This window comes from Solanum dulcamara, chromosome 6 (assembly GCF_947179165.1).
Source record: "Solanum dulcamara chromosome 6, daSolDulc1.2, whole genome shotgun sequence".
NCBI classification, from domain to species: domain Eukaryota; kingdom Viridiplantae; phylum Streptophyta; class Magnoliopsida; order Solanales; family Solanaceae; genus Solanum; species Solanum dulcamara.
The window spans coordinates 76483516-76555604 of NC_077242.1; the positions used below are offsets into that span (position 1 = coordinate 76483516).

Genomic DNA, 72089 nt, shown 5'->3' on the forward strand with positions numbered 1-72089 from the left:
AATAAACCAATATCAGATTGAAAATAAAGATCGTTGAGGAAGTATATCGAAAATAAAAGAGTTATGACATCTGAAAATTTCAAAACAAAGCTCGTATTCTTCCTCTAAACCTCATATTCTCCGCATGACGAATATTGAATAAAGAGACAATTTAAGAATATTGATATGAAAGAAACATAAAGGAATATGATAACCAGTTGTATTTAAAAAGTGTGATGACTCTGAAAGTCATTTTCAATAAAATTACCATTTTACCCCTCTCGTTAGTTTCCCCAAGTCATTTTAGATTGAGTTTGAAAGTTGTTTTTTGAAAATCTTGTAAAAAGTTGAGGTTTTACTAGAGAAATGAGTTTTAAAGGCTTAAGTTGTCAATTTTTGAGTTTCGGAGTCATTTGGAGTTTGGAGTCTCGAAATGAAATTCCATCGATTTCATCAACTCTGGAATGCGAAAATTGGTTTAGGAGAGTTGTCGGAATCACATTTGGAGTTAAAACGTGAAAATTAGGTCCGAAGTTGGAAACTGAGTTAAATTTTGATCCAAGTTCGACTTTGGTCAACATTTGGAGTTCGGATGCTCGGATTAGATTTCTGATGGTTTCAATGATTTTGGGATGTGATTCTAATGCTAGAAATGGCTTCGTCATAATTTTTAGAGGTCCCGAGGATATTTTGGGTATTTCAAGTGTCGAAACTAGTTAAGTTGCGACTTATCAAATTTCGGATCAAGAAGGCCTCGAATTTGTATTCCGATGGTTCCATTGAGTCCAAAACGTTGAATTTAGTAGGATTGCATATCTGATTTGTGTTCACTGGATTCCAATCGAATCCCGAAAGTCCATTTGGAGACTTAGCCTTGCGAAACTTGTTGCTGTCAGCTAGTGCCTCCAATTACTCTTCGCATTCACGTAGGAGTCCTGTTGCAATCGTGAGGTACCTGTCTTTTGACATTCGCGATCGCGAGGTTTGGGGACACGATTGCGATGAAGCGAGGGCCTGACCTTCACAATCACAACGTAAGTGGGTCGCGGTCGCGAAGGGTTAAAAAGCCTCGAACAGTGTCTTTTTCAAAAGATGAGATTAGGGACAATTTTCTACATTTTTGACATTCTAAGCTCGGTATAGGCGAATTTCAAGGAGATCTTTAGTGGAAAACTATTGGGTAAGTCATTTTCAACCTACATCTTTGATTTCCATTGATTAATTCTTGATTTTAACTTCAAAAATTGGGATTTCAAATTGGAGATTTTTTTTGGGAGGGGGGGTTTGCCTAATCCGAATTTCTAACAGAAATTGGGTTTGTGAACCTATTTTAACTCCATTTTGAGTTGATTTTCACCATTAGATTTCTTATTACTTGGAGAATGTTTTTATCTAAAAATAATAAGATTTCGAGCTCAATTTTTGATATGAGATTTTTTATAATTTTACCATTTTCACCCAAATTTCCTAAGTTTAGTGTCATTATATTCGATATATGATTGTGAGTCTATATTTGATTAGATTGTGGTGACTTGGAGTATCGTCGGAGAGGAAAGGCGGTGATTTTGGATTGTTCATAACTTTTGACTAAGGCAAGTAAAATTCTAACCTTTGTTAAGTATGTTGAACCTTGTATTTTCCTATGTGAAGGATTGGGGTATGTTGGGTCATTAGATTGAGTTGAATTATATAATTTTAAGTGTGATAGTGGAAATTCGGATAGGGAAAATTGGCTAGGTATTGTGAATTACAAGATATTGACTTATTGTGTGATTGTGGACTATATGATATCTTAGGTGAATATTTATCCTGTTCACTCATTACTTGTGCATATACTTATCTGTGATGGTTGAGAAATGATATGAGTAAGGTACTGAGTGTTGAGATCGAAGTTTCTACTGGTCGAGGTGATTTGACGAGATTTCTATCAGCGATCGAGGTCTTTTTCGACGGATATTATGGCTAAGGTCTCTTCCGACAGACATTGACCGAGGTTTTTTCCGGCGGTTACATGGTCTATGTGAGGCCCCCATGGGCTCCGGTCTAAGGTGATCAGCGGATATATATCGTAGGACAAATATGCATCACGATATTTGACATTGTATTTGCATCTATTTCTCTCTGTGAATGATTATGATTTGATATTACATGTGTTTGCCCAATTATAATGGTGAGAACGTAGTTGTACTTTTTAATTGTGGACTGTCTAGTGTACTGGTATAATTGTGATATAAATAGTATAGATTGAGCTGTCTGAGTGCAGGTGTGTAGTTGTAAAGGATTGTGGTTGGGATGTCAGGGGTACATGTGTTCCGCATTGCTTTACTTAGGGTTTAGTTTCCATTTTGCTGAGTACCGTGTTGTTAGTGCTCACCCCTTGTTTCTACACATGTATAGGATTTGAGCTCGATGCCCCCCTGTTTATAGCTTCCCTCTTGATTGGACCGAGCTTCTGGCGTGAGAGAGGTAGCAGCCTGTCTTCTTCGGCAGACTCTCACTGTCATTTATCTTATGCCTTGTTTTATTTGAAGACTGAGACATATAGACTTATACTCTTTTCATTTTTGTTAAAGTAGTGACTTGTACATGTGACACCAAGTCTTGAGTAGTTTAAAACATATTTTTCGCTTTTCCTTATTTATGTCATATTAAACTTTATATTTTTGCATATTTAGAATTGTTCGGACTCTTAGGCTGACTAGTCTTGTTGGGTTAGGCGAGTGCCATCACACTCGAATTCGGATCGTGACAAAAAGTTAGCTAAAAATAGCTTAAAATATAATATATTTTTTACATAGAGTCTATCAAAAACATATATTTTTATTAATTGAAGATTAATTGTATTTAGTCATAAATTATAAAAATCAAAATCATAATTCACTAATAACTGAGGAATCAAAAGTGTTATTTTTCTAAAATTATTATTAATATTTATTTAAAAAATAATAAATCTTAATAGTTCCACATGTGAACAAAATTGTTTGACTTTCAGATTTTGTTTTCTTGCTCTCTGTCTTGTCTTTACCCACTAAGTGACTTTGATGGAATCAAGTATGGAATAGAGGAATAGAAGCTCTGAAAATAGAATGTAAGCAAAAGTAGTAAAAAGTTAGTCAGACAAAATGATGAAAAAAATAAAACAATATAAGAATGGTAAATTATGGTTCCTTCCCATATTGTTTGTCAAAATTACACATATTTTAAAAAAGGATTATAAGAATCTCTTTTGACATTTTGGAACCAAAATGTTTTTAACTTGGTGGTAATTTTCACATAAACAATATAACATCATTCATTATCTTTTTATTTTTATTTACTATTTAATATTCAATAATTATTTGAGATTATGATTAATTTAAATTCATATTAAAAAGTTTTCCACTTTAAAAATAAAGCAATTTCTATTAAAGACGATTTAATAGCACTAAATAGTGATCTTAGACCTAATAAAATTCAAGAAAACAAAAGTGGGAAAAGGATAATTTGGATTCAATTGTTTATATTACTCATTTCGTTCATTTTTATTTATCATATTTTCCTTCATGAGAGTCAATGTCATTAATCTTTAGAGCTAAATTTAATATTTTTATTTTGAAATTCAAATGTTTGAAAATCATACGAAAAATATTATAAATTACAATCCTTTTTATATTAATAATTTAATATGATGTAAAAGTACATCTAAATGTCGATCAAACTAATCCATATAATTTAACTGTCAAAAGATAAAATGTGATAGGTAAAAATGAAACTAATGGAAAGTGAAACACTGCTCCCTTTATTTATTTCTTAATTATTGCTAATTGAGAGACTTAAATGTACATTGATTTTGCTGCTATTGCTTTCTACAAAGTCAACCAAAAGAAGCCTTGCATTTGGTGAAAAATCATAAATAAACCACCTGCCCCTAATCTCCTTTTTATTTTATTTTATTCAATTTTTCTTCTTTAAAAATATTTTATCAATCTCATGAATCATGAAAGAGAAATGGTTGTCACTTATTATAATCTTACAGATCAAAGCTTAGATCATCAACAATAATGTTTCTTCCTTAAACAGTTTTTAATTATTTTTTAATAATAATTATCAAAAATACATCTAAATTATCTTATTTTTGCGTGTTTATTACTTAAATTATAATGTATTCATTTTTTAAATCTAAACAATTTAGGTAGAAAAAGAAAATAATTGATAGTTGATGTACACTTTGATAAATAATCTGATAGTTCAGATTGAAAGTTTGCAAAAATATTATACAAATGTGTTTTTGATAATTATTTTCTAAAATTTTTTTTAGCCTCAGTCCCTTTGTGTGCATCTCATTTACTCTTCTGAACTAGCCCTTCTCAATTTTCCTTTCAGTAAATTTGACCTTGCAGGTTCTTTTTTCTAGTAAGATTCATTAAATGCCTTTATTTTTGAGTCTTTATTACAATCCCATTTGCTTATATGTCTTCTCCTTACCAATTCTTTCACATTTTCATCAATTTTCCTCTCTGAAAGACAACCTTTTTCACTCTGTGTTGTCAAAAAAGCCAGAAACTTTGAATCTTGGTGAGTTTTTCTTGTTATTTTCTTGAAAACATGAATTGGGTTCTCGTTAAAATTCATGAAAGTTGTATTCTTTTACATTTTCATCAATCTGAAAAACACTGAAAGACTGAATCTTTTGAGTCTGTTTTACATTTTCTGTTGTCAAAAATCAAAAAAACTTTAAATCTTGGTGAGTTTTTCTTGAAGATATCAATTGGGGTCCTGTTAAAATTCATGAAAGTTGTGTTCTTTCATATTTTCATCAATCTTTTTTTCTGAAAATCTCAGTAAGACTGAATCTTTTGAGTCTGTTTCCATTGATGTTGTTCATTTCCTACTGTCACAAAGCCAAAAAAATTGAATCTTTGTGAGTTTTTCTTGTAGTTTTCTTGAAGATATCAATTGGGGTCTTGTTAGAATTCATGAAAGTTGTATTCTTTCACATTTTCATTGCTGAAAACCTCAGAAAGATTGAAACTTTTGAGTTTGGTTCCAATATTGTCATAATCCAAAGAAGAAGAAAAAATTGAATCTTGGTGAGTTTGTCTTATAGTTTTCTTGAAAACATGAATTGGGTTCTTGTTAAAATTCAAGAAAGTAATGTTCTTTCTCCATCAAACCAACCATTATTCCTTGAACCACCCCCACCCCCAGTTTCTACACATGATTCTGGTGGTGGTGGTGGTCTTTTCAATTTGAATAACAATGTTAGTCCAAGTATACTTCTTGTCATCATAATTCTTGCAATTATCTTCTTCATATCTGGTTTGCTTCACTTACTTGTTAGATTCCTATTAAGGCCACCAAATAGAGATCCAGATGATTTTGACAATGTGACAGCCCTTCAAGGTCAATTACAACAACTTTTTCATCTTCATGATGCTGGTGTAGATCAATCTTTTATTGATACACTTCCTGTTTTCAATTACAAATCCATCATTGGTGTAAAAGATCCTTTTGATTGTGCTGTTTGTTTGTGTGAATTTGAGCCTGATGACAAACTTAGATTGCTCCCAAAATGTAGCCATGCTTTTCATATGGAGTGTATTGACACTTGGCTTTTGTCTCATTCAACTTGCCCTCTCTGTAGAGCTAGTCTTTTGCCTGATTTCTCTTCACCATCAAATAACAACCATAATTGTTCCCCTGTTGTGTTTGTTCTTGAATCTGATAGTGGAAGTTCAAGAGAAACTATTGTTCCTAATAGTCATGAATTGGTAGGGTCATTGAGGAGGAACAATTCAATTTCAAGATTGAGTTTGAGTAGTTCCCTTTTTGATGACAACATTAGTGTTTCTGATATTGTTGTTGTGGCAAAATCTTGTGATGAAATCCAAGCAAAAGAAGGGGAAATCGAAAAAGTTGTACAAGTGAAACTAGGGAAATTCAAGAATGTGGATCCACAAGATAATCATCTAGGTAGTAGTGGTGATGATCAAGAAGGAAGTAGCAAAGATATTGATTCAAGAAGGTGTTTTTCAATGGGATCATTTGCTTATGTATTAGATGAAACCACATCTTTACATGTTCCTATTAGGAGAACACCATCAAAAAAGCAAGCAATCAAGAAGCCAAATCATAGACAAGCAATGTCTGAATGTGGATGTGATTCAAGAAGGGAATTCAATGGATTTGAGGGATTCAAATTTGCTGAAAAATCAATGCACAACATGAGTATCAACAATGAAAACAAGATTCTTGAACAAGGGAATTGCAAAAGAGAGAGCTTTTCAGTGTCCAAGATTTGGTTAAGGGGAAAAAAAGATGAGAGTACTACTAATTCAAGAAGGGCATTTTCATTCCGGTTTCCGGCCAACCGGAATATTCCAGTCGCGGCAGAGCCAGGTGGCCCCGCCCCCGCCGCGACCAAGAATGGTGGTAGGAGGACAGTTTCAGAGATTGATATTGGTACATGGGAAAACAATGGAGGATGTGATGAAGAAAATCAATGTTCTAATAGATTGGAATTTCAACCAAAGACACCATCTTTTGCAAGAAGAACACTTCTTTGGCTTATGGGAAGACAAAACAAAGTTGTGCACTCTTCTTACTCATCAAATCTCTAGTCTTTTCATTTGAAATCTTTAGTTTTTGAATAGCATAGTTATCTCAATACACAAACATTTAGCATATTGTGTATCAAATTGATGGATTTTCAAGAGTAAATTAGTATAGTATAGATGAACAATTCTTTTTGCAATTTCATGCTTGGTGGTTTTTGGTATACTATACTAAATTTTCAAGTTATTTTCCAATTGATTTTTACAGCTGTTCTTTGTAGTATTTGAGTTTTCTTTGTCATTTGTATTTATGAGGCAGTTTTGGTAGTAATGTTATAAAGGCTATTAAAGGTGATATATAGGGTGGTAGTTGTGGTCACTTCTTGCATTCAAGAAGGGTTAGGTTTGGTTAAATTTTGAAATTGTAACAACTTTTATGTTCAAATTCAGAGATATACATAAATGCTTGTTGAATTAATTTTAAGAGTACTTCAAGAAACATAAATATTACCGCATCATAGATTTTGAAATTAAAATACATGAAAACAATTTTTTATAATCTGATCCAAAATCTATGATCAAACATATATTTAAAGTTAAATTTTCAAAACTTGTTTCAACATCTATGGTCAAATATTAGCTTAGAGTAATATTTGATTGTACTATCAATTTGTGTGCAAGTTCTCTTTAGTACTCTCACAGAATGTTAGATTTCATGTTTAATGTTTTTTTTTTACATTCTTGGAAACTTGATGATTTTATGCAATTCTCATTAGGGAGAATTCAAGATTTTTAATTATCGAGTTTTGGAACATAATTATTTTTGCTTACTGAATTTTGAATAGATAGTTTGTACATATTAAATTTAAAAAAAATAACATAAATATAGGCTTAGCCAAAGTAACTTGATTTTGACGAACTAGCATGCCATCGAGCTAGCATCTTGGTCTCCTAATATTTAGGGCTTCATTTTATATTGTCCATGCGCCAGATACTAGTCCTGTTTGTACCAAAGTACGATATTAAGTGTGTCACTTTGGTGATGAGAAATGATATATCTTTTTAAATGATCTTAAATTATTCTCGCCCTATGAGCTAATTTTTGAAGTTGAATACTAAATTAGAATTACATAGGTTAAGTTGCATCAACACATTGCAAGGTTCTAAAATTGAAGTAACTTACCTAGTATAAGAGAAATACTTAATTTGTAATCATGTTAAATGTTTATTAGCTTGATATAAATATCGAATTCATAAATAGTTACAAAGTGTGTATTGAACATGCCCTTTCTGGGCAAGTGTGGGTAGAAAATGACAATCATTTATTTATTTGTTATAATAAAAAAGTCATAAAATTATTTTTCTCAAATTAAAATAATTGACTTTATTATAATATTATATAATAATAAAGCAACAGAACTATTTCTTTAAAAAAAATTAAATTTTTTAAATTAATTAATTATGCCTTGATACTTTACCCACTTTTATTTAATTGTTCAGCCATGGAAAGTTTAGTCGTTGTGAGTAGCTGCATTGTTGACTTAATATTTCTCCTTCCAAATGAAACATATAATAATAATAATAATAATAATAATAATAATAATAATAATAATAATAATAATAATAATAATAATAATAATAATAATAATAATAATAATAATAATAATAATAATAATAATAATAATAATAATAAATAAATAAATAAATAAAACTTGACTAATGACTATGGTTAGGTGTTTTATTGGTTGAGCCTTAATACTTTGGTATTCAAAAATCATTTTTGTCCCCATTAATTCAGATTTAATTTGAATAAATTCATTAATGGAGGCAAAACACTCACTATCAGCGAATCTGAGATCGCTAGTTAAAGATTGATGAATCTCAACCATCTCAATGAAGACCATATATGCTTATAAGTTATGTTTTTCAATTGAACCTTAAACATCCCGTATCCAAAGTCGTTCCTAGCCAGCTAATTCTGATTCATGACTGATTGACCTATTAAAAGGTAATTTTTTTTAAAATAAAAAAATTCAAACTCGAGATTGCTAATTAAGAACAAAGAGATCCGGATCATTCTACTACATACTTCATTGGAGACTATGCTTAGATATTGTTGTCAATATTAGTAGGTATAAATGATATATATCTCAATGGACACCTAAACTTTCCATTTTAGAAAGTATACTAAAACAACTTTGTCCTAATTTTAATAGTCACTCATTTTATTATATTAAAAAGTAAGTGTGTACATAGACCGGGTTGGTTCGGATTTTTTACAAACCAAACCAAACCATTTGTGTCGGGTTATTAAATCTATAAACCAAACCAAACCAATAAAAGTCGGGTTTTTCGATATCAATTTTTCTCGGATTTTTTGGGTTTTTTCGGGTTTTCGGGTTTTTTCGGGTTTCTCGGATTTTTCATAGTATCTAATAAAAAGCACAGAGCAGTGCTTCTTAAAAAGAGTTCTAGTACAAAATATCAACATATAAGATGGAGGCAGAACATTGTTTGAAGTTTTAACTTTATAATATAACTTTATAAGATGGTTTTTTTTTGTATATTATTTAGATGACCTTCTCAAGTCCAAATCTAAATGTAAGAAAGAAAACAAAAATTATGAAAAATTTTAAAAAAATATTTATAAATTACATTTTAATAAATATTTTTATGTATAACATAATTTAAAAGTAGTATATCTATAATCGGGTCGGTTTGGGTTCGGTTTGACTTTTTTTAGTTAAAACCAAACCAACCCTATAATGGTCGGTTTTTTTTTTCAAACACCAAACCAAGTCAAACCAAACCACTAGTCGGGTTTTTTTTCCGGTTTGATTCGGTTTGTCGGTTTGGTGCGGTTTATCGATTTGTCCTGTACAACCCTATTAAAAAGTAAAGTAGAAGATATTTCTTGAACAAGATTTTTTTTTTAATTGTAAGGATTTGTACGAATTTTTTACTGATTATTTAAGATTATATAAAAAGAGTTATACGACACCACAGAACTATATGCAAACACAAAATTAGAAAAAGAATAAAGTGCTTTCAATTGCATTTAATGAAATGTTTTTTTATATTTTATAAATGATAATAAAAACATTAATGGCTGATGTTATTATTTGTCACAGGTACAGTTAAGAGCTGCTGTCTTGGTGTTATGTGTATCTAGTCTAAGTCTAATATATTTGACACCTCATTGCATTTGGTCCCATATAATAATAACTAGGTCCATCTATTTTTAGACCATTGATATTTGATATAATAAAAAATATTTTGAAAAAAATAAGCTAATTTGTTTTTATTAGATAGAATGAATGAAAAATGAATACTTGTGTTGTGGTTTTCATAGTTGCAAGATTATTTTTTTCTAGAAAAGATCCTCTCTTTTAATATCATGATTGAATCGAGAATGTCAGATTCTAAGTGAATAAAAAAAATGCATATAGCTATTCCAAATCCCTCTTTTAATAACATGATTGAATTGAGCATGCTAGATTATAACAACAACAATAACAATTCAGTGAAATCCCACAGTGTACGCAGATCTGACTCCTATCAAGGTAGGACGACTGTTTTCGAAAGACCCTCGGCTCAATAAAAAGCATAAAAGGGGTCAGATAAGGCTAGAAAGTTCAAAGCGATATGAGAAAGCAAATAACGAAAGCGACACAGATAAAATAAAGTAATCAAAGTACAAAAAGTAAGTGAATAAAAAAATATACAAAGCTATTCCAGTTAAAATACTTAAAATAATTAGTGAATAAAAAAATATACAAAGCTATTCCAGTTAAAATACTTAAAATAATTTTATCATTTCTACTAGAAATAGCCTTTTTAAGGCTGGCTGAACGTATAGTAATGGCTTGCCCCCTCCTCCCTACGACACATGACTCCTAATTAGTCGACTAAACCAACTTCTTGGAAACCCCTTTGTTAGTAAATATTTCTGATAGAATCTATCGGTACTTTCTAATGAAAGTTGAAAATTAAACTCAAGAAAATCACTTGTTACAAAAAAGATCTTGTTGTTGCATCGAAAGAGAGAAATATTGACATATTAAATTGTCTAGTCTTGTCGAAAATATAATAAATTTGGTTAAAAGTAACTCCAAAAAATTAATTATTGTTAAAACTTTTCCCATTGAATAATTAGTGAATTGTGCTTGAATTATTTTGATCAAATATGAGAAATCAGACCTTGAAGGTAAATTTTATTGTATGAATTGATTTATTACGGACTTAGCTAAACTTATTCGGGATTGATTTTTTTTCGAGAATTTTATAAGAAGAAAGGGACAAAAGAAAAAAAAAGAAATCTGTCAGGTCAAAGCTCATTTTGTGGATTAATTAGTTTGTTTTCTAGTTATAGAATTTGTTTCCTTCCCTTTTTTCTTTTTTTGGAGTTTTTGATTCACCGTTTATTTGAAGTAAGTATATTTTGTCCTTTCTACTATAGTATGGAACAAACAGCTATGTCAAAAAAGGACACATGAGTCATATAAATGATGGGAATTGAATCGAGTTTATTCCCTTATTGTTTTTTGACTTTTTAATCTCTTTTAGCAAAAGATTGGATTAGACATTTAAGATTGTGATAAAGCGATAATTACTTTGTATCTTGGTGGATGATTATTACATAATTTTTTCAAGTGTATTGTGTTGTATTGTATTCATTGAGAGGGGTATCATCAAGCGAGATCGAGACCAACCTCATATATAGATATAGAGTTTTAAATCTGCGCTTTTTTAAATATTCCACAAATTTAAATAAAATAGGAACTTCAAAGCTTGACAAAAAACGGATAAAGTTGACTTTGAGAAAAAAAAGGAAACCCTAACTGCAATAAAAAAACAACGCTAACGAGAGAGAAAGAACCCCTTACTATAATAGTGCCTTAGCGCTTTGTAATAACAAACATATGAGAATTATTAAATAATAAACAAGGTCAAGATGAGAAAAAAATGGTAACAGTACGACTATACCAAATCAATAGTTACATTAAATGATATTTTTCATCATTGCATAACAACGGATCTGATAATACGATACAATAAAATTTAAATAACAATTAAAATAAATATTGTATTTAAAGTAACAATATGATACGTTACAATAGGTAACAACCATCCAAGTAAGCAACGAGAGGGGCCGGAGTTGCTCTGGTGATAAGCACGCTCAACCTTCAAGGTTAAGATTGTGAATTTGAGTCACTAAGGAAGCAAAAATGTGAGAGCTCCTATGAAGGGGTAAAAAATATATAATTCTGAGCCTTGAAATAGAGTCGCTTTCGAAGTATGTTTAAGAATGTAAGACCTTGCCCATATCTTTGCCCCAACAAACTCATTATCAATGAATTTTCGATCAATTCTCAATCAACATATGTGATTCATTCCGATAAACATTATACCACACAAGATATTTTCACTTACTATTTCATTCACGATCCAAGTCTTAACTTCATAGTTCAAACAAACTTTAGGCCTAATAGGCCAATATTGGTGTACAATTGGTCTTGTTTATACATTCGGCTTACATAAGAACATCAAACTTAGCCCATCTACTGCTATGTGCTCCAGCCCCAAGGTTTTGTTACTTTTACAAAAAGGTTAAATTTCATAAATAGACACTTCTTCAGCTATTGCATTTGATAAATAGTCATTGTCACAGAGTTTCAAATTTCATAAGTGAAACTCCGGGATATTAACTATTTTTCAATTACAAAGTTTAAAAAGTTTATTTTATGAATCAACTAAATGGTCTTGGAGTTAAGGATTACGTTTAGTTTTTAATTTCATGGCACCTAGAGATGAGGAAAGACGCAATGATTGATATAGGTCCAACATAACATCCACATAAGGCCACTTTGGCTCCTCCTAGTCAAGTAGTCAATGAACGCTATTTCTGTTTTAGAATCTGCTAAATGGTATTGGTTAATCTAAGTAAAATGATGTCCTTTTATATTAAATTTCTTCGCACACAGAGATGAGAAATGACATAATAATTGTCGATTTCTTTTAGATAGTTGAAAATAAGTATAAATCAAGAGATTATCGAATAGGGCGTTGAATATACAAGGCAAAATACATCATCATTATATACTTTTGATGAATACATTAATAAATTTACATCCAAGTAGAAATCTTTGATTCTACTTTACTAGGCTTGAAATTCAATAAACGAAGCCCAAAGCTCTAGCAAGCTTTAAGAACAAGAAACATGAGTATATAGCCAAAAGCCCAACTCCAAAGAACTTATCAAGCCTCATATCCCTCTTGGGCAAAATTACCAAGGCCCAAAGTAAGCCCAATAGTAAAAACCCAATGGTCTCATAAATAGTTGAATCTGTTGGCACAATATAGCTTGAAGGAAATGCTTTCCAAGTTGTGAAAATGAGTGATGAGCCCAAGCCCACTAAGGTATTGAATATAGGCCCAGCATAGCATCCACATAAGGCCACTTGGGCTCCTCCAGGCCCACTAGTTTGGGCTAGTGTTACATTAGACACTAAATCTCCCAATGAGTTACCCCAAGCAAGAAGAGTCAGGCCCAAAATTGATGGGCTTATCCCAAAGATTAGGCCCATTGAAACCAACAAAGAAATAAGCTCTTCTGCCAAGATGTAAGTCCAAGTAATGCTCATTAAAAAACCAAGTCCAAGCCACAAAAAATTGAACTTCTTTGGTGGGTGAAGCCCATCACTAGTGAAAAACACAAGAACCCCACAAGAAACCCCGAGAACTCCACTAATACTATAGGCCCAAATACTTGATTTAGGCCCAAAGAAATCCCAAATGAGAACCAATAACAAAGGAGCTAAAGTGATTGACACAATCCCAAATGATTTTGACCATTTCTCTTGTGAAACATTTGGAATTGTCAACTTTCTTGGTAAGTCAAGTGGCAATTCAAGAACATACCCAACTTTTCTCAACACACAAAATTTTCCACTTTGAACCTCACTTTTGTCCATCAACAAAGGGACTCTTAATAATTCACATGACAATTCTTGACCCTTTTTCATGTCACAAACCATTGGCAAAACCAGTTCTTTATCACCATCATCATTATCATCATAATTAGAATACTTCTCTTCTTGAACATACATTTCCATGACAAATATGAAGCAAACATAGACAAGATATAGTACAAACAAAGCCAAAGCACCCCACAAGTGAATTTTCCCAATGATGATCACAACAAGAAGGCAAACAACACAAAGAATCAAGAACATGACATTCCCTATAAAACTTGACTTCTTGATTTTCCTCCCATGTTGACTAATTGATATACTTGTAATTCCAGCCACTACACTTGAAACAAAGAAAGCACCACCAATTATACTATTAAGTCCAATATCATTTGTACCATCATTCATAAAAGAAACAATACTAGAGAATAAATCAGGTGCACCATTTCCAAGTGAAAGAAGTGTAACTCCAGCAATTATAGGTGAAAGTTTCAAACTTTTTGATAGCCCTTCAAGTGAAGAACAAAAATAGCTACTAGCAGTATCACCTAATAAATAAAAAAGTAAAATTAACCAAAGTGCTTGTAAGATATATCCAAGAATTGGGCTAAAAGTGCAATAAAAAAGTTGTAGATAAAAAATATATCCATCAGGTTTACACCCTTCATGTGATTTAACATAAGTGCACTTTTCTTCTCTACTAGTGATTTTTTCAATACCTTTACAACCAATATCTTTGCCTTTCAAGAAATTATTTTTTGGGGGAATTGTGAAAGTGTTGTTTGGATAAAAATTGGAATTTGAAGAGTAGAAATGAAATGTTAAACAAGAAATAATAAGAAGGAAGATGATATTGAAGAATAAAGATGGAATCTTGGTTCTATACTTAGAGAGAATTTGAAAAATACCCATTATTTTTCTAGAGATGATTTTGGAATATGAAAATAGTTGGTATGAATAATGGACTTTTTGTAATTTGGATTTGTGGGGACAATGAGACATAAAGATTCCTTAGTACTGCTTTTTGATGTTAAAAGAAAATCTCTTGGAGAAAGAAATAAAACAGGCTGTTAATAAACAAAAAAGAAAAAAGGCCAAAATTTCAAAATAGATAGACATGTGCCAAATTGCAAACAACTTGTTTACTTATCAAAGGTGCTAAGAAATTATCCTACAAATGTCTAGCTATTATTATTAGATTAATTCAAATTTATTTTAGAAAGATTTATTAGGATATTAAGAATTATTGCTCAAATGTTTATACAATCAATTGAAAAATATATATCGTAGTAAAATATTTTTGTTTATTTATCATGAAATATACATTTTTATTACTATTTCATGTCAAAAATTATTTGGATAGATTTTAAATTTTTCAAAATCTAACCCTGAATTGATATGGATATATGTTAACGCGGATTTTATTAATCCCAACATGAAAAATAAAATAAGAGCTGATAAGAATGATTATTGAGATAGGATAGACAATGATATGTGATGAAATTAGCTAATTCCACCTTACATATGAAATAGTTAATTTCATAAAATATGATTTCCGAGACTGATTAATATATGTTCATAACTAAATATAAAATAAAATAATTCCGTATTTTATCATAAGATTGTTATCTCTTATACCATAGCCAAACAATCCCTAATGTACAACATTAGTGTCGACATGTTTGGAGTAAAGTCGGAATTTCTTAGAAATAAAGTCAATGTGAACTATCATAAATTCACCCAAATCAGTCAGAATGAAAATGACATTTTGTGCTAATAAAAAGATAACGCGCTAGAAAAAATATATTCTAATAAGTGAAAAATTTATGCTATAAAATTCACAAAATCAGTCGGAATGAAAATGACATTTTGTGCTAATAAAAAGATAACGCACTACTACAAAAAATATATTCTAATAATTAAAAAAATTTATGCTATAAAATATGATTTTTTTAATTATTTTTTATTGAAAAATATATGATGAGAAATAGATTTCCACTAAAATAGTGAAAAGCTTCATAATTTTTCGGTATGAAAACATTACTATTTTTTACTTTTCTGACCAATTTAATCAAAATATCTATGAAAATAGTAATGAGTTTTTAATAATGACGTTATTACATAATTTTCAATAGTTTAACAGTTTACTTAGCTATGAAGTCATTTTTACTTCTTAATTCCCAAAAGAAGCTTAGTCTCTCTCAATTTTAGTTTCTATTTCTAACTTAATTATTTAAAAATTAAAATCGGAAAAGAGATATTTAAAAATTTGATTTTTTGTCTTAAGAACCTAACTTAAAACAGAAGAAAAAAATTGAACTAAAAGAAATCACACTTTTGATGATTAAACTTAATTTTTATATTAACTAAAATTACGTTAAACGTCTTTAGATCCTGCTTAGAGCCGACTTTCACTTTCATATTGGAAACGTATTTAAATACTAGACATATGCTTTATGTATGTGAATGTGATCAGTTAAGATTTATTCTAAAAATAAATAAAATTATTTTTTTCATGATATCTACATGATTAGACAAAACAAAAAAGAGTCCAAACATGAAAATCCTCTAGAAGTAACAAATGTATTAGAATCTGACTGCACATGTGCCTTAGCCATTACACCTATTTGACCGACCTCCTTGATAATCTAATCAAATCAACAAACTGTTATTAATAAAAATAAAAGGAATCCTTGATGTATGGAAGTTTTTTTTTTTTTTGGTATAATATGATGTTCGAGTCAACTTACATGCATATTGATCAATTGATGAGATATTTATCTACTTCTATCAATAAGTAATATGTATGTATGGTAAATATGTTAATCAAGACTAAGACAAATTATATGTCGATCAGGATATTCTTGTTGATTTTTTATATTTTGACATTCTGTCGTGAAAATTATGACTCCATTATTGAGTTATTGTTTAAAATTTTAAAATGAAACTTCAGGATATTGACATGAAGTTTTATCCGTGGAATTTGAAACTCTATTACAATTGCTATTTTTCAAAGACAGAATCAAAAATTGGAAAATGGATGCCATATCTACGTTTTTGTTTCCAATCTTTAAAAGTCGTTTCCTAAGTTTCACTTGTAAAAGTTGAAATTCTATAATAGTGAGCAAGTTTCAAAAAATAAAGTCGAAAAATGATCACTAAACGTTATTTATATGTTTTATTTCCATTTTCATTATTAGACTCTACCTCTAAAAGACAATGATACGGAGTTTAACTTGTAAAACTTGAAACTTCACAATAGTAAGTAGATTTCAAAAAATAGAGTCGAAACGAGTGTTTTGCCCCAAATCTCCAACTATTCTTGACAAGTTATTTTTGAGTGAAGTTTTGGTGAAATTTCTGTCTCGACCCACATACGGGTGTGATGGCACTAATCTCTACCCACCGAAACAAGTCAGCCTAATACCCAATGGAAAATAGATGCGGAAGAAAAAGAAATCAATCAAAATTTAACTTAATCAAAAACACCTAAAACAAACTCAAAATCCCCTAAGATTGGTTATCATGTGTACAAGCCACTAATACATTAACGAAGTACGAAAGAAAAATACAGTCACAATGTCTTTGTCTCTAAAATAAGACTAAAAATATATTAAAAGAGTAAGAGGTGTCCACTAGATGGATTGTCACGCCCCGGGAGGGTACCCTAGACGTAACCGGCACCCGAAGGCCATCTCTGACCTCCGAGCGAACCACTTGGTACAGTCACTCATTCATTCAAGCACATTCTATTAGAAGAAAACTCAATTTACGAAATACTTCTCATATAATAAGGGCCGAAGGCCAAACATTTACAATCAAGACGATAATCAAATTAGGAATCCTCAAGATGATCGCTTGACCTCCTCACGTCTCAGTCTATGAAGCCTCTATTCAAGTCTAAAAGGTGCCAATGACAAGCCCATGGCTACCAACAATCTAAATAAAGAAAAGACAATCAAAAACTGTACAGAATGGCCCAATATCCTCCGGGAACTAGGAGGACTCACCGACTGGCTGGAAGTGTAAGTGGATCTTCAACGGAGCGCCGGTTGATGATCTCTAGTACTTGTCTCTGCATCATGAAACGATGCAGGCCAAATGGCGTCAGTACATGGAATGTACGAGTATGTAAAACGGCCGAATACAACGAACATCAAGAAAGAATCAATCAACTCGGGATCTCAATCTCAAAAGGATGACAACTCAATCAAATGTCCTAAGTCTAAACAAGGATATGATTTAGAAGGGACCAATCATACACAGTCAACTCAGTCCAACTCAGAGTACTATCAACACCTATTTGGGAGTTTCTCTTAACCGACAACCATCACTTATGAGCCAGTGAAAGTACAACAAACCGACGTTGTTGCCGCGTCCGCTCATACCTTGCCAGGGCATGAACGAGTCATCAAATCATGGATCCAATCCAACCAAGTCCTATAATGTCAGGACAAATCTCTCGGGGAAGCATCCGACTTTAACGGTTCCATCCCCCCTACGTTTGGCGACGCAGTTATTGGGTTCGAGTATGGACTATACTCTTGCCCAATTCGGTGCTCGATACTTCTCCCAAGACTCAATGCTCATAAAACTCCATCCAATCAATTGAATCAAATCACATCGATAAGTTTCATTACAACCTTGTCGACTCATCAACTCTATCACAATCAAGTCTCAATCTCAATGCTCAATCTCAATCATATCTTCAAGGAAGTGTTAAAATACATATATACACATCATCTAGATATAAAATCAATCATTACCTCCATCAATTTGAGAAAAAAATCTTTATGACTCATCACATCTTCAAGACTTCAAATCAACACTCTTATAATAGGCAACATGCTTAAGAAGATAGTATACTCTATCAAATCTACATAATTAATAAGACCAACAAAATTATTTAGCAACTCATTCCTTCATCATCTCATACTCATATAAGGGCTCATTTTAGGAACCTCTTAGCTCAACAACATTAACACATCAATAGTTAAATAAGATGGGAACTATACTCATTCAAATGTGTACCATACCAAGAAACTCCATTTTCATGGATATCTAACCTCAAAACAAGAATAGGGCACATGGGTGGACTCAACCCATGTTTTGGTTAGCCTTACATACCTTAGTGAAGACTTGAAGTGTCAAGACCCGAATCCGGGCGTGATGGCACTCATCTCAACCCACCGAGACAAGTCAGCTTAAAACTCAACGGAAAGTAAATGCGGAAGTAATTGAGATAAAACAAGGTTTAACTTAGTCAAAAACAAATAAATAAATAATCTCCAAAATCCCCCAAGACTGGTTGTCACGTATACAAGCCACTAATATATTGTTGAAGTACAAAAAGAAATACAGTCACAATGTCTTTATCTCTAGAATAGGACTAAAACATAAGAAACGAGCAAGAGGTATCCGCTAGATAGATGTAACAGCTACCTCGACACTCGGAATGATAGCCTCGGATGTAGTAGAAAATGCTAGAAGATCAAGCAGGTCCGGGCTCACAACCTACACAAGTGTGGAAGCAAGGGGTGAGTACCAAACAACACGGTACTCAGCAAGTGGATAACTAAAACTAAGCAAAGCTTAATAGATACAAGTACTCCTGTCCTCCCAACCGAACCTCGTTAACTACAACCTGCATAAAATCAGCCCAACTCTACACTTGTACAATAACAATAGTAATACAGTCCACAAATTCTCATCAATGAATCATACCAAGTCAAGTTCAACATACACAGAGCAATATAGGGGTAAACACAAATTCACAAATGTCAGAAAGGTGTAATGCAATGCAATGAAATGATGCATGTCTGTCCTATCGGTACACATCCGCTGAATCACAGTCCGGAACCCATGGGGGACATTTTTGTCCATGTAACCTGCCACGTAGCGTGTGGCCCGTCCCCTCAATATATATATATCTTGCCACGGAGCGTGTGGCCCGACCCCTTTATTTCATAATACCTGCCACGGAGCGTGTGGCCCGACCCCTTTGTTCATATTACCTGCCACGGAGCGTGTGGCCCGACCCCTTTGTTCATATCATTTTCAGTATCAACACAATATGTTAGAACCAGTGCAATCAATTCATGTTCATATAATTCACGATAATAACATGTCAACCACAATAATTTTTCATATCTCACATCAACATAGTCATTTCACATGTCCAAAATCACAACATATCAATTCCACCAATACATGTCATTAGATCACCATTTTATACTCTCATCTCCATTTTTTTAAGGTCAATCATACAGTCAATAATCCAGTTCAATTTTCATTACTCTCTAGTATATATGACACGGAAATACAAGCATCTATAAGCTTAAACTGAGGTTTAGAAATTCACTTGCCTTAATTAATCAAGCAATTACACCGGTACTTGAGCCTTCCCTTTTCGTTGGGTCTCCAAATCAATGTAATCTAGTCAAATAAATAACCACAATAAGATTTTGAAACTAACAACACCCATATTATTACATGTCTAGCCTAGACCCAAAATCCACCCAAATCTATAATCAAGTTCCTAATGTTGACGTCAAATAACATGTCAACTCTCATATTTTCAAATTTTAAGCCTAGGGTTAGGTTCTAATTTCCCCAATATCATAAATTTAATGGAATTTATAAATTATAATATACCTAATATTTAATTATCTATCTTAATATATCAAAATTCGAGAACTAACTCATTCTATGTTAGTGATGTAGTAAAGATACCACTAACAAAAATAAATAAATTGACATACTGCTCAAAGAAAACATTAAGCAACTTGTTAAAGGCAAGATTTAGTTAATGGCGTTCCTATAATTATTAAGAAGTCATCACTCAATCATTGCCTAAGCATTAACTTTTCAATTTGAAAGAAACAATTTCGCTGGCAGCAACATCAATTGCACCATTCCTATAACATTGCCACATAACCAACCCTTCATTAACCCTTCAATTTTATTTTTTCAAATAAAGAAACTAATAAGACATCTCTAGTGTTCTACCACCCAATAATCACATAATAATCAACATAATTGGATAACAAAAATGAGTACCTAAAAAAATCGTTTTCCTTTTCTGTTTACCGCATGCCCTCGTGTGAAGTAGATGTGGAAGCCGCAGTTAGTTCTCGTTTTCTTGTTTAGATCTGATGGCTTAATGCCATCAGATTTTTTTTTATATATATATACATATATTTTTGTTTTCTTTTCTTTTATATTTTTTTTCTTTTCCCACTAATTATGTATTAAAATTATAAACCCTACTATCCTATTTTAATAAATATAAGAAAAGTGGTATTAAATAAGTTAATATTTTAGCCCATCAATTAAATTAATTTTCTAAAATCATCCCTCAACTAATTAATTGTAGTTACCGAAAAGTCCAAATTTCCCAATTTAAATATATGAAAGGGATCTTTTATGGAAGAAAAAGGATGAGTACTTAAAATTACCTAGCGGGTCATTACATCATCCACCACTAAAAATCATGTTCGTCCTCGAACATAAAGAAGGAAAAGAAAGAATAGCCGGCGTTACCTAAAGCTTGAGTTATTATCTTCTAGAGTCGGTGTTCATCCCTCCAAGTGAGTTCCTCCTTAAGACCATTCCATCAAGATCAACTTCTAAGAACTAAATTTTCGAATCAAACTTTGGCAAATCTATAAATTAGAGATAATTTAGACGTCACATATTAACCTATGAATCAAACCTTAACCGAAACCCTTTAAACCCCATCATAACCATCATGACAATTTTTCCTCACATAACCACGAGAAAATTTTAGACTAATACCGGCTATAACCAGAAGTGAACCTGAATTAATCACCACACTCATAATGCACAGACTATCACAGATCTTGTTAAGATTCCATTCTCACTACCAAAGCTTCCCACAAGCTTAAGCTATACCAATCTGATCTTTAGGCATTAGGTACTTATCTAATCCAAAGAATGAAATGATTGAATACTCTCTTAGCGAGCGATACATCCAAGCATACAAACCTTCTAATAACACTATCAAAAATGGTATATCAGTAGTTGTGATTGTAAACAACCCTTAAGAGCGGTAACACTAGACCCATTGGCCCCCTCAAATTCTACCATACATAGCCAGAACGAGACCCCGATGAGAGTTGAACCTTAAGACTGTCGGACAACTATAAGTATTCATGGTATCTCTTCTACAAATTCTTATAAAAAGAATTATGCATGTAAAATCACACTATTATACTTCAACAATTCCTAACAACACCAAATCTGTCACAACTTAAATTACCAACTTTGCAAAAGAATCCTACCCTACCACAAGGATATCGCAGGATCGGTACACCGATCAATCACTAGGGATCCATCCACCGAAGTAGAAACACATGTGGGCATAGGCAGCGAATTATACTCCAACTCATGTCCGAAACAAAATAGATAGTTATATAAGAATGTACGAAATCAAGATCGAATAACACAAGATACTTCTTCTATAGTGCTTATATCAAACATTTTCATTCATTTGACTCCATCATTTTGATTTTTTTGCTACCCACAATCAACAAGTCTGTTCCCCATACCAAAACTTAGAGAAATTTGTGGTCACCTGAATAATTCTATATACTATGAGCACATAGCCTCTATTTACCCTCTAGTGCCTATGTAACACGTCACAATGGTTCGTATAATCTATCAACAGAGTAGTATCAATCCAATTCGATATCCTTAATAACCATGAAGAACTATATCCCATCTTGTAGTGTATCCATAAGTCACCTACCATAATTTGAGAGTCTAACCTTACATAAAATACATAATCTTTGACACCCCACTATTTTTCTTTCAAACCAAAATCAAACCTTCAGAAAAGTCGTTATTACATCCCTCATAAGTCTATGTCGAACCAATCGACATTGTATAGTCATATCTGAACACAATGGCAAAAATCATACAATCTTCAACTTTGAACTAAAAATCTATACACGGTGTCTTATTTTTTTTTTCATTTCTTAGATGCTTTCCATGATGCAAATTCCAAATACCTTGAACTATTTAATATACCAGACTCTTATTCCTTTTGCTAACTCATTTACTAATCTTATTCTTTTGAATCAAAACTTTAAGTGAAGCCCTTTCTTAGGCCTTTTAATGATCAAAAGCAATAAACTTTACAATTCAAACCCTACACAAGTTCTTTTAACTGCTCCATACCCATGTGATCGATCAATTTTCATCTTGTCGATCTATACTTTAACGAAATCTACCGTCATAATGTAGACTTAAAATGAACAACTTGAATTTCGAATTTCATCTATGTAACCCAACCCCATTATCTATCAATATTAGCTCATACATTGAAGACCTTTATGAATTCACGTATCTTAGCTATCATTGATCACCTCTCTATTGATCTTATTGTATCCCTCGTTAAAATTAAATTATACCAGTTATCAAACTCAAAACCACTAAAGACTTATTACCATGCTCGAGTCAACGCCTATAGAGTTATTTCTCAAATCTTATCTGATTATCGTTAATCCATATGAATAACGCATAACACTGAAGATACATTTGTCTCTTACAACCAGAGTAAATATAATTGTTCTCTCCTTATTTCGAAGGCTAAACTACATTTCACTAATTATTTTTATTTCTGAATCTAGATTCTTTCAATTCTATCCAAGCGGTGTCTCAACACATTCTATGATTTTCCATACAACCACGCCACTCACCAAATAGTAAAAAAAACGCAATTTAGATACCTACAAGTCATTATTATCATATCGAATCTATTTAACCCAAAATTCTTAAAGTATGGTTATGTCCTGATCATAATCCATCACAAATTCTTATTACCGTTATGATCAATAACCATTGCCATCATCTCGAAGTCAACCTTCTCAATCGACAAAACACCTTAAAGCCAATTATACCAACCAACTCCAATGGAATAACCCAATTTTATGCGCACTCTCACTAAAATTCTTAATTGCCTTCACACAAGTATACTCACTGCTACTTTCTTTATCCATAAGCTTATCATTGTGATATCAATCCACTCCCTTGGAGTTAACGGTTAAATTACAAGTCCTCACTTAGAATTCTCGGGATACATTTCACAACATAATGCATTAATCATACAAAAATCCACCACTAAGATCTTCCTTATAACCAATGCTTACCCCAAGCATCCGTAGTAATAAACTAGTTAATTTTTTTAAATGTGAATGCAATATCCAATCTCATCATATGAGAAGATGATACAACTGATAACTCCTTAAATAGTTAGTAATCACACTTGATAATCGATGTATTTGTTTTTGTATACCAATAGTACCACACCGTAAAAGTTTGATAGATCCACCACTAGAATACATCATACCCACTGTAAAGATCATACCTAGATAGTCTACACCTTCATATCTATTACGTAACTGTCATACATTACCAACGCATTTTAGTCTCCACTCAAAATCGATATCACCCTTCAGTAGGTAAGGTCAATAGCAGAAGTAACATAACCCATAACCCTAACTAAATAATCACAAGTACCACGGTAGTAGACTTATAATAACCCTTCCTGATATACATCCACCCTATCAAACCGCTGTAGAGATTCTGATCTCGACTAGCGCAAAATCGTCCTCATCACACACTATGTAACTCATTCTTTCACGACGAACTTCACAGTCTGTAGTCTCTGAGGGCACAGTGCTCACAAAATAGTCATTTCCCTAACTATACCATTCTCAATTGTAGAACCACTTTAAATATCGGGTAGGCCAAACAAGCATCATTCTCGATTCTTAACCACTATCCAGAAATATAAGACTCATATAATCCTTCATACCATTGTTCCTCTTCCTATACTATATCCTCAAATTACACTATTGAACCATAACCTTACTTACTCTTTTAAAATCGTCGTGCATTACAAATCTCACATGACACCCTTTCTATAAGTTTATTACTTCCACCTCCAAATTAAACCTAGATCACATGATGACCTTTCAACTACACACACATAAAATCAAGTAAGAGTCACCACTATATGTGAGAGAACGGAGTGAAGCAATAGAAAATAGATCGGATCAAGGACGCACGATAGAGAATCAAAAAGTGAAGATATTTCCTAAAAGTCTTCATAGCCTCTCGAAGATAAGTACAGACGTCTCTGTACCGATCCTCAAGACTCTACTTAGACTCGGCTTGTATACACGTGAGACCTATAAACCTGGGGCTCTGATACCATCTTGTCAAGACCCGAATCCGGGCGTGATGGCACTCATCTCAACCCACCGAGACAAGTCAGCCTAAAACTCAATGGAAAGTAAATGCGGAAGTAATTGAGATAAAACAAGGTTTAACTTAGTCAAAAACAAATAAATAAATAATCTCCAAAATCCCCCAAGACTGGTTGTCACGTATACAAGCCACTAATATATTGTTGAAGTACAAAAAGAAATACAGTCACAATGTCTTTGTCTCTAGAATAGGACTAAAACATAAGAAACGAGCAAGACGTATCCGCTAGATAGATGTAACAGCTACCTCGACACTCGGAATGATAGCCTCGGATGTAGTAGAAAATGCTAGAAGATCAAGCAGGTCCGGGCTCACAACCTACACAAGTGTGGAAGCAAGGGGTGAGTACCAAACAACACGGTACTCAGCAAGTGGATAACTAAAACTAAGCAAAGCTTAATAGATACAAGTACTCATGTCCTCCCAACCGAACCTCGTTAACTACAACCTGCATAAAATCAGCCCAACTCTACACTTGTACAATAACAATAGTAATACAGTCCACAAATTCTCATCAATGAATCATACCAAGTCAAGTTCAACATACACAGAGCAATATAGGGGTAAACACAAATTCACAAATGTCAGAAAGGTGTAATGCAATGCAATGAAATGATGCATGTCTGTCCTATCGGTACACATCCGCTGAATCACAGTCCGGAACCCATGGGGGACATTTCTGTCCATGTAACCTGCCACGGAGCGTGTGGCCCGTCCCCTCAATATATATATCTTGCCACGGAGCGTGTGGCCTGACCCCTTTATTTCATAATACCTGCCACGGAGCGTGTGGCCTGACCCCTTTGTTCATATTACCTGCCACGGAGCGTGTGGCCCGACCCCTTTGTTCATATCATTTTCAGTATCAACACAATATGTTAGAACCAGTGCAATCAATTCATGTTCATATAATTCACGATAATAACATGTCAACCACAATAATTTTTCATATCTCACATCAACATAGTCATTTCACATGTCCAAAATCACAACATATCAATTCCACCAATACATGTCATTAGATCACCATTTTATACTCTCATCTCCATTTTTTTAAGGTCAATCATACAGTCAATAATCCAGTTCAATTTTCATTACTCTCTAGTATATATGACACGGAAATACAAGCATCTATAAGCTTAAACTGAGGTTTAGAAATTCACTTGCCTTAATTAATCAAGCAATTACACCGGTACTTGAGCCTTCCCTTTTCGTTGGGTCTCCAAATCAATGTAATCTAGTCAAATAAATAACCACAATAAGATTTTGAAACTAACAACACCCATATTATTATATGTCTAGCCTAGACCCAAAATCCACCCAAATCTATAATCAAGTTCCTAATGTTGACGTCAAATAACATGTCAACTCTCATATTTTCAAATTTTAAGCCTAGGGTTAGGTTCTAATTTCCCCAATATCATAAATTTAATGGAATTTATAAATTATAATATACCTAATATTTAATTATCTATCTTAATATATCAAAATTCGAGAACTAACTCATTCTATGTTAGTGATGCAGTAAAGATACCACTAACAAAAATAAATAAATTGACATACTGCTCAAAGAAAACATTAAGCAACTTGTTAAAGGCAAGATTTAGTTAATGGCGTTCCTATAATTATTAAGAAGTCATCACTCAATCATTGCCTAAGCATTAACTTTTCAATTTGAAAGAAACAATTTCGCTGGCAGCAACATCAATTGCACCATTCCTATAACATTGCCACATAACCAACCCTTCATTAACCCTTCAATTTTATTTTTTCAAATAAAGAAACTAATAAGACATCTCTAGTGTTCTACCACCCAATAATCACATAATAATCAACATAATTGGATAACAAAAATGAGTACCTAAAAAAATCGTTTTCCTTTTCTGTTTACCGCATGCCCTCGTGTGAAGTAGATGTGGAAGCCGCAGTTAGTTCTCGTTTTCTTGTTTAGATCTGATGGCTTAATGCCATCAGATTTTTTTTTATATATATATACATATATTTTTGTTTTCTTTTCTTTTATATTTTTTTTCTTTTCCCACTAATTATGTATTAAAATTATAAACCCTACTATCCTATTTTAATAAATATAAGAAAAGTGGTATTAAATAAGTTAATATTTTAGCCCATCAATTAAATTAATTTTCTAAAATCATCCCTCAACTAATTAATTGTAGTTACCGAAAAGTCCAAATTTCCCAATTTAAATATATGAAAGGGATCTTTTATGGAAGAAAAAGGATGAGTACTTAAAATTACCTAGCGGGTCATTACATCAAGAAAACCTTGAGGTTGGGTCTTCAATGGAGAACCCTAATCTTGAAGCTCCTTGGACTCCTTTGTTGGAAATGGAGAAGAAGAGTAGAGAGAAGGGAGAGGAGCTAGGGCTTTCTTTAGAGAGAGAGTGAGGGCTGCCAAAATGAGCTCCCAAAAGACCAAGGGCTACATATATATAATTGGGTAAGTTCTCAAATTGTCCCTCCTCAAAATGTTCTGAAAATAGGCTAAAACGCCCTTGGCGCGATAGTGGCGCGTCGCGCCCTTACAGTGCCAAGGCCAATTACGCCTAAAACCTGCACAACTTTTAGTGGCACGTCGCGCCAGAGACCAAACTACTGAGGCATGTTCCTGGCGCGATAGTGGCGCATCGCGCCCTTACAGCGCCAAGCCTATTGTTCCAAATTCTGGGAATTTGGCCTGAAAAACCCTGCACACCTTTATTGGCGCGTCGCGCCAGGGGCAAAACTACTGAGGCATGTTCCTGGCGCGATAGTGGCGCGTCGCGTCCTTATGGCGCCAAGGCCATTTCCCCAGCAGTTGCAACCCAGGCCAAAATGCAATCCCTGTCGTGCTAGTTCGTCTTCGGATCGTCATATCCTTTGACCCCGAACTCCAAAATCTATGTTCTTGGTGGCATTGGAAAGAAGACTCGACGACCTTTAATTTGATAGGTCGTGGGCCACCCAAACTAACGTCTTTCAAATGATAGGGTCATTGAAAGTCGACCCTTACGTGGACTCGTCCTAAACTTAGCCACGACGGATCTTTTGGACTTAGCTTGGTCCTAGGGGTCCTCAATGACCCCACCTCACCTCCAACGCTCTTAAACTCCTCAGGGACTCATCTTAACTCAAGCACGTACTTCGAAATAAATATGATGGGCCCCACATGTGTACAAAAAGGGCCCGAATCTTAGGAAAAATTTTGAGGGGTGTTACATGGATGTAACAGCTATCTCAACACTCGAGATGATAGCCTCGGAAGTAGTAGAAAACACGAGGAGATCAAGCAGGTCCGGACTCATAACCTACACAAGTGTAGAAGCAATAGGTGAGTACTAAACAACACGGTACTCAGCAAGTGGACAACTAAAACTAAGCAAAGCTCAATAGATACAAGTACTCTTGTCCTCCCAACCGAACCTCCTTAACTACAACCTGCATAAAACCAGCCAAACTCTACACTTGTACAATAATAACAGTAATATAGTCCACAAATACTCATCAATAGTCTCATCAATGAATCATATCAAGTCAAGTTCAGCATATACAGAGCAATAAATGGTAAACATAAATTCACAAATATCAACAAAATGCGATGCAATGCAATGAGATGATCCATGTCTGTCCTATCAGTACACATCCGTTGAATTACAGTTTGGAACCCATGGGGGACATTTCTGTCCATGTAACCTGCCACGGAGCATGTGTCCCGTCCCCTCAATATATATATCCTGCCATGGAGCGTGTGGCCCGACCCCTTTGTTTTCATAATACCTGTCACGGAGTGTGTGGCCCGACCCTTTTATTTCATAATATCTGTCACAGAGCGTGTGGCCTGACCCCTTTGTTTCATAATACCTGCCACGGAGCGTGTGGGCCGACCCCTTTTATTTCATATCATTTTCAGTCTCAACACAATATGTTAGAACAATGTAATTAATTCATGTTCATATAATTCACGATAATAACATGACAACAACAATAATTTTTCCTATCTCATATCAACATAGTCATTTCACATGTCCAAAATAAACCTATAATCACAACATATCAATTCCACTAATACATGTCATTAGATCACCATTTTATACCCCTCATCTCCATTTTAAGGTCAATCATACAGTCAATAACCCAGTTCAATTCTCATTACTCCCCAGTACACATAACACAGAAATACAAGCATCTACAAGCTTAAACTGAGGTTTAGAAACTCACTTGCCTTAATTAATCAAGCAATTACTGCGGGGCTTGAGCCTTCCCTTTTCGTTGGGCCTCCAAATCAACGTAATCTACTCAAATAAATAATCACAATAAGATTTTCAAAACTAACAACACCCTTATTACCATATGTCTAGCCTAGACCCAAAAATTTAAGCAAATCTATAAACACGTTCCTAATCTTGATGCCACTTAACATGTCAACTTCCATATTTTCTGAATTTCAAAACTAGGGTTAAACCTCAATTAAATTGAATAATCACTTTAAAACTTGAGCCTTTCGTAATGATCAAAATCTCTTCAAATACATAATCTTCATAAGAATATGAATCCAATGACACCCATATTGCTATATTTATTTTCGGATAAAAAAATTGGGTCAAAAAGTCATCCCGAGTCATTGAAGTCAAATCTGAAATTTTCTTTCCGATTATGTTCACTCGTGATAAAATAAACTCACATGTCAAAGTTTAGCTAAAACGGATCGTTATTCAACCCCAAATCAATATTTTATGTGAAGAATCCTAAGGTCATATTTTCTTATTTCAGCGTTATTTCTCCATCAATATACCCTAAAAATATGTTCATAATCAGATAAAAATTTAATGGAAAGGGTGAGAATAATTACCTTGACGCTTTGGAATGAAAATCCCTAATTTTCTTTTCTCCTTTATTTTTCTTTTTCCCTTTTTTTCTTTCTTCCTCCGTATTTTTTTCTCCAATTTTTGTGTTCGTTTCTGCGTCGCTGTTCTCTTTTTATCGTTGTGGCATTAAGCCATCAGATTATATATATATAATTTTTTTTTCTTTTATTATTTTTTTTCCTTTTCCAAACTAATTATGTATTAAAATTTACAAACCCTACTAACCTATATTAATAAATATAAGAAAAGTGGTATAGGATATTAAATAAATTAATACTTTAGCTCATCAATTAAATTTATTCTCTAAAATTATCCCTCAACTAATTAACCAAAGTTACCGAAAGGTCCAAAATTTTCAACTTAAATTTACGAAAATGATCTTCTATGAAAGGAGGAGTACTCGTTCTCAAAATTACCTAACGAGTCATTACAATTTCACTATGTGTTTGGCCCGAATTTTCTCAAGAATATTTGTCCGTTTCAAAAAAATATTATTTTGTACCTATAAATTTTAAAATTATTAAAAACACTCATAAGTTTGTATGATCATTTTAAATTTTATAACATAATTGATAACAATCAACAAAAACAAAATAACAATATGGACAAGAACAATAGATTAATCGCATTAAAAATATTTTTTTTCCCAATCTTGTCACTCAAACTATTCTTTTTCAGAGAAGGTAGTAACAACCTTTTCTTTTATTAATAGTTAGATATGTTATTTAATGATGTTAGTTGATCACGTTAATGAAGTAAATTGGTAGATAAATATTAGTTGGAATAATAAATGATAGGTGTTTTTATAAAAAATAAATGTTTGGGGTAAGTTTTAATTTTTTTAAAAATTCCCAAATCGTAGAACTTGTCCCAAATACTATAGTTTTTTTTTGTAAAACTTGGAAACTTGGATGTTTGCTAAATATATTTGTCAAGTTATATGACCAAACACTGATTTCTTAGTTTTTTTTTCAAGTTTTTTCTCAAAAATATTTAAGGCCAAATGGCACCAAAAAGTAATAAGTAAATGTTATTTTTACATTTTCTTTTTTCATTTTCCTTCAACTCTTATCTTTAAAATCCTATTAGGGAAGTGACAGAAATGCAGCTAATATACAAAGCAAAATGTTGAGTTAATATTTAGGTATAGATAGGTATGGGGACAATGGCTGCTAGTATTATTATATGTATATCTATCTAAAACACAAGTCATAATCTTATACCCTACACCCTTTAAATTGGGAACTATGCTCAACCTTCCCCAGTTGGATATATATAATAGGAACAACACCCACCACTATGTTTTTGTCCAAGATGTAAATTCCCCTAGTTGTGCTCTACAAGATTGGACCATGCTACACAAAAAGGCATGTAATATTTTTAAGCACCGGAATCAGAATTTTCATTAAGAAAATTTAAAATATATAGAAGAAAATATATGAAAAAGTTAAGAAAATTCAATATTTACGATATAACATAGAAGCAACCCACCACTATGTTTTTGGCAGAGATGTAAACTCTCCTAGTTGTGCCATAGAAGCTTGGACTATACTACACAAAAAGAAATGTACACTTTTTAGGAATGAGGTCAGAATTTTCACTAAGGACATTCGAAATATATATAAAGAAGTAAATATAAAGAGAAGGTAATTAGTAGATTCAACATCTATGATAGATGTTCTGGCTCCGTTCCTTTTTTCTCAATTTGTGTGGTATGTCCTTTCGGATATTGAGATTCAAACAAGTTTTTTTCTGATGATAATTTTTTCATATAGTTTCTTTTAAATATCTTGAATTATTAATTATTGTGACTTATTGTCCTTTTCATGTAGTTTTCAAATATATCCATGCCTGAATTCACAGATAAAAATAAATTGTTTAACTCTCGAAATTCAAACGATGCCATATAAAGTGGGACAAAAGTATATAACTCATTATTTATTTTATAAAATGAAAAATATTTAGAATAATTTTATTCTGGTTAAAAGTGTCAATTAAAAAAAGACTGGAGGGAGTAAAATGTAATTCGATTGCCGTGAAATAATGAAAGACTCTTTAGATCCTTACAAAAATAATAATAATGCGTATAAGTCCAAAACTTCCAAGAATGTGCATGAAATTGATACCGACTTTACAGTATTAAAAAACAAAAATTAATAGTTGTATTATTTGTAAGAATAGTTGTTTGATAATAATTTAGGGGATTGAAGTGAAAAGGAAGAGCTTTGTATCTTCAATATCATGAGATGATGATTTGCACGCGTATGATAAAGAAATGCCAACCTAATAATTTATTATTTGGACAATTTGAGGTTAAGTTTCAAATATATATATATATATATATATATATATATCGGGAGAAATGAAATGGAGGCTCACATCTGGTGTCTTGTGTGATAAAAATGTGTCATCAAATTTTATAAAGTGGTATTTAGATCAGATATGTAGTATCTGGCAAAGTGTTGATCAATCAAAAACTTGCATGTCTAGAAGATGAAAGTAACGAAAATGAGTATGTTGAAATGAATGTCTAGACATACTATATGAGTGATAAAATTAAGAACAAAGATATTCTGAATTATATGGGAATGACCTCCGCGGTGGACAAAATGAGAGAGTGAGATTGATAGGGTTTAGACATGTGAAGAGCACAAATGTCCCAGTAAGAAGGTGAAATAGATTGGTTATAGTGGGTATAAGAAGAAGTAGTGGCAGACCTAAGAAGTATATCGAAGACTCGACCTTAGATATTGTAACATCCCCTAAAAACGTTGTATACGATGTTTCAATTTTTGCCAAAATATGATACAGCCTCTGTATTTTGGTCATAACTTTTCATAGGAATATCAAAATTGAGTGATTCAAATTTCTGAGTAACCACAAGATCATTACCTACAACTTTTATGAAGACTATATTTTAAGATTAGGAGGTTAAGTAGGTCAAATAAATTAATCTTTGTAAGGTAGGATGCTGTGACGGAAATGAGTGTTTATAGAAGAAAAATCATATCTCAGTGTAGGTTTATCCAAATTGGTTGATTCTTGAACGATATGAAACTAGACTTCCATATCTACAATTCTTATGAAGACACCAAATCCTAATAAGGAATTTATCTTATTCAAACGTAGCTCCCAAAAAGAGTATTCTATCAAAAATAACTCATTTCACCTACAATAGAAAGATCTAGATACATTTGACATCACTCATGACATAAATTGTCCTTCATTTAACATCATCCATGACATCAATATATTCCACTAAATTTTCAGATTTTTATTTATAATTATTTTATTTATTGTTAGGTCCTCTTTCCCACCTATAAATACCCACCTTATTTCCTCATTTTATTCATCAAGCTTTCTCAAGCAAATCTTCTCTCTATACACTTCTTTACACATTCTCAAATATAGTTTTAGTTCTTAGTAGTGAAGAAATACTATTCCGGTAATTCATATATTCCGGATAGTACACAAAACATTCCGGCAAAGAGAGAAGCTAGGACTCAAGAGTGGTCATTATGTCTTCCGGTACCAACTAAAGCTTCGGTTTCCAAGTATGTAAGGCTTCAATGAGAGTATTCCTTCCACTCTCATGCCTAAATTATTTTGAGTATATGATAAATTACATTTATTTTCTTTAAGATTTACTCTAAGTTATGTGAGTATTTATCCATGGGTTCTTCCACTCATGTAGTCCAAAAACTCTTTCAATTAAATCTCTCAATTTCAAGTAATTTTCTTATGGATAATTCTTATTTTTACTTAATAGCATGAATCATGGTTGAACTAATGATTATTGGTCTATTTTGATGCAATATTATTTCATATGTATAAATTGATGGTTTGCAAGTAATTTCTCTATTTATCTCTTTAAAGGTTCTTGAAATAAATGGTGGGTTGTTTAAAGCATGATTTTTAATAAATGGATTTTAAAGTATTTATGTATATTTATTTACATACATATTTGCAAGTTGAAGTGATTTGAACCCACCTAGTTTTACTATGTTTTTAATAAAGTTTGACTTGAAAGCTTTGACTCCAAATAAATATTTATGAAAGCAATATCTATGATAAAAAAGGGAGTCTTATGAAATGAAAGAATGATGAAATGATATGAATGATGGATTCTTTATGCAATAAGGACAATTCTTGCATATTTGAATTATCAAATGTTTTAATGAGCTATTCTACCGAATATGATGTTTGAATTCTCAAGTTATATGCTATGAATATTTTGAAGTATTAAACTATTCCGTGGGATTGACTTAGCATCGAATGAGGCATTGAGGTGAGATTTGGTAAGGGAATCCTAGTAGCAACCCCTTGTCTCATTAACTATGTGCCAACATAGGAGCCCTTGTAGGCTTAGGCTAATGGATTCATAAATAGCCCTTAAAGTTAAAGTTAAAGAAATGAATGAAGTTGACGGAGTTCTACCCGGCAAGTAGTCTCTCCGGCCAACGTAGGGGGTTATGTTGGATTCCATGTAATAGCTCGCATGGTCTTAAATGTCGGTTATGGTTAATTTCCCACAAAATGAATATTTTAAAGAATATCTATATGATTTATTATGCATACATTAAATTATGTTCCATATTATATAAATGTTTTAATGTTTCTTCAATGTTCATGCATCCTTACATACTTAGTACATTCAAAGTACTAACGCATACTCTTTTGCTTACATGATATCACTATGTAGGGATCGGTGCTCCTCCTCGTTCTCCTCCACGTGGCTAGTTGATATTCCATTAGAGACTACTTTTGGTGAGTTCCCATGTTCCGGGAACAATACTCCTTTATCTTTCTAGTTTATGATATGTTAAGATATTTTACTATGACATTTCTTCTATTATGATTGAGGGTGAGCTAGGGACTTGTCTTAGCCCCGTTAAATCTAATAGTTAGAGGTATTGTTGGACATATGTAAGTTGAAGATTTATTATGATTTCCGCTTGTTTATTTATCATCATTACCTATGAAAGGCTAAAAGAATGCTAAGAGGCTTGTTTGAGGTACTTTCGGGTTCCTCATTCGCCATGTCACGTCTAGGCCCTAGGATTGGATCGTGACAAACTTGGTATCAGAGCTCGAGGTTTTGAATGATCCTTGGAGTCCAACTTTAAAGATAAAAGTTTTTAAATAGAGAAAATAATTAAATTAAAAGAATTACAATATAAAGATGAAATTGTGGTGAGTAAAAATTAGAGCACACGAAAAGCAAGTCTAATACGTAATGTCTTATAATTAGGATGTCCCTTTCAAATTAAGCGACAGATGCAAAGAATAAGGTCTTTCTTTTTTTATTTTGTCACCTAATTTGATTTTTTTCTTTTTTTCTTTTTATAACCAATCTATATTTTCAATTATTATTTGGGTTGTGTTATCATGTCAAGTCCTCTTAGTATTGAATATTTTAATTTAACACACAAAAAATTTTTTAAGTCTTATAATCTTAGTCTTATAATATTAAAACTACTAAAAAAATATTTCCCCCCGTAATAAACACACCCTAAATAGCAATACATTATCCAAAAGAGATTTAAAAATGACGTTTGCTTATCTTAGTCATACATCTTAGAAATATGTTATTTTGCCTTTTCAATTAATCGACATCGACGTAAGAAGAATTGAAACTTATTTCTTCTCTATTTCTATGAAAATAGTGTATACAAAAGGAACTTTAAAATTAAGTAACCCTTTTAAATGACAAATTTTTATAACTAAACAAATGGTATGATCTTAATTAAATTGCTCAATATCAAATTTGTTCATTAAAGTGCTTTTCTAATTGTTTAAGACATTTCTTTTCGATCGAAGAATAAAACATGATCATTTTGTTCTATTTTAGTTAATAATAAAGAATATTCATTAGTAATGAAAGAAAGGGTGGAGGGGATTTGCAAGGGCAAATTTAGAAGTAAAATATGAAATATGTGAATTCGTGATCTTTGTAATAAACTATATATATATATATATATATATATATATATATATATATATATATATAGTTACAATTGATATAATATTATATTCTGATATCCATTCTGCAAGAAGTTAAATAATACACTTGATTGAAAATTAGGTTTTTTATCTTGAAGATTAAGAATGATTCATACTTAGTACATTTTTTCAAGTGGTGCACCAATATCAGTAAAAACATATATGAAAAGATTGGTTATCTCATATAAATATTATAATCAGTTAAATTATATCGTATAAATTAAAACAAGAACAAAATATATTTGCCAACCGTCTCTATGCAATCACATGATGTTTACGTGGCAATTTTTGTTCTGCAAGGATGATGTTGACCAAACAATGTAATAAAGTCCATAGCAACATTGATGATGTACCAAACATGTGTGGAAAAAAGATGCAAGTTGATATTATCACATTGGGTAACTTGGTGGACATAATCTTTTGGCTAAGGATTATCTGAATTCATAATTTTTGATATAGAGTAAAATTATATGGTGAAATTTTTTTATAATATTATTATTTATTTGTATATTTTTTATTGTTATTATGAAATATTGTTATACAAAATACCTAATATGACATAACATAAAAATCAATTTCAAAGAAAATTTAATTGTCTTAGTAAAATATTATTATAGAAAGATATGATTATATACATAAAAACCTACAAAAATATCAATAAATTCAATACTACTAAAATCTGAAAGGTTAAATTTATTAAATTTAAATTATGAATCTGTTTATAGTCACTCATTTAATTTTTTTTAAAGCAGGTAACTTGTTTAGTGATAATAAAATAAAATAAAATAAAATTTCCAGATGTGTCTTAGGGTAAATATATCATTTCAAAGAAATCTTTGTGATTGGACATATGGTTTAATAATAGAGAAATATGGTAAGGTAGTTTTGGTTTCGTGAGAAGTGATTTAACACCTTTTTAACTTATTAATTAGTTGATTTCGAAATTCTTTAAAGTGGGACTTTCCATGGTGGATTCTTATTAGTTGAACTTCAAAGTAGGTATTATGAATAGCGGATGAAAAAGAAAAAAAAATTTAGTTCTTAGTTTAACATCATCGTGAATTGTAGTGAGATGAATAAAATTGCTCTATTCTTATCCGAATTATAAATAAATAAATAATATGTGTTAAATATGCTATTACTTTCATTGAATATTTGCTAATATAGACTGAAATTTTGTATGGTACCCAAGTCATTTGAAGAGTTATTATTAAAATAGACAAATACACAATAATTAAAGGGAAAAATTGAACATTTTCTCTAATAAAAATAGGTAGATTGGAAGAGTGAAGCCATTTTATTTGGCAAAACCAATGGGCCAAATTGCAATTCAAGGCCCAATCTAATATTCATTCTCATGGGCCTTATTCAAATTTATTGGGCTTACATATCACAAAATCTTTTAAATTTTTTAAAATTTCGTATTTAATGAAGTCACTTCAATTTTTGACTTTCGTTTGTCAGAATCGAGTCAATAATATTGAGAAATAAAACCATCCGATTTGATTCATTTCTCAATACTATGAGATGATCATCTTAGGACGATCCCAAGCAAGAGCTACCCTTCAAACACGGGAATTTCACTCTTTTTTCGACAAGTTGCCTACCTACTTTTTTTTTCAACCAAAAAATAATCTATGACGAATTAATTAATATCTTACAGTAAAGTCTAAAGTTACTCCAACAAAATTTATTACAATTTAGAGAGTAGCTAGGTTTAATTTTGTTTTCTCACTTGAATGTTAAAAACGTGTCTATTGATGTACTAAAAATTGAAAAAAAAAATCAAGCACTACTAACATGCGATTCTATCATTTGGGAACAGATAAGGTTGTACATTTGTATATTCATGAAGAAAGTAGGGATCATATTACATACAATTTATTTTGATTTCACACTCGATATTTAGCACTCCTATTAGGATACAATTAAATTTGTATTCGTACAGAGATGTCTCACATTGAAATGGATAAAATATTTTCTAGCAAAAGCTACTTTAGCCATGACTCAAATCTGAAATCTCTAATGTATTTTGCCCCTATTAATTAAAGAGTGTTTTTTACTTGAATATTCTGAACATGTCTATTGGAAAACTATTAATAGATTTACTTACGAAATACAAAAAAAATCAAGTTAATGTAAAAATGATTTCGTACTAAAGATTCAAATCTGAAATCTCTTATATTTGAATAAATATATTGATAGTGCAAATATATATATATATATATATATATATATATATATATATATATATATATATATATATATACACACACGAATCTAATGTAGTAATAAAGTTTTTTTTTAGGTGGGTGATAGGTGGTGGGATGAAATAAAGCAAGTATCAAACACCAAATGAAATATCAAATAGAAAAATAAAGCTTAATGACCATGAGGAACATGCTATTTTTTAAAATCTTATAAGTAGCTCATTTGGTTGGCTACCTGAACTTTTATTTTATTGGTGAGATTCGATTCCCCATCTTATAATTCTCTAACTCATTTTTCCTTTCTCTTCCCCCAACTTAAAAAAAAAAGTAAAAGAAGAGAAACATTTATTTTTGATTTCGCACTCGATATTTGATACTCGCATTAGGGCAAGACTAAATTCGTATTCGTGCAGAGAGATCCCAACTCTAAATTGCAATTTTTTTTTTGTTGGTGATGATTCAATTTTTCAATGTGTAACCCCCTGCCCCCAATTTTTTTTCTTTTTTAGAAAAAGAAAAGAAGAAGAACATGTTTATTGTATTTCTAATATATCTCCAAGCATTAAGATTACCAACAACCATTGCTTCACATATTATTGGCCCACTAAATTTTAACTTTTTTTGGTCTTACTCTTATTTCACTGCCTATAATTACCTCCATTGTGTTACTGTTTATTCACAACTGTAAATTGCAATCTTTCTTATTATTAAAAAAAAAAACATTTCCAATCTTGGCATTTCCAATGGCTCGTTCCATTTGCTTCATGGCATTTCTGGTCTTGGCGATGATGCTCTTTGTTGCCTAATGGTTTGTCTTCCATCATTTATTCCACTAAAACCTTATAAAATAAAATAATATGTAAAATTACTCTATTTTTCTTGGTCAAAATATTAAGTACTATATTTCTTGGTCAAAATATTAATTATAAACAAAAAAAATAAAAAATAAAAGAGGGTTATGATTTCTAATTCTGTTTTGAAATCATAATTAAAAATAATGTAACTAAGTAGGCAGCGAATTGTTCTAATGAAGCCTAAAGAATAGTGAATTAATACATGCTTTAAAGCTATTTGTATACGTTTGACAACTATGAAAAACCTTGAAATGATTTGTTTGTTTATATTCCTCTAAAGATTATACGAGCAATATTTCTTTCGATTACGTCTCTATCTTATTCTATAAATATATCTCTTAACTTTCTTATTTCTAGCATTATATCTTTGTCGTCTAACACACAATGCATATATACCCTCATCGTCTAATAAATAATGTATATTTATCCTATTTATTAACATGTTGAATTAAAAATAATAATCTTAAAACTGATTTTTAAGTTCTAAAAATAGCACGTGACTTAAAAAATTACCTAATTCTCCCCCTGTTGTTTAATCTGTATTATTAAGATACTTAGAACAATAACTTTGCCGAACTTCGTAAGAAACAACAAAGTTGAAAGTGATTTTCAAAATCAGAAAGTTAAAACCAAAAAAATAATAATATAATCTGCAACATAACAGAAACAATATTGAAAATAAGAAAATTGAGCTCATTGAATGCACATTAAATCGTTAAGGAAATTATTACCCTCAAGTACCCAAGGTTAATGAAATATATCTCCTCAGAATAGAACAATCTTACTCAGCGATGTATTGGTATTTAAAACTATCGTGTCAGCGAACCACTTAAAGGCAGTAAAGTACACTAAAATTTGTTTGTGCAAAAGAAGAAGGTCTATAAATTGTTATTTAAAAATGAGAGGAAACAAAGAGTAGTGTGAACAGATGTTTATTGTGCCTTATTGGAAATGTTACAATCCTTTGAAAAAGTCACAAAGCTTCAAAAATGTCACATATTTAAATGTGCCAAATATTTTCCAAATCTACTACAAATCGTATAAAACTTATTATGTTTAGTAAGTAAAGAAAAATACATATATATTTATTAATATTGGGCCTTTATCTGATTTAGGGACAAAAAATTTCCTAATTATCTATCATTTTAGAAAACTTAGACAATAATTGAATAAGCTAGTATATTCAAAATTTTGAATAATGTATTGAAAATAAATATAAATATTAAAAATTATAAAAATACATCACTAAGTTTGATATTGTAGAAGTTTATATCACATTTCATATTCAAAGAGAAATATAATCATTTTAAATTTAAGAATATGAAAAATGTATTATACCATAATTTTTTCAAAATGTATCTTAGAATGAGCTTTAAATTTATATGAAAAAGTTACGAATTAAAATAAAGACATTTTCCAATTCAAATTTAAGAATATTTTAGAATAGTATTCTTTTTTTGTGGAATCCATGCCTAGCAAGTGCTTTATTTCTTAAAAGTGAATTTTTTACGTGAATTTAAATTAATTGTGCTTCAACTCAAACTCAAAAAATCCTATCATCTTCAACTTCTCAACAAAATGTGAAAATCCGTCACACAAATAAACCAAATATAACTCGAGGCTACTATCGAGAAGGGTAAAACAATAATTTATCAAGAATTTCCGAAAATGACCGGTCATTGCATTCACATATTATTGGCCCACTAAATATTATGTTTTTTTGGTCTAACTCATATTTCACTGCCTATAAATTACTTCCATTGCGTTATGGTTTATTCACAACTCTAAATTCCAATCTTTCTTATTATTAAAAAAATATTTACATTCTCTTTTACTCATTCAAAGAGACTATGGCTCGCTCCTTTTGCTTCATGGCATTTCTTGTCTTGGCAATGACGCTCTTTGTTGCCTATGGTTTGTCTTCCATCATTTATTCCTTCATAAAAATATTCTCAATTACACAATTCTTCTTTTTATAAACGAAAAATATAAAATAGAAGAGGGTTAGGATCTCTAATTCTGTTATGAAATCATAATTAAAAAAAAATGTAACTAAGTAGGCAGCGAACCGTTCAAATGAAACCTAAAGAATAGTGAATTAATAAATGCTTTAAAGTTATCTGCTATATTTGACAACTATGAAAAATCCTAAAATAATTTGTTTATTTATATTCCTCTAAAATTATATGAGCAATATTTCTTTCGATTACGTCTCTATCTTATTCTAACATTTGTAACTACTTGTGAATGATTGTAGAGGTGCAAGCTGAGCACATTTGCAAATCAGTAAGCCAAACTTTCAAAGGAATATGTATTACCAACTATCCATGTAGAAAAGCTTGTCTCACTGAGGGATTTACAGATGGTCATTGTAGCAAACTTCAAAGAAGGTGCCTATGTACTAAGATTTGTGAACTTCAGAAAGTTTCAAATAAAGAAATGACTTTGGGTGAGGAACAAAAAAATCTAAGTGAAGATGTGCTTGAAGAAGAGATTATGATGGAGTAATTAAGTGAGGTTAAGGATTTTGAGTGTCAAAAACAAAATAAATAAAGTGTTGCCTTTTCTTAAAAAAAGGTAGCTTATAATGTTGTGTTATTGGCCTTTAGTAGCCATTTGACACATTAAATAAGTTGTGACACATCATTAATCCTTTTGAAATCTTGTATCAAGTTTATGTATGTTTTAATATAAATTGATCGACTATGATCTTTAATTTAATGTATGAAATTTGTATTTCATTTATTTGATCGCTTTTTATCATGATTCATTTTTTGAACACTCTTTAATAAAAATTACTTACATTCATGAATCAAAGTCGAGACTCAAGACCTGTGGATAATGATGAAGCAGTACATATATACCACCTCACGTCTGATTAATAATGAAAAATTACATACATAACAGGTCAACTTTGATATAGCAGTGACCAAATTTCAACAATATTAATAATATGAAGGATCAATTATGATTTCATAACGTAAATACAACTACTAAATTAATAAACCAAAAAAAATGCAAAAATATTGAAAGTAGAAACTAGGGGTAAATAAAGAAGGGATATGAGAAGCTTAAACTGAGAGAAAGGGAGAGAGTGAAACACACATTTTTCTCATAATACGCATAAGGCTTTTCTTTTAATTCCCTTGTCCCTCTTAACCAGTTGTCAATTGGGTCTGGATCCCAAATAAAACTTGTTCGCAATAAATTTTTGTATTGCTGAAAATTAACTGCAAGCAAAATAAATTTAGAAAAAAGGTAATTTTATTGATGAATCTTTGTGAGTACAATTCTGTTGTTCTCTTGATTCTTCTCTCCTTATATATTTCCGTAATTCGAGGACGGACATGTAACACCCCAAAATTTTTTGCCAAGATTCGAACCATTCTTCATATGCGTATAGAATCGAACTAGATGAATTCTAAATAGTGTATATATGAGTTAGTATCAATTCCTAAGTATTTGAAGTGTATTAGAAGTGAATTATGGTCATAAGGAACTTCTAGTACTAAGTCGAGTTGAAAGATCCTTTACAGATTAAGTTTTCATATAAGATCTTATAAGGGTCAACTTCAAACGACCATAACTTTCATAATCTACGATCGGTAAATATTTTGACGACCCGAAAGAGTGATTCGTAGGGACTTCCGATCAGATTTTTATGAGGGATAGTTTGTTCTTTTCCCGTCCTTTTCAGATCAAAACCTTAATGTTTTGGGACTATTTTGAGTTCCTTATCAATACCCTATACGAGTATACCTCATTTAACGCTTAGTTTATTTGAGAACAAAAATTGGAGAAGAGAAAGAAACTAGGGTTCAAGCGTTTACTCCCATCTTCCAAACTTTTGATTTTCCTTCGAGTTACAGGTATATAAGTCTGCTGGTAACATGGATTGAATCCACCCATGTGCCCTACATGTTCTTTGAGTTGAATGTTCATATGAATTGAGTTTTCTTGATAAATCTATGTCCTAATGAGTTTTTACATCTACTAACTTGATTTTGTTATGTTGATGTTGATGAGTTGAGAAATTGATAAATGCTTCATGTCTTCATTACCATGAACCCAAGTTGATTCCTATATTACAACATTCTTATACTATGGTTGAGTCTAAGAGTTAATTGGTATGACTTTTTATACATATTTTTGTTTTAAACTTAGATATTTTGAGTCTCCTTAATTGTTGATTTGGAGTCCTGATGAGTCACGATTTAGCCCCAAAGATTGGCTGAATGAATGGAGAAATAATTGGATAAGATTAGTTGTTGTCATAAATGCATATCTAAACTACTCTTGAAAAATGTGATTGGGATTGATTGAATAACATGATCGGTCGAAAGGTTTGATTGTGATAGAATTGATGAACTGATAAGGGTGCAAATGAGATTTGTTGAAATGACTAGATTAAACTGATTGAATAGAGTTTTATGAGCGTTGAGTTTTGGGAGGAGTATCGAGCACCAAATTGGGTAAGAGTAAGTAGTAATTCAAACCCAATAATTATATTTCAAACGTAAGAGAGGATTGAACCGTTAGAGTCGGATGTTTCCCAAATTATTGTCCTGACATGATAGGACTTGATTGGTTATGTATCCATGATTGGTGATTCGTTCCTACCCTGGCAAGGTATGAACGAAGGTGGCAACAACGTCGGCTTATTGTACTATTACTGGCTCATAAGTGATAGTTGTCGGATAAGAGAAACTCTCAATAATAATCTAAGTCAGATTGGAATGGATTGGGTTAGATTGTACATGATTGGTATTGTCTAAATCATGTTCTTGTTTAGACTTAGGATATCTTGATTGAGTTATTCCTTCTTCTGAGTTGAGATTCTGAGTTGAATTTGATTCTACCTTGATGTATGTTTCATTCTGTCATTTTACATACTCGTACATTTCACGTACTGACACAATTTGGACTTCATCGTTACATGATGCAGAGACAGGTACTGGAGATCATCAACAGGCACACCGTTGAGGATCTATTCACTTCTAGCTAGTTGGTGAGTCCTCCCTATTTTTGAAAGATACCACATCTTTTCAGCTTGAGTTAGCTTTCCTTTATTTGATCTGTGGTAGCCATGAACCTGTCATTGAGACCTCTTAGATTGTTGATAAAGGTTTCATAGACTAGAGTGTTGATGATGTTGATTTATTTTATTTTGACTAGTTTCATTATTACTAGTTGTTGATTGGATAAATGGTTGGCCTTTGACCTTATTTATGAGTAGTATTCTTATGAGTTAAGTATTTTGTCGATAGAATGTGATTGAATGAAGGTGTGATTGGAACAAGTGCTTTTCTTGAATACCAGCAATGGTCTTCGAGTGCCGGCCACGTCTAGGGTACCCTCTTGGGGCGTGAAACGACAATAGTGTATTTCTCGAATGCAGGATAATATAGACTGCCTTGAGATATGTTTGATCTTCGAGAACATCGGGAAACACTTCGTCATTTCAAGTCGATCTTTGGAAAGTACTCTATTGACCACTCCTTCGAAGAACTTACATAGTTGATGTTGTAGCTTTTCTCCAATGCTTGTAGAATGTCCTAAGAAAATTATGTAACCCTCCTATTTATAGTTGTAGAAGGGATGTAGTCCAAATGTGAATGAACTCTTTTGCCTTCTTCTGATTGGTTCACAGAAGTAATTAAGGTTATCCCAATAACTCTGTGATAATGTTGTTTTTTGATGAGTTGTTAAACTTTGACCAGGATTGCCACATTATTTGAACACATGGCATCCTCTTGTTGGTCTTGAACTTGACTGGAATTACCAAGTCAGCCTGACATGTGGCATAAGCTTGGGCCTCAAGATGAAATGATCCTTGGACTTGAAATTATTAAATATAATGACCCCGAAGGTCATTTTTGGAATTTTTTATGAATTGACCATTTTGACCCTCCCTCTAGTTTCCCTGAGTTTTTCATTTGTATCGAGTGTTGATTTTGGAAAAACTCAATGAAAAGTTTGGGTTTTGGAAATTTTGAGTTTCATAAGCCTGAAGTGTTTAAAAGTGGCATTTTAGGTCAATTTGAGCTACGAGTCTCGAAATGGAATTCTGTTGATTACAACAGCTCCAGAATAAGAAAATTGGTCTAAGAGAGTTTAGAAATCAAAATTGGGGTAGTAACGAAGAATTCAGGTCTTGAGGTTGGAATTTAATGAATTTTAGGCCAATGTTTGACTTCGGTGAACTTTTGGAGTTTCGATACTCAGAATGAAATTTCGACAACTCTATTGGATTCTAAGGATGGTTTTGGGGCTAGGAAAGGCGTCCGTTGAATTTTTAGAGGTCCCGAGCCCAGTTTGATATTTTGGAATATCGAAATTAGTGTAGTAGAATATAAAGTTTGTGTGCTCGGAATTCCGAATGAATTCCGAGGGTTGATTCCAAGATTTGAGTGTAGGGACATTTGTTCTTCGCGATCGCGTAGGCCTAGTCACAATCGCGAAGGGTTAGATGAGTTAATCATCTCGATCACAAGGAATTTTCTGCAATCGCGATAGTAAATTAATGAGTTGATCAAAGATTACTTATCGCGATCGCGAGGAAGGGTGTCGCGATCGCGAATAGAGCAATACCTGGGCAGACTTGAAATTTCCCAAAAATCGAGATTTCTCCCATTTTCTCCATTGTTGAACCCTAGAAGCTCGGCCTAAGCAATTTTAAAAGGACTATTTGAGGATTTTGGTATGGGTAAGTGTTCTTCACTAAAATCTTTCATTACACAATGATTTTAACGTAATTTTCACTTCGAATTCATGATTTAAAAGCTTCAAAGTTGAGGGGTTTCACGAAGAACTTTTCATTTCTTTAAATTGGTGTTTGAGGGTTGATTTTAACTTCAAATTCAAATTGATTTTCGGTATTAGTTTCTAAATACCTCGAGGATCATTTTCATGTAAAAATTTATGGATTTCTGTTCTTTTTTCAAAATCAGGTATTTTGGGTTGTTCGGGTCAGTTTTGGTTCGGTGTTAAATATCAAATTGGGTATCGTTAGACTCGTATTCTAATTGGGATTGCTTATTTGAATAAATTATCTTGATTTAGAACGTCGGCGTAAGGGTAAAGCTTAGATTTCGGCGAAGCTCAAGGTTAAAATTGTGGCAAGTGAATTTCTAAACCTATGTCTAAGCTTGTAGGATCATGTATTCGTGTTTTTACTTGTTTGGAAATGATAGAAAGTGATTTTGTGGGTTTGTAATGTTTAAGATATTCGTTTTTGACATTTAAATTGTTTATTTTTAAACTGTTTCCACTTTTATTTCCGCATTTAGTGGGTTAGGCTGACTTGTCCGGTGGGAAAGGATAAGTTTCATCACACCCAAATTTCGAATCATGACAATAAAAATGGACTTATGCATTTGTACAGTCCAACAAAATTTATGTGTGTACAGATGCCCTCTATGACGAGTGTAGATTTATTGAAATGAGACTATTATAGAAGACAACTCATTTTTATATCAAATGAAGCACACTTGATCCATAAGTTGCAATTTCTTAAACACGTAACTAAAGCCAAGATTATTAATCCAAAGAGTGATATTATACTTGCGGCTAAATCGAAGTCTCATATCACATGGTGGATCTACCTTTCTGATTAAGTACCTTCGGAGTAGCCCGTTTTCAACACTTGAAGAGCAAGTTGGTGTCGCACTTCCTTTGCATCTTTGCGAGAGAGACACTTGGAGTACCTCTTTTACATCTTCGACAAGAAAGCACAAAGCTCAAATCTCATGCTTCCTTTCAATTTGAAGAAGATCTTAGAGAAATCTTTTGACGACTTGATGGAAAAAAGTGGAACATCTCGTCCTTCACAGTACTTTGTGATTTCCAACTTTGAAAACTTATGCAAGAATGTTTATTTCCTGATGTAGGAGTGACATAATTGCAAGTCGTTTGATCCTATCATACAACATACCAAAATTTCAGATCAAAACTCCCTTCGGATTGATTTTTGAAGTCTATTTCTAAATCCGATATGTCAGTTTCATAGCTTTGGTAGAAAATTCATAACTCGCAGTAGGAGTGCCGAAATCTCCAGCTTCTTGTTCCTTGGAAAGATGAATCAAATAACTACAACATATGTAAATATCATGGCCAAAGGCTTTATGGATTTGCTTCAAAGTCAGCTCACAATTCTGTCTTGCTCGACTCTTCAGCTTCTCGCTTCTGTGGAAAACAATTCATAACTCGGAGTAGGAGTGCCGAAATTACAAGATTCTTGTTCCATTGTAAAGATGAATCAAATAAATACCATATGTAACAACAAATCACGGCCAAAGGCTTTATGAATTGGTACAGATATTGTTTCAAATTCAGCTCACAATTCTGTCTTGTTTGGCTCTTCAGCTTCACGCGTCTGTGATAGAATATTCGTAAATTGGAGTAGGAATGCCAAAATCACGATCTTCTTGTTACATTGGAAATAAAACTCAAAGAACTATAATATGTGTAAACATCCGAGCCAAAGGCTTTATAGATTGGTAGAAATATTGTTTCGAAAGTCAACTCAAAATTTTGTCTTGCTCGGCTCTTCAACTTCGCACGTCTGTGGTAGAAAATTCGTAACTTGGAATAGGAGAATTGGAATCATGAGATTATTACTTCATTGGAAAAAGGATACCAAGAACTATAACATGTACAAAAATAATATCCAATGACTTTCTGTAATTATACATGTATTTCATCAATGTTAACTCACACGTCTGTCTAACTTCGCGCAATCTCATGTATCTTGAGCCTAGAGTGTCCAAATCATGAGCTGTTTAATGCTATATACAATCAGACTTCAAGGAGTACATCTATTCCAAATATGGAATATTAAATCATCCTGAACAAATTATCGAAGTTGACGGTATAATCTGGCACGTCGTGAATTTGGTTAGCATGCTTAACGAATCTTATTTTCTTCTTCTTGGTTTCTTTTTCAGGCTTGCAAGGGATCTCAAAGGGCATCAATAACAGACCAAGATGATGTACAAGATGCGGATGTATTGAAGTTTTGAGACACTTTCAAGGGAACCATGCAGTACCAGACACGAGATAGATCTTCCAAAGAACAAGACCTTTTTCGAATAAGCCAATTCATTTGGGACCGAAGAAGACTTCTCTCGCAGAACATTTAACCAACACTTGCAAAATCAGATAGGGCACTCAAGATAAATGTAACACCCCTAATTTTGTTTTGTCAAGACTCGAACCATTCTTCATATGCGTTGTAACACCCCCTAAAACGTTATATGTGGTGTTTCAAATCTCGATGAAAATTATACTTCTTTTTTATTTTGGACATAATTTTTCATAGATTAATCCAAATTAGGTGATTCAAATTTTTGAATAACTCCAACGACATTACCTACAACTTTCATGAAGACCATATATTAAGATTCGGTGGACACGTAGGTCAAATAAATTAATTTTTGCAAGACATGGTGCTGTGACGAAATGGAGTATTTGTAGAAGAAAAATCATATCTCACCGTATGATGCTCCAAATCGGTTGATTCTTTGAATAACATAAAAGTATATTAATAGATATACAATTCATATGAAGACACCAAATCCTAATTAAGAAGTTATCTTGTTCAAACGCAGCTCCAAAAAAGGTATTTCGTTAAAAGAATGTTCATCTCACCAACAATAGAAATATCTAGATCCATTTGACATCACCCATGACATCAATAGTCCTCCATTTGATATCATACATGAAATCACAATCCTCCATTAAATTTTCAATATCATCTTTTGTAATTATTTTTATTTATTGTCAGGTCCCTCCTCCACACCTATAAATACCCACGTTATTTCCTGCAACATATAAGTGCACGAATTAGAAAGGAAGTTTTGTGAAGTTAAACTCTATCACACGAACTCAGATTATGAAAGAAGTGAAATAATTCCTAATGTCCTATAGCCTCCTGATTATAAGTGTGGTGCACGACACATCCATAAACAAGACTCTACTAGACACGGCTTCATAGACACCCTAGAAATCCTGAACTCTGTGCTCTGATACCAAATTAATATTGTCTCGAGAGGGTACCCTAGGCGTGGACGACACTCAGAAATAATTTTTGGCCTCCGAGATGTAACATCCCCTAAAAACGTTGTATACAATGTTTCAATTCTCGCCTAAAAATGATATAGCCTCTGTATTTTGGGCATAACTTTTCAAAGGATGGTTCGCATTAGGTGATTTAAATTTTTAAATAACCACAATATCATTACCTACAACTTTTGTGGACCATATTTTAAGTTTCGGAGGTTAAGTAGGTCAAATAAATTAATTGTTGTAAGAAAGGATGCTGTGATAGAATGGAGTGATTATAGAAGAAAATTCATATTTCACTGTACGCTGCTCAAAATTGGTTGATTCTTGAACGACATGAAACTAGACTTCCATATCTACAATTCTTATGAAGACACCAAATCCTAATAAGGAATTTATCTTATTCAAACTCAGCTCCGAAAAAGAGTATTCTGTTAAAGAGAACTCATCTCACATATAATGGAAAGATCTAGATACATTTGACATCACTCATGACATCAATTGTCCTCCATTTGACATCACCCATGACATCACAATTTTCCATTAAATTTGATTTTTTCTTTATAATTATTTTATTTATTCTTAGGTCCCTCCTCCACACCTATAAATACCTACCTTATTTCCTCATTTTATTTATCAAGCTTTCTCACGCAACTCTTCTCTCTATACACTTCTTTACTCATTCTCAAATATAGTTTTAGTTTTTAGTAGTGTAGAAATAGTATTTCGGTTATTCATATACTTTGGATAGTACACAAAATGCTCTGGTAAGGAGAGAAGGTTAGGGGTTCAAGAGTGGTTATTGAGTTCTTCAATTCGGAGTAAAGAGTGGTCATAGAGTTCTTAAATTCGGTTTCGACTAAAGCTTCGGAATCCAGGTATGTAAGGCTTCAATAAAAGTATTTCTTTCACTCTCAATTGGTGAAAGGCGACCCCCTTAAGGTGGATGTAAAGGAGCCAGAGGTTCCGGATTCGATACCACATAGCGCTGCAGCGTGAAGAGGGACTAAGGTGCGAACTGGACGACCCTGGCATAGACAATACCTGAATATGTGGGCCCTAATAAGGGGGTCATTACAAAGGTCTACTGAGGTACCCCAAATACCTATTGTTCATACCATTCCTACTTCGAAGGCAAAATTCAGAGAAGCTATTGCCATTCTCACTCAACTGGTAGCTGCCCAGATGGGTAACCATAATTCACCAACTCCTAACTCTAGCATTAAGGAGTCGTCTTCCACCACAAAGATTAGAGATTTTCTGAGGATGAACCCGCCAGTCTTCACAAGGTCTAAGATTGAGGAGGATCCTCAAAATTTCATTGAAGAGATGTAGAAGATCTTGAAAACGATGCATACTACCGAAGTTGAGAGTATTGAGTTGGTTTTTGACTAAGGATTATCTAAATTCATAATTTTCGATATAGAGTAAAATTATATGGTGAAATTTTTTAATAATATAATTATTTATTTGTATATTTTTTATTATTATTGTGAAATAATGTTATACAGAATACCTAATATGACATAACATAAAAATCAATTTCAAAGAAAATTTAATTGTCTTAGTAAAATATTATTATAGAAAGATATGATTATATACATAAAAACCTACTAAAATATCAACAAATTCAATACTACTAAAATTTGAAAGGTTAAATTTATTAAATTTAAATTATGAATCTGTTTATAGTCACTCATTTAATTTTTTTAAAGCAGGTAACTTGTTTAGTGATAATAAAATAAAATAAAATAAAATTTCAAGATGTGCCTTTTCAATTAATTTTGCCTTTTCAATTAATCGATATCGACGTGAGAAGAATTGAAACTTATTTCTTCTCTATTTGTATGAAAAATAGTCTATACAAAAGGAACTTTAAAATTAAGTAACCCTTTTAAATGACAAATTTTTATAACTAAACAAATGGTATGATCTTAATTAAATTGCTCAATATCAAATTTGTTCATTAAAGTGCTTTTCTAATTGTTTAAGACATTTCTTTTCGATCGAAGAATAAAACATGATCATTTTGTTCTATTTTACTTACTATTCAAGAATATTCATTAGTAATGAAAGAAAAGGTGGAGGGGATCTCGCGAATTTAGAAGTAAAATAAGGAACATGTGAATTCTTGATTTTTGAATTATATTATGTGTTGGTGAAATTAAAAGATTATAAATTACAATTGAAAAATAAAATGAAGAAAATAAATTCTCTTCTTGGCTGAGGCGTGTATATCTCGCTCTCTTTAAGGAGGTTCAAGTCCACTGCAGCAAATCTTTTCACCGGTCCAGCAGTATTCCTCTTGACTTATTCCCTCCAGAATACAACAACCTTATCACAAAATGTAACTCAATAAACTCTGGACAAGATTGAGTTTAAAGCTCCACAAAAAGAACATCTCCCTTCAACTAATAAGAACTTTCTTTTTTGACAAACTTAATACACTCAATGTTTTGTTTCCTCTCAAAAAAAAGAAGACCATTTATTTAAAGGAGAGGAAATTATTCAAAAGATGAAAAAATAATGGAATGCCATCATTATCATCATTATGATTTAGTGCACCACTTATTAGTGATAATTAGGTTAAAAATACATAATGGAATGATTTAGTCTTGCACTAACTAAAGATAATAATGAAAGTCATTTTTATGCACTAAAGAGAGAATTATTACATATGCCACTTATGCAAATTAATATCACTTAATATTGATATTAAAATGTTAAAACTAATACTATATTATATATATATATATATATATATATATATATATATATATATATTACTTGATTGAAAATCGATTATCACGTATAAATATTATAATTAATTAAATTATATCGTATAAATTAAAACAAGAACAAAATATATTTGCCAACCGTCTGTATACAATGTCACATGATGTTTACGCGGCAATTTTTGTTCTGCAAGGATGATGTTGACCAAACAGTGTAATAAAGTCCATAGCAACATTGATGATGTACCAAACATGTGTGGAAAAAAGATGCAAGTTGATATTATCACATTGGGTAACTTGGTGGACATAATCTTTTGACTAAGGATTATCTGAATTCATAATTTTTGATATAGAGTAAAATTATATGGTGATTTTTTTTATAATATTATTATTTATTTGTATATTTTTTATTGTTATTGTGAAATATTGTTATACAAAATACATAATATAACATAACATAAAAATCGATTTCAAAGAAAATTTAATTGGCTTAGTAAAATATTATTATAGAAAGATATGATTATATACATAAAAACCTACAAAAATATCAATAAATTCAATACTAGTAAAATCTGAAAGGTTAAATTTATTAAATTTAAATTATGAATCTGTTTATAGTCACTCATTTAATTTTTTTAAAGCAGGTAACTTGTTTAGTGATAATAAAATAAAATAAAATAAAATAAAATTTCAAGATGTGTCTCAGGGTAAATATATCATTTCAAAGAAATATTTGTGATTGGACATATGGTTTAATAATAGAGAAATATGGTAAGGTAGTTTTGGTTTCGTGAGAAGTGATTTAACACCTTTTTAACTTATGAATTAGTTGATTTCGAAATTCTTTAAAGTGGGACTTTCCATGGTGGATTCGTATTAGTTGGACTTCAAAGTAGGTATTATGAATAGCGGATGAAAAAGAAAAAAAAATTAGTTCTTAGTTTAACATCATCGTGAATTGTAGTGAGATGAATAAAATTGCTCTATTCTTATCCGAATTGTAAATAAATAAATAATATGTGTTAAATATGCTATTACTTTCATTGAATATTTGCTAATATAGACTGAAATTTTGTATGGTACCCAAGTCATTTGAAGAGTTATTATTAAAATAGACAAATACACAATAATTAAAGGGAAAAATTGAACATTTTCTCTAATAAAAATAGGTAGATTGGAAGAGTGAAGCCATTTTATTTGGCAAAACCAATGGGCCAAATTGCAACTCAAGGCCCAATCTAATATTCATTCTCATGGGCCTTATTCAAATTTATTGGGCTTACATATCACAAAATCTTTTAAAATTCCGTATTTAATGAAGTCACTTCAATTTTCGACTTTCGTTTGTCAGGATCGAGTCAATAATATTGAGAAATAAAACCATCCGATTTGATTCATTTCTCAATACTATGAGATGATCATCTTAGGACGATCCCAAGCAAGAGCTACCCTTCAAACACGGGAATTTCACTCTTTTTTCGACAAGTTGCCTACCTACTTTCTTTTTCAGCCAAAAAATAAAGCATGACGAATTAATTAATATCTTACAGTAAAGTCTAAAGTTACTCCAACAAAATTTATTACAATTTAGAGAGTAGCTAGGTTTAAATTTTTTTTCTCACTTGAATGTTAAAAACGTGTCTATTGATGTACTAAAAATTGAAAAAAAATCAAGCACTACTAACATGTGATTCTATCATTTGGGAACAGATAAGGTTGTACATTTGGATATTCATGAAGAAAGTAGGGATGATATTACATACCATTTATTTTAATTTCACACTCGATATTTAGCACTCCTATTAGGATACAATTAAATTTGTATTCGTACAGAGATGCCTCACATTGAAATGGATAAAATATTTTCTAGCAAAAGCTACTTTAGCCATGACTCAAATCTGAAATCTCTAATGTATTCTGCCCTTATTAATTAAAGAGTGTTTTTTACTTGAATATTCTGAACATGTGTATTGGAAAACTATTAATAGATTTACTCACGAAATACAAAAAAAATCAAGTTAATGTAAAGATGATTTCGTACTAAAGATTCAAATCTGAAATTTCTTATATTTGAACAAATATATTGATAGTGCAAATAATTATATATATATATACAAACGAATCTAATGTAGTAATAAAGTTTTTTTTAGGTGGGTGATAGGTGGTGGGATGAAATAAAGCAAGTATCAAACACCAAATGAAATATCAAATAGAAAAATAAAGCTTAATGACCATGAGGAACATGCTATTTTTTTTTAATCTTATAAGTAGTTCATTTGGTTTGCTACCTGAACTTTTATTTTATTGGTGAGATTCGATTCCCCATCTTATAATTCCTAACTCATTTTTCCTTTCTCTTCCCCCAACTTAAAAAAAAAAGTAAAAAAGAGAAACATTTATTTTTGATTTTGCACTCGATATTTGATACTCGCATTAAGGCATGATTAAATTCGTATTCGTGCAGAGAGATCCCAACTCTAAATTGCAATTTTTTTTTGTTGGTGATGATTCAATTTTTCAATGTGTAACCCCCTGCCCCCATTTTTTTTTTTTTTTAAAAAAGAAAAGAACAAGAACATGTTTGTTGTATTTCTAATATATCTCCAAGCATTAAGATTACCAACAACCATTGCTTCACATATTATTGGCCCACTAAATTTTAACATTTTTTGGTCTTACTCTTATTTCACTGCCTATAATTACCTCCATTGTGTTACTGTTTATTCACAACTCTAAATTGCAATCTTTCTTATTATTAAAAAAAAAACATTTCCAATCTTGGCATTTCCAATGGCTCGTTCCATTTGCTTCATGGCATTTCTGGTCTTGGCAATGATGCTCTTTGTTGCCTAATGGTTTGTCTTCCATCATTTATTCCACTAAAACCTTATAAAATAAAATAATATGTAAAATTACTCTATTTTTCTTGGTCAAAATATTAAGTACTATATTTCTTGGTCAAAATATTAATTATAAACAAAAAAAATAAAAGTAAAAGAGGGTTATGATTTCTAATTCTGTTTTGAAATCATAATTAAAAATAATGTAACTAAGTAGGCAGCGGATTGTTCAAATGAAGCCTAAAGAATAGTGAATTAATACATGCTTTAAAGCTATTTGTATACGTTTGACAACTATGAAAAACCTTGAAATAATTTGTTTGTTTATATTCCTCTAAAGATTATACGAGCAATATTTCTTTCGATTACGTCTCTATCTTATTCTATAAATATATCTCTTAACTTTGCTATTTCTAGCATTATATCTTTGTCGTCTAATAAATAATGTATATTTATCCTTTTTATTAACATGCTGAATTAAAAATAATAATCTTAAAACTGATTTTTAAGTTCTAAAAATAGCACGTGACTTAAAAAATTACCTAATTCTCCCCCCTGTTGTTTAATCTGTATTATTAAGATACTTAGAACAATAACTTTGCCGAACTTCATAAGAAACAACAAAGTTGAAAGTGATTTTCAAAATCAGAAAGTTAAAACCAAAAAAATAATAATATAATCTGCAACATAACAGAAACAATATTGAAAAAAAAGAAAAGAAGAAGAACATGTTTATTGTATTTCTAATATATCTCCAAGCATTAAGATTACCAACAACCATTGCTTCACATATTATTGGCCCACTAAATTTTAACTTTTTTTGGTCTTACTCTTATTTCACTGCCTATAAATTACCTCCATTGTGTTATTGTTTATTCACAACTCTAAATTGCAATCTTTCTTATTATTAAAAAAAAAAAACATTTCCAATCTTGGCATTTCCAATGGCTCGTTCCATTTGCTTCATGGCATTTCTGGTCTTGGCAATGATGCTCTTTGTTGCCTATGGTTTGTCTTCCATCATTTATTCCACTAAAACCTTATAAAATAAAATAATGTGTAAAATTACTCTATTTTTCTTGGTCAAAATATTAAGTACTTTATTTCTTTGGTCAAAATACTAAGTATAAACGAAAAAAAATAAAATAGAAGAGGGTTATGATCTCTAGTTTTGTTATGAAATCATAATTAAAAATAATGTAACTAAGCAGGCAACGAATCGTTCAAATGAAACCTAAAGAATAGTGAATTGATACATGCTTTAAAGCTATTTGTATACGTTTGACAACTATGAAAAACCATGAAATAATTTGTTTGTTTATATTCCTCTAAAGATTATACGAGCAATATTTCTTTCAATTACGTCTCTATCTTTTTCTAACATTTGTTTCTATTATTTGTTACTACTTGTGAATGATTTTAGAGGTGCAAGCTGAGAAGAATAAGCACATTTGCAAATCAGTAAGCCAAACTTTCACAGGAATATGTATTATCAATTATCCATGTAGAAAAGCCTGTCTTAAGGAAAAGTTTACAGATGGACATTGTAGCAAACTCCAAAGAAGGTGCCTATGCACTAAGCCATGTGTATTTGAGAAAATTTCAAATGAAGTTGAAACAACTTTGGGTGAGGAAGCAAAAACTCTAAAGGAAGCTTTGCGTGAACAAGAGATTATGATGGAGTAATTAAGTGAGACTAAGGATTTGAGTGTCAAAAACAAAATAAATAAAGTGTTGCCTTTTCTTAAAAAGGTAGCTTATAATGTTGTCTTATTGGCCTTTAGTAGCCATTTGACACATTAAATAAGTTGTGACACATTGTTAATCCTTTTGGAATCTTGTATCGAATTTATGTATGTTTTAATGAAAAATGATTGACTACGATGTTTAACTTTATGTATGAAATATGTATTACGTTTATTTGATTACTTTTTATCATGATTCGTTTTCTGATGAATTATAGAGTGACCGAAGCAGAACTAGTCTTCAAATGCACATGAAATTTATTCACTCTTTTTTAGAAGAAATATGCCCTCAAATCTTCTCTTTTGACGAAAAAAAAAAGGATGAATAAAATAACATTTTAAAGTAAAGTCTTTTGACATATATATATAAAGTTAGCCCAACAAAATTTGTCACAATAATTTAGAGAGTAGATAGAGTTAAGAAGTCTCAGTATTTTCTTTTCCTCTTGAATATTAAAAATGTGTCTATTGACGAAATATTAATAGAGATGTACAAATATTGTCATTTGGTAACAGATAAAGTTGTACGGACCAAAAAGGGTTGTGGTGGAGTGGTAAGTACTTTTTCACCCTTAATCAAGAGGTCTCGGGTTCTAGTCTCCTTGGGTTCGGAGTCGCCTTTGTTAGAGAGACAATGTACCCTTCAATGTGGGACTTTTCGATGCGAATTCGAATTTAGTCGAGTGCTAATATGAGTACCAGACACCGAATAAAAAACCAAAAAAAAGAAGACAAAATTATACGTTTTAGGAGCATCTGGATGTTCATGAAGAAATTAAAGTAGGGCATGATTAAGTAAACATTTCATTTTTGGATTGATACTCCAATATTGGACATTCATATTAGGGTTAAATTCATATTTGTGTCGATAAGTTTCATATTGAAGGGTTAAACAATTTTTAGCGTTCAAATTGAACTCGAGATATGTGGATAACGATGAAGAATATATATATATATACCACTTCACTACTGATTAATAATGAACAAGTACATATATAACATTTCAACTTTAATATAATAATGATCGAATTTTCAACTATATTAATAATACGAAGGATCAATTATGATTTCAGAACGTAAATACAACTACTCAAATGATAAACCAAAGAGAAATGATGAACTATTGAAAGTAAAAACTAGGGGTAAATAAAGAAGCGTTATAAGAATACATTTTTTGCTTCACGAATATTATTTTCTTCTTCTTGGTTTCTTTTTCAGGGATCTCAAAGGGTATCAATAACAGACCAAGATGATGTACAAGATGCGGATGTATTGAAGTTTTGAGACACTTTCAAGGAAGAAGACTTCTCTCGTAGAACCTTTAACCAACACTTGGCACTCAAGATAAATGTAACACCCCAATTTTTTTTTGTCAAGACTGTAACCATTCTTCATATGCGTTGTACCACCCCCTAAAACGTTATATGTGGTGTTTCAAATCTCGATGAAAATGATACTTCTTCTATATTTTGGACATAATTTTTCATAGATTAATCCAAATTATGTGGTGTTTCAAATTTTTGAATAACTCCAACGACATTACCTACAACTTTCATGAAGACCATATATTAAGATTCAGTGGACACATAGGTCAAATAAATTAATTTTTGTAAGACATGGTGTTGTGACGAAATGGAGTATTTGTAGAAGAAAAATCATATCTCACAGTTGGATGCTCCAAATCGGTTGATTCTTGAACAACATGAAAGTATACTAATAGATATACAATTCATATGAAGATACCAAATCATAATTAGGAAGTTATCTTGTTCAAACGCAGCTCCAAAAAAGGATATTTCGTTAAAAGAAGGTTCATCTTACCAACCATGGAAATATCTAGATCCATTTGACATCACCCATGACATCAATAGTCCTTCATTTGACATCATAGATGAGATCACAATCCTTCATTGAATTTTCAAGATCATCTTTTGTAATTATTTTTATTTATTGTCAGGTTCTTCCTCAACATCTATAAATACCCACCTTATTTTCTCATTTTATTGATCAAGCTTTCTCAAGCAACTCTTTTATGTATACATTTCTTTACTTATTCTCAAATATAGTTTTAGTTTTTAGTAGTGTATAAATAGTATTCCGGTGATTCTTATACTCCGGATAGTACACAAAACGCTCCGACAAGAAGAAAAGGCTAGGGGTTCAAGAGTGGTTATTGAGTTCTTCAATTTAGAGTAAAGATTCGAATTTCAAGTATGTAAGGCTATTCATAGCATTAGTTTGAGTTCGTACATGCGCCCAATAGTTAAATTCATCGTAATTGAGTTATAGTTGAGTTTTACCTAAATCTTGAATTCTAAATGAATTAATTCTTCTACTATTCAGTTAGATGTATTTATGCAATGAGATTATTATTATTTTTATCTCTCATATTATTGGAATTATTGTTCATGGCTACTTTCCCATGAACCCTAATTGATTTGATATTTATGAATATTTTTACACGTGTTTTGAGTAAAGATGTTAGCTTTTAATATTTATTGACAAAAATATTGATTTGCATTATTACTATATGTGTATTTTATTGAGTTTTGAAAGAGCAAAAGAATTGAGTTTAAATAAATTTGAGTAAATGATGTTTTGAGCAAGATGTTTTGATGAGATGTAAATAATGTTTTGAAGTGTAATGAATGATGAAGAGGTAATAAGATGAGTTTGATATTTTTCCAATAAGACTAGATAATGATGTTAATATGAGTACATATTTTGGGAGTAGTATTGAGCACCGAGTTTGGTAAGAGTTTAATTGACTCAAACTCTAGAACTACGTAGCCAGCGTAGGATGGAGGCTATACCTCTTAAATCCCAAAAAGAGGACTTTGATGATTAGATCCAAGATGGTGATGTCCTTTACCCTGGCAAGGTATTGGATGGATGTGGCAATGACATCGCTTCGTTATATCATCACTCCCAACTGAGTAAGCATTTCTTATGATTATTACTTTAAAACTTGCATTACATATTGGTATTGAGTTCTTAGCCCAGTCTTCCTAAAAAATGTTTATTGATATCTGTCCTTACTTTTTTGCCATTTTACATACTCATATATTCCATGTACTGACGTTATTCGACCTGCATCCTTTTATGATGCAGATACAGGTGTTAGAGATCCTCAACAGGCGTATCGTTAAAGATCATTACTTTCCATCTATTTGGTGAGTCCTTCTTGTATTCAAATGATCTCTTTATCCTTTTATTATTGTTGAGTATTCTGTTTCTTTTGAGGTAGCTATGGACATGTAATTGACACCGTCTAATAGTGTTACAGGCTTCATAGACAAGGTTTGATGGTGTAATTAGAGTAGTTCTCTTTTGAAACTACTTTTTCTAAGGATTATTTCTTTTATTTGACAATCACTCAATAGACAATCACTCACATATCTTCAACCACGCATTCAAACCTAACATTTTAACCACCTTACGGCTCCCTTGAAGTACACATCACTTAAGAATTTTTTTCATGCTTACCTTAGCAGCTATACATCCACATTTTCATTAACTCCTACCAATATACTCTTACCTATCTATTGCACACAACAAAATTCCATTTATCTCTTCCTCCACATCCATAACCCTAAATGGCATAAGCATACTTCAACCATCATAATACGGAACACCTACTCCTCCTCTATCTATCATGACTCATCTAATGTCATCAACCTCAAAACACATAACCGACCTTGATAACTAGGTACTCTATCTCTCCCTTGGGGAAAAGCTTCTACTCTTATATTTCCTACCGATTCCTTGAACTTTGCCAATGACAGATCAAGGTATTGTTTGACTTAACATCTACTAACAAAGATGATTCGGACCCAATTTGCACCACCATAATCTAAACCACTCAACCTCAACCCCAATCTAGCCAACCGATAAATATCCCTTACAACTCCCCCTTCCATTTATCAACATGAACCATACTCCCTATAAACAACCTACTAAGTGCACCGGCCACACATTGCCTTTAATCGGATGAGAATGCACACTCATGTCATAAAACTCATTAGCCACGGGAGATGACTCGAGAGAAGGACTTTCTGAGTTGACATCTCTAACCCTCACAATAAGGTAAATGTAACCCTTAGAAATCAACTTTCGGGCCTTAAGACAAGAGATAACCTACCCTTAAATACTAAATCATGATCATTCAATTATGGAATAGACATATTAGGGAATTAAAACTTTATTCAATGAGTTCAAAAATCTAAAGAAGCAAAAGGTGCATGCAACCAATACATACCAATCATTATCATAATCAGAGAAAACTCGTAACATACCGAATGAAGTAGCCTGTGCCATCTCCCTTCCTCTTTTAATATCCACTAGGCAATCCCTCATATTATGTCCCGTATCCCCACACTTGTAGAAACCCTCCTTACCAGCCAAGCATTCTCCTTGGTGAGTCCTACCACACCTTTCACAAGAGAAAAATGACATCTTTCCTTGTTAGGCCTAGATGCCGGGGTATTAACAAAAGATTGACCACTATCAGTTCGTGCCCTCTTGGAGTCCCTAGATTTCTCCCGTATAGTACTCATTTTACTCTCTCATTTCCTTTTCTTTCTACCCGCATTCACATGATTTACCTTTTGTTGATTCAGCTGAGTTGTCATAGCTCGAGCCAATAATAGGATGGCATCACGAAATTCTGCATTAGTCATTTGTTCGGCTAGAGGATCATTAGGGACTTGTTCCTTATTAGCATCAACCCTCCTTGAATTGGAGCCTCGAGAGCTGGAGGAACTTAGTCCTTTTTAATTCGTGCATTTATACGTTACAGACCATGCCTCCTAAACGTACAATCATTCAGAGGAACACTGCCAGCACTGAGGTTCCACAATCAGAGATGCCTCCACCAAGAACTAGGGGTCGACCTGTAAGGTCTACTAAGGTACCCCAAATACCTACTGTTCATACCATTCCTACTTCAGAGGTAAAATTCAGAGGAGCTATTGCCATTCTCACTCAACCGGTAGCTGTCCAGATGGGTAACCATAGTTCACCAACTCCTAGCTCTAGCACTAAAGAGTCGTCTTCCACCACAAAGATTAGAGATTTTCTGAGGATGAACCCGTCAATCTTCACAGGGTCTAAGGTTGAGGAGGATCCTCAAAATTTCATTGAAGAGATGTGGAAGATCTTGAAAGCGATGCATACTACCGAAGTTGAGGGTATTGAGTTGGTTTCGTACCAGGTCAAGGATTTGGCTAAGGATTATCTGAATTCATAATTTTTGATATAGAGTAAAATTATATGGTGAAATTGTTTTATAATATTATTATTTATTTGTATATTTTTTTTATTGTTATTGTGAAATATTGTTATAAATAATACCTAATATGATATAACATAAAAAACGATTTCAAAAAAAAATTAATTGTCTTAGTAAAATATTATTATAGAAAGATATGATTATATACATAAAAACCTACTAAAATATCAATAATACTAAAATAAAATAAAATAAAATTTCAAGATGTGTCTTAGGGTAAATATATCATTTCAATGAAATCTTTGTGATTGGACATATGGTTTAATAATAGAGAAATATGGTAAGGTAGTTTTGGTTTCGTGAGAAGTGATTTAACACCTTTTTAACTTATTAATTAGTTGATTGCGAAATTCTTTAAAGTGAGACTATCCATTATGGATTCGTATTAGTCGGACTCCAAAGTAGGTATTATGAATAGTGGATGAAAAAGAAAAAAAAACTTAATTCTTAGTTTAACATCATCGTGAATTGTAGTGAGATGAATAAAATTTCTCTATTCTTATCCGAATTATAAATAAATAAATAATATGTGTTACATATGCTATTACTTTCATTGAATATTTGCTAATATAGACTGAAATTTTGTATGGTACCCAAGTCATTTAAAGATTTAATATTAAAATAGACAAATACACAATAATTAAAGGGAAAATTGAACATTTTCTCTAATAAAATTGGTAGCAACTCAAGGCCCAATCTAATATTCATTCTCATGGGCCATATTCAAATTTATTGGACCTACATATCACAAAATCTTTTAAACTTTTTAAAATTCCGTATTTAATGAAGTCACTTCAATTTTCGACTTTCCTTTGTCAGGATCCAGTCAAGAATATTGAGAAATAAAACCATCCGATTTGATTTATTTCTCAATACTATGAGATGATCATCTTAGGACGATCCCAAGCAACAGCTACCCTTCAAACGCGGGAATTTCTCACTCTTTTTTCGACAAGTTGCCTACCTACTTTCTTTTTCAGCCAAAAAATAAAGAATGACGAATTAATTAATATCTTACAGTAAAGTCTAAAGTTACTCCAACAAAATTTATTAAAATTTACAGAATAGCTAGGTTTAAATTTTTTTTCTCACTTGAATGTTAAAAACGTGTTTATTGATGTACTAAAAATTGAAAAAAATCAAGCACTACTAACACGTGAATTGTGATTCTGTCATTTGGCAACAGATAAGGTTGTTCATTTGGATATTCATGAAGAGAGTAGGGATGATATTACATACTATTTATTTTGATTTCACACTCGATATTTAGCACTTCTATTAGGGTACAATTAAGTTTGTATTCGTACATAGATGTCTCACATTGAAATGGATAAAATACTTCCTATCAAAAGCTATTTTAGCCATGACTCAAACCTGAAATCTCTAATGTATTCTGCCCTTATTAATTAAAAAGTATTTTTTACTTGAATATTCTGAACATATCTATTGGAAAACTATTAATATTACTCACGAAATACAAAAAAATCAAGTTAATGTAAATATGATTTCGTACTAAAGATTCAAATCTGAAATCTCTTATATTTGAATAGATATATTGAGAGTGCAAACAATTATATATATATATATATATATATATACACCAATCTAATGTAGTAATAAAGTTCTTTGTTTAGGTGGGTGATAGTTGGTGGGATGAAATAAAGCAAGTATCAAACACCGAATGAAATATCAAATAGAAAAATAAAACTTAATGACCATGAGGAACATGCTATTTTTTTAATCTTATAAGTAGCTCATTTGGTTGGCTACCTGAACTTTTATCTTATTGGTGAGATTTCGATTCCCCACCTTATAATCTCGTAACTCATTTTTCCTTTCTCTTCCCCCAACTTAAAAAAAAAGAAGCAAAAGAAGAGAAACATTTATTTTTGATTTCTCACTCGATATTAGATACTCGCATTAAGGCATGATTAAATTCGTATTACAGAGAGATCACAACTCTAAATTGCAATTTTTTTTTTGTTGGTGATGATTCAATTTTTCAATGGGTACCCCCCTACCCCCAAAAAAAGTTTTTTAAAAAAAACGAAAAGAAAGAAGAACATGTTTATTGTGTTTCTAATATATCTCCAAGAATTAAGAATACCAACAACCATTGCTTCACATATTATAGGCCCACTAAATTTTATCTTTTTTTGGTCTTAGTCTTATTTCACTGCCTATAAATTACCTCCATTGTGTTACTATTTATTCACAACTCTAAATTGCAATCTTCCTTATTATTAAAAAAAAAGAAACATTTCCAATGGCTCGTTCCATTTTCTTCATGACATTTCTGGTCTTGGCAATGATGCTCTTTGTTGCCTATGGTTTGTCTTCCATCATTTATTCCACTAAAACCTTATAAAATAAAATAATATGTAAAATTACTCTATTTTTCTTGGTCAAAATATTAAGTACTATATTTCTTGGTCAAAATATTAAGTATAAACGAAAAAAATAAAATAGAAGAGGGGTATGATCTCTAATTCTGTTTTGAAATCATAATTAAAAATAATGTAACTAAGTAGGCAGCGAATCGTTCAAATGAAGCCTAGAATAGTGAATTGATACATGCTTTAAAGCTATTTGTATATGTTTGACAACTATAAAAAACCTTGAAATAATTTGTTTGCTAATATTCCTCTAAAGATTATATGAGCAATATTTCTTTTGATTACGTCTCTATCTTATTCTAACATTTGTTTCTAATATTTGTTACTACTTGTGAATGATTGTAGAGGTGCAGGCTGAGAAGAATGAGCACATTTGCAAATCAGTAAGCCAAACTTTCCCAGGAATATGTATTACCAACTATCCATGTAGAAAAGCTTGTCTCACTGAGGGATTTACAGATGGTCATTGTAGCAAAATCCAAAGAAGGTGCCTATGCACTAAGCCATGTGTATTTGAGAAAATTTCAAATGAAGTTGAAACAACTTTGGGTGAGGAAGCAAAAACTCTAAAGGAAGCTTTGCTTGAAGAAGAGATTATGATGGAGTAATTAAGTGAGACTAAGGATTTGAGTGTCAAAAACAAAATAAATAAAGTGTTGCCTTTTCTTGAAAAGGTAGCTTATAATGTTGTCTTATTGGCCTTTAGTAGCCATTTGAGACATTAAATAAGTTGTGACACATTGTTAATCCTTTTGAAATCTTGTATCGAGTTTATGTATGTTTTAATGAAAAATGATTGACTACGATATTTAACTTTATGTATGAAATATGTATTACGTTTATTTAATCACTTTCTATCATAATTCGTTTTCTGACGAATTATAGAGTGACCCGAAGCTGGAGCTAGTCTTCAAATGCACATGAAACTTATTCACTCTGTTTTAGAAGAAATATACCCTCAAATCTTCTCTTTTGATGAAAAAAAAGGATGAATAAGATAACATTTTAAAGTAAAGTCTTTTGACATATATATATATATATATATATATATATATATATATATATATATATATATATAAAGTTAGCCCAACAAAATTTGTCACAATAATTTAGAGAGCAGATAGGGTTAAGAAGTCTCAGTATTTGTTTTTCCTCTTGAATATTAAAAATGTTTCTATTGATGAAATATTAATAGAGATGTACAAATATTGTCATTTGGTAACATATAAAGTTGTACGGATCAAAAAAGATTATGGTGGAGTGGTAAGTACTTCTCCATCTTTAATCAATAAACACGTTTTTCTGATTCACACTTATTGACTTGTCAATAAACATGTTTTTTATTCACATTTATTTTAGGATAAAAGAGATAAATATATCTCTCGACTTTGCGTTTTCTAGCATTATATCTTTATCGTCTAACACATAATGCATATATACCCTCATCGTCTAATAAATAATGTATATTTATCCTATTTATTAACATGCTGAATTAAAAATAATAATCTTAAAACTGATTTTTATTTTCTAAAAATAGCACGTGACTTAAAAAATTACCTAATTCTTTTTTTGAACCCCCCCTCCCCAAGACCCTACCCAATTAGATGTTGTTTAATCTGTATTATTAAGACACTTAAAACAATAACTTTACAGAACTTCGTAATAAACAACAAAGTTGAAAGTGATTTTCAAAATCAGAAAGTTAAAACCAATAAAAAAATATAATCTGCAACATAATAGAAACAATATTGAAAATAAGAAAATTGAGCTCATTGAATGCACATTGAATCATTAAGGAAATTATTACCCTCAAGTATCTGAGGTTAATGAAATATATCTTCTCAGAATAGAACAATCTTACACAATGATGCATTGATACCTAAAACTACCGTGTCAGCAAACCACCCAAAGGCAGTAAAGTACACTAAAATTTGTTTGTGCAAAAGAAAAAGAAGGTCTATAAATTGTTATTTTAAAATTAGAGGAAACAAAGAATAGTGTGAACAAGTGTTTATTGTGCCTTATTGAAAATGTTACAATCCTTTGAAAAAGTCACAAACCTTCGAAAATGTCACATAAATGTGCCAAATATTTTCCAAATCTACTACAAATCGTATAAAACTTATTATGTTTAATAAGTAAAGAAAAATACATATGTATTAATTAATATAGGGCCTTTATCTGATTGAGGGATAAAAAATTTCCTAATTATCTACCATTTTAGAAAACTTAGAAAATAATTGAATAAGCTAGAATATTCAAAATTTTGAATAATGTATTGAAAATAAATATAAAAATTAAAAATTATAAAAATACATCACTAAGTTTGATATTGTAGAAGTTTATATCACATTTCATATTCAAAGAGAAATATAATCATTTTAAATTTAAGAATATGAAAAATGTATTATACCATATTTTTTTAAAAATGTATCTTAGAATGAGCTTTAAATTTATATGAAAAAGTTACTAATTAAAATAAAGACATTTTCCAATTCAAATTTAAGAATAGTATTTTTTTTTGGTGGAATTCATGCCTAGCAAGTGCTTTATTTCTTAAAAGTGAATTTTGTTTTACATGAATTTAAATTAATTGTGCTTCAACTCAAACTCCAAAACTTCTATCATCTTCAACTTCTCAACAAAATATGAAAATCCGTCACACAAATAAACCAAATATGACTCGAGGCTACTATCGAGAGGAGTAAAACAGTAATTTATCAAGAATTTTCGAAAATGACCCTCAATTAGGATCATTGCATTCACATATTATTGGCCCACTAAATATTATGTTTTTTGGTCTTAATCATATTTCACTGCCTATAAATTACCTCCATTGCTTTATGGTTTATTCACAACTCTAAATTCCAATCTATCTTATTATTAAAAAAACATTTCCATTCTCTTTTACTCATTCAAAGAGACTATGGCTCGCTCCGTTTGCTTCATGACATTTCTTGTCTTGGCAATGATGCTCTTTGTTGCCTATGATTTGTCTTCCATCATTTATTCCTTCATAAAAATATTCTCAATTAAACAATTCTTCTTTTTATAAACGAAAAATATAAAATAGAAGAGGGTTAGGATCTCTAATTTTGTTATGAAATCATAATTAAAAAAGAATGTAACTAAGTAGGAAGCGAACCGTTCAAATGAAACCTAAAGAATAGTGAATTGATAAATGCTTTAAAGTTATCTGCTATGTTTGACAACTATGAAAAATCTTGAAATAATTTATTTATTTATATTCCTCTAAAGATTATATGAGCAATATTTCTTTCGATTACGTCTCTATCTTATTCTAACATTTAATTTGTAACTACTTGTGAATGATTGTAGAGGTGCAAGCTCAGTACATTTGCAAATCAGTAAGCCAAAAATTCAAAGTAATATGTGTTACCAACTATCCATGTAGAAAAGTTTGTCTCACTGAGGGGTTTACAGATGGTCATTGTAGCAAACTCCAAAGAAGGTGTCTATGCACTAAGATTTGTGCACTTCAAATAAAGAAATAACTTTGGGTGAGGAAGAAAAAAATCTAATTGAAGATGTGCTTGAAGAAGAGATTATGATGGAGTAACTACGTGAGATTAGGGATTTTGAATGTCAAAAAAACAAAATTAATAAAGTGTTGCCTTTTCTTAAAAAGGGGTAGCTTATAATGTTGTGTTATTGTCGTATAGTAGCCATTTGACACATTAAATAAGTTGTAACACATCATTAATCCTTTTGAAATCTCGTATCAAGTTTATGTATGTTTTATTAACAACTTATCGACTAAGATCGTTAATCTAATGTATGAAATATGTATTTCATTTATTTGATCGCTTTCTATCACGATTCATTTTGTGAACACTCTTTAATAAAAATTACTTACATTCATGAATCGAAGTCGAGACTCAAGACCTGTGGATAATGATGAAGCAGTACATATATACCACCTCACATCTGATTAATAATGAAGGAGTACATATATAACAGGTCAACTTTGATATAACAGTGACCGAATTTCAAAAATATCAATAATACGAAGGATCAATTATGATTTCATAACGTAAATACAACTACTCAAATAATAAACCAAAAAGAAATGCAAAAATATTGAAAGTAAAAACTAGGGGTAAAGAAAGAAGGGATATGAGAAACTTAAAATGAGAGAAAGGGAGAGAGTGAAACACACATTTTTCTCATAATACGCATAAGCCTTTTCTTTTAATCCCCTTGTCCCTCTTAACCAGTTGTCAATTGGGTCTGGATCCCAAATAAAAAATTTTCGCAATAAATTTTCGTAGTGCTGGAAATTAACTGCGAGAAAAATAAATTTAGAAAAAAGGTAATTTTATGATGAATCTTTGTGAGTACAATTCTGTTGTTCTCTTGATTCTTTTCTCCTAATATGTTTCCGCAATTCGAGGACCAACATGTAACACCCCAAAATTTTTCGTCAAGACTCGAACCATTCTTCATATGCATATAGACTCGAACCAGATGACTTTTAATTGTATATATGAGTTACTATCAATTCCTAAGTATTTGAAGTATATTAGAAGTGAATTATGGTCATAAGGAACTTCTAGTACTAAGTTGAGTTGAAAGATCCTTTACCGATTAAGTTTTCATATAAGATCTTCTAAGGGTCAACTTCAAATGACCATAACTTTCATAATATTAAGAGATAGGTGGGACATGTCCAATCAAATTAAAGGTCTTTGAATCCTCTTTCCAAATCCACCAAGTTTGCCGCATTACGAGTTCAGAGTAAAGAGTTATGACTATTTTACTAATGATTGTCAAATAAAATATATTACGACCCGTAGAAGATATTATGACCTGGAGTGACGACCCATAGGAACAAGTTACGAACCGTAGAAATGTTTACGGGTATTAAACATTGGTCATAAACAAAGATAAGAGGCTCATTTTTTTTTAGCTTTTTCTAAGGGTTGGCAAGACGAATTGGGTCTACAACCGGTAAACATTTTGACGACCCGAAAGAGTGATTCGTAGGGACTTCTTATGAGGGATTGTTTGGTGTTTTCCCATCCTTGTCAGATCAAAACCTTAACATTTCGGGACTATTTTGAGTTCCTTATCTGTACCCTATACGAGTATACCCTCATTTAACGCTTAGTTTATTTGAGAGCAAAGATTGGAGAAGAGAAAGAAGCTAGGGTTCAAGCGTTTACTCCTATCTTCCAAACTTTTGATTTCCCTTCGAGTTACAGGTATATAAGGCTGCTCATAACATGGATTGAATTCACCCATGTGCCCTACATGTTCTTTGAGTTGAATATTCATATGAATTGAATTTTCTTGATAGATCTATGTCATAATGAGTTTTTACATCTACTAACTTGATTTTGTTATGTTGATGTTGATGAGTTGAGAAATTGATAAATGCTTCATGTCTTCATTCCCATGAACCCGAGTTGATTCCTATATTAAAACATTCTTATACTATGGTTGAGTCTAAGAGTTAATTTGTAACATCCCCTAAAAACATTGTATACGGTGTTTCAATTTTCGTCTAAACATGATACAACCTATGTATTTTGGGCATAACTTTTCATAAGAATATCCAAATTGAGTGATTCAAATTTCTGAGTAATCCCAAGATCATTACCTACAACTTTTATGAAGACCATATTTTAAGATTCGGAGGTTAAGTAGGTCAAATAAATTAATCTTTGTAAGGTAGGATGCTGTTACGGAAATGAGTGTTTATAGAAGAAAAATCATATCTCACTGTAGGTTTATCCAAATTGGTTGATTCTTAAACGATATGAAACTAGACTTCCATATCTACAATTCTTATGAAGACACCAAATCCTAATAAGGAATTTATCTTATTCCAACGCAGCTCCCAAAAAGAGTATTCTGTCAAAGATAACTCATTTCACCTACCATAGAAAGATCTAGATACATTTGACATCACTCATGACATAAATTGTCCTCCATTTAACATCATCCATAACATCAATATATTCCACTAAATTTTCAGATTTTTATTTATAATTATTTTATTTATTGTTAGGTCATCTTTCCCACCTATAAATACCCACCTTATTTCCTCATTTTATTCATCAAGCTTTCTCAAGCAAATCTTCTCTCTATACACTTCTTTACACATTCTCAAATATAGTTTTAGTTCTTAGTAGTGAAGAAATACTATTCCGGTGATTCATATACTCCGGGTAGTACACAAAACGTTCCGGCGAGGAGAGAAGCTAGGACTCAAGAGTGTTCATTAAGTCTTTCGGTACCAACTAAAGCTTCGGTCTCCAGGTATGTAAAGTTTCAATGAGAGTATTCCTTCCACTCTCATATCTAAATTATTTTGATTATATGATAAATTATGTTTATTTTCTTTAAGCTTTACTCTAAGTTATGTGGGTGTTTATCCATGGATTCTTCCACCCATGTAGTCCAAAAACTCTTTCAATTAAATATCTTGATTTCAAGTAATATTTTCTTATGTTAATTCTTAATTTTACTTAATAGTATGAATCATGGTTAAACTAATGATTATTGCTCTATTTTGATGCAACATACTTTCATATGTATGAATTGATGGTTTACAAGTAATTCTTTTATTTATCTATTTAAAGGTTCTTGAAATTCATGGTGGGTTATTTAAAGCATGATTTTTAATTAATGGATTTCAAAATATTTATGTATATTTATTTACATACATATTTGCAAGTTGAAGTAATTTAAACGCACATAGTTTTACTATATTTTTAATAAAGTTTTACTTGAAAGCTTTGACTCCAAATAAATGTTTATGAAAGAAATATCTATGATAAAAAAGGGAGTCTTATGAAATGAAAGAATGATGAAATGGTATGAATGATGAATTCTTTATGCAATAAGGACAATTCTTGCATATTTGAATTATCAAATGTTTTAATGAGCTATTCTACCGAATATGATGTTTGAATTCTCAAGCTATATGCTATGAATATTTTAAAGTATTAAACTATTCCGTGGGATTGACTTAGCACCGAATGAGGCATTGAGGTGGGATTCGGTAAGGGAATCCTAGTAGCAACCCCTTGTCTCATTAACTATGTGCCAACATAGGAGCCCTTGTAGGCTTAGGCTAATGGATCCATAAATAACCCTTAAAGTTAAAGTTAAAGAAATGAATGAAGTTGACGGAGTTCTACCTGGCAAGTAGTCTCCCCGGCCAACGTAGGGGGTTATGTTGGATTCCATGTAATAGCTCGCATGGTCTTAAATGTCGGTTATGGTTATTTTCACACAAAATGAATGTTTTAAAGGATATCCATATGATTTATTATGCATGTATTACATTATGTTCCATATTACATAAATGTTATAATATTTTCTCAATGTTCATGCATCCTTACATACTTAGTACATTCAAAATACTAACGCATACTCTTTTGCCTACATGATATCACCATGTAGAGATCGGTACTCCTCCTCGTTCTCCTCCACATGGCTAGTTGATATTCCATTGAAGACTACTTTTGGTGAGTTCCCATGTTCCGGGAATAATACTCCTTTATCTTTCTAGCTTATGATATGTTAAGATATTTTATTATGGCATTTCTTCTATTATGATTGAAGGTGAGCTAGGAACTTGTCTTAGCCCATTAAATCTAATAGTTAGAGGTATTGTTGGACATATGTAAGTTAAAGATTTATTATGATTTCCGCTTGTTTATTTATCATCATTACCTATGAAAGGCTAAAAGAATGCTAAGAGGCTTGTTTGAGGTACTTTCGGATTCCTCATTCGCCATGTCACGTCTAGGCCCTAGGCTTGGGTCGTGACCTAATTGGTATGACTTGTTATACATATTTTTATTTTAAACTTAGATATTTTGAGTCTCCTTAATTGTTGATTTTGAGTTTTGATGAGTCACGATTTAGCCTTAAAGATTGGCTGAATGAATGGAGAAATGATTGGATAGGATTATATGTTGTCATAAATGCATATCTAAACTATTCTTGAAAAATATGATTGGGATTGATTGGATAATATGATCGGTCGTGAGGTTTGGTTGTTATAGAATTGATGAATTGATAAGGGTCCAAATGGGTTTTGTTGATATAACTAGATTGAACTGATTGGATAGAGTTTTATAAGCATTGAGTTTTCGGAGGAGTATCGAGTACCAAATTAGGTAAGAGTAAGTAATAACTCAAACCCAATAATTATGTCTCCAAATATAGGAGAGGATTAAACAGTTAGAGTTAAATATTTCCCAAATTACTGTCCTGACATGATAGTATTTGATTGGTTATGGATCCATGATTGTTGATTCGTTCCTACCCTAGCA

General features: G+C 31.6%; 5 protein-coding genes across 5 annotated transcripts; 4 read left to right on the forward strand and 1 right to left on the reverse strand.

Moving 5' to 3' along the window:
* The first annotated feature begins 4432 nt into the window (after positions 1-4432).
* Positions 4433-6755, forward strand: LOC129891607 (RING-H2 finger protein ATL13-like). The gene has a single exon (XM_055967022.1). It carries the CDS (start codon positions 5079-5081, stop codon positions 6576-6578), a length of 1500 nt encoding a protein of 499 aa, XP_055822997.1. The 5' UTR covers positions 4433-5078; the 3' UTR covers positions 6579-6755.
* A 5830-nt stretch (positions 6756-12585) lies between these two features.
* LOC129891608 (cation/calcium exchanger 1-like) lies at positions 12586-14471 on the reverse strand. The gene has a single exon (XM_055967023.1). It carries the CDS (start codon positions 14393-14395, stop codon positions 12686-12688), a length of 1710 nt encoding a protein of 569 aa, XP_055822998.1. The 5' UTR covers positions 14396-14471; the 3' UTR covers positions 12586-12685.
* A 26030-nt stretch (positions 14472-40501) lies between these two features.
* LOC129893119 (defensin-like protein) lies at positions 40502-41454 on the forward strand. The gene is made up of 2 exons (XM_055968614.1): positions 40502-40623; positions 40967-41454. Exons 1-2 carry the CDS (start codon positions 40560-40562, stop codon positions 41215-41217), a joined length of 315 nt encoding a protein of 104 aa, XP_055824589.1. The 5' UTR covers positions 40502-40559; the 3' UTR covers positions 41218-41454.
* A 13760-nt stretch (positions 41455-55214) lies between these two features.
* On the forward strand, positions 55215-56242 carry LOC129891609 (defensin-like protein). Its single transcript, XM_055967024.1, has 2 exons — positions 55215-55354; positions 55770-56242. Exons 1-2 carry the CDS (start codon positions 55291-55293, stop codon positions 56030-56032), a joined length of 327 nt encoding a protein of 108 aa, XP_055822999.1. The 5' UTR covers positions 55215-55290; the 3' UTR covers positions 56033-56242.
* A 7333-nt stretch (positions 56243-63575) lies between these two features.
* LOC129893121 (flower-specific defensin-like) lies at positions 63576-64595 on the forward strand. Its single transcript, XM_055968616.1, has 2 exons — positions 63576-63711; positions 64123-64595. The coding sequence occupies exons 1-2, from the start codon at positions 63648-63650 to the stop codon at positions 64383-64385; spliced, it is 327 nt and encodes a 108-aa protein (XP_055824591.1). The 5' UTR covers positions 63576-63647; the 3' UTR covers positions 64386-64595.
* Positions 64596-72089: the final 7494 nt, after the last annotated feature.

Coding starts and splice junctions, on each gene's coding strand:
- LOC129893121 (XM_055968616.1), top strand. CDS start 63,648: ATGGCTCGTTCCATTTTCTTCATGACATTTCTGGTCTTGGCAATGATG. Junction 63,712..64,122: donor GATGCTCTTTGTTGCCTATG/GTTTGTCTTCCA, acceptor GAATGATTGTAG/AGGTGCAGGCTGAGAAGAAT.
- LOC129893119 (XM_055968614.1), top strand. CDS start 40,560: ATGGCTCGCTCCTTTTGCTTCATGGCATTTCTTGTCTTGGCAATGACG. Junction 40,624..40,966: donor GACGCTCTTTGTTGCCTATG/GTTTGTCTTCCA, acceptor GAATGATTGTAG/AGGTGCAAGCTGAGCACATT.
- LOC129891608 (XM_055967023.1), bottom strand. CDS start 14,395: ATGGGTATTTTTCAAATTCTCTCTAAGTATAGAACCAAGATTCCATCT.
- LOC129891607 (XM_055967022.1), top strand. CDS start 5,079: ATGAATTGGGTTCTTGTTAAAATTCAAGAAAGTAATGTTCTTTCTCCA.
- LOC129891609 (XM_055967024.1), top strand. CDS start 55,291: ATGGCTCGTTCCATTTGCTTCATGGCATTTCTGGTCTTGGCAATGATG. Junction 55,355..55,769: donor GATGCTCTTTGTTGCCTATG/GTTTGTCTTCCA, acceptor GAATGATTTTAG/AGGTGCAAGCTGAGAAGAAT.